The following is a 72089-nucleotide window of genomic DNA, read 5'->3' as shown; positions in this document are numbered from 1 at the left end:
GTAAAGTCTGTTTGCCAATCTGCTGTGTTGCCAGACTTATTTGCCATTCCCTTAGCCTCATCCCTCTCAGCCATTACATTTTTCAATTCATCATCTATCCATGGGGATTTGGCCGTTTTAACAGTCAGTTTCTTTATGGGCGCATGCCTGTCAGTAACCGGAAGAATAAATTTCATAAATGCAATGCAGCGTCAAGATGTTCCTCATTACACACATCAGACCAACAAATATTTTTCACATCTTCGACATAGGAATCATAGCAAAACCTCATGTGATTGTTTATACACAATTTTAGGTCCATTCTTTGGAACTTATATTTTTCTAGGTATGGCTATTATGTTATGATCACTATATCCGATGGGTGTGGACTCTGCTTTAGAGCAGATTTCTGCAACATTAGTAAATATGTGATCAATACACATGGATGATTTAGTTCCTGTTATATTTGTAAATACCCTGGTTGACTGATGACTTGAACCAGATTGCAGGCACTGTTTACAGCTTGGAGCTTCTTTTTGAGTGGGCAGCAACTTCCTACGAGAATAGGATTTAGGTGATGCAGATGAATCTGTAGTCATATTACTTCCACATCATCTGACATAAGATCCTCTCACAGCCTAACAGGAAAATGACTCTAGACATACATGGAAACACCTCCCCCATTTGATTTTCTATCTTCCTATATATTCTATAACAATGTGAAGCTACTTCTGCATCATCAAATGAATGATCTAATTGTGTTTCAGAGATGGTATCGGGAATCAGGTAAGACCCAGATGCAGATCGTGTCGAAGATACAATGTTTATTAGAGCAACAGGGAAAGGTACAGGAATGCATGCATGCTCAGGGTCAGGTCAGGCAGAGGTCGGTAATCCAGAGGTGGGGCAAAGGTACAGGATGGCAGGCAGGCTCAGGGTCAGGCAGAGTGGTCAGGCGGGTGGGCTCAGGGTCAGGACAGGCAGGGGTCAGAACCAGGAGGATGAGAAAAGAGAGACTGGGGAAAAGCAGGATCTGATACAAACAACGCTGGTAGGCTTGAACAAACAAGACCAACTGGCAACAGACAGACAGACAGAGAACACAGGTATAAATACACAGGGGACAGGAGACAAAGGACTGTGAGACATAGGTTTAACGCGGGACACATGAAAGGTGGGGTGTATACGAACAGAAAACGAACAGCAAAGGGACTAATAATTCTAGAGATGTGAAACGGACCAATAAACCAGGGGGAGAGCTTGTGGGATTCCACCTGGAGGGGTAGATCCCGGGTGGATTGCCATACCTTCTGAGCCGGGGTCCGATGGTGATCCGCTTGGCGTCGATACCTGGAGGTGGTCTTGAGGAGGGCCGACCGGGCTCTCCTCCAGGTACAACGACAGTGGCGGACGAACATCTGGGCAGAAGGTATGCTGACCTCCTCTTCCTGCTCAGGAAAGAGAGGGGGCTGATACCTCAGGGAACACTCGAACTGTGATAGGCCCGTGGCCAGAAGGTGCTGGAGAACCTGTCGGACATGGAGCACATGTTCTTGGGGGTGCGGAAGAAGACAAGGATGTCATCAATGTAGATGAAAATGAACCGGTTCAGCATGTCACGGAGAACGTCACCACCAGAGCCTGGAACATGGCAGGGGCGTTGGTGAGGCCAAAGGGCATGACCAGATGTTCGTAGTGGCCACTGGCCGTGTTGAAGGCGGTCTTCCACTCATCCCCTTTCTCGTATACGCACCTGGTGGTAAGTGTTATGTGGATCCAGCTTGGAGAACACAGTGACCCCCTGAAGCGGCTCGAAGGCCGAGGAAATTAGTGGTAGTGGATAACGGTTCTTTACAGTGATGTTGTTGAGTCCCCGGTAGTCAATGCACGGGCACAGGGTCTTGTCCTTCTTCTCCATGAAGAGGAACCCTGCACCAATGGGAGAGGAAGAGAGGTGGATAAATCCAGTAGCAAGGGAGTCTCCAATGTAGTCCTCCATAGCCGTGGTTTCGGGTCCCGACAGTGAGTACAGACGCTCCCGGGGCAGAGTGGTGCTAGGGAGAAGGTCAATCCCGCAGTCATAGGGGCGGTGCAGCAGAAGGGAAGTGGCCTGGTACTTGCTGAACACCTCCCGGAGATCCTGGTACTCCGCGGGGATGGCGGAAAGATCCGGAACCACTTCCAAGGACCCAGGAAGATGCCCCGGGGCAGGTTGCGCCAACTTCAGACAATGGGTGTGGCAGAACGGACTCCAGCCCATGATGGCACCAGTAGACCACTTGATGAGTGGGTTGTGTCGCTGGAGCCAGGAGAATCCCAAAACCACGGGTAATTGATGAGTAGGTAGGTTCCTGCGGGTAATTGATGAGTAGGAACTGAATTTCTCGCTATGATTCCCTGACACATGTAGGTTGATGGGAGTGGTGTTATGGGTAACTCGACCTATAGAGCGCCCATCCAGTGCTCTAACATCCATGGGAATGGAGAGGGGCTGAGTGGGGATGTTCAGCTCGGAAGCCAGTATGGTGTCCAAAAAGCTCTCATCGGCCCCAGAGTCAATGAGGACCCAGAGAGATTTGGACTGGTTCCCCCACAGCAGAATTACATGAAAAGGGGTGTGAGTAAGGGAGCAGAAACATTCTCCATAAGACCCACCAGAGTACTCACTCTCTGACGAGCGTGGTCCTTTACCGGGCACGAGGACACAAAATGACCAAAAGTCCCGCAATACAGACAGCTCCTTGTGCTGATCCTGTGTTGCCGTTCCGCTAGTGACAGCACAGCTCTGCTTAGTTGCATTGGCTTGGGAAACAGTGCCTCGGCCCTCTTCGGTGATCCTTGAGGAAAATCGGGAAACCTTGGGTGCTCTCGGCCATGGGACCGTCTGGGAATTCAGGGGTGGCTCGAAGGCGAGGTGGAATACCTGGACGTGCGAGCGACATCGAATTCCTTCTCCATCCGTCGTTCCCGCAATCGCCCATCGATGGGTAACTCCCGAGCCGGAAGCTCGTCCTTAACCTCCTCCGAGATGCCATGCAGGGACATGTCGAACAATGCTTCCGGGTTCCACGCACTCTCTGCTGCCAATATGAGGAAATCCACCGCATAGTCGCCCACTATGCGGGCATCCTGCCGGAGCTGGATTAGCTTCCGTCAGCTTCTCTCCTGGAGAACGGGGCATCGAAAGCCTTCCTCTCCTCTTCCACGAACCTCTCCAGGCTCACGCATATGGCCGGCTGCTGTCCCCATATGGCGGTAGTCCAAGTGATAGCCCTACCAGACATCAGTGTGATAAGGTAGGCTATTTTGGAGCGAATTGAGGTGAAGGAGGATGGCTGAAGCTCAAAAATGAGGGCACACTGCGCTAAAAATGCCCAATAGGTGCTCGGCTCTCCATTAAAGCGTTCTGGGGGAGGTAAACGGGGCTCCCGGGAAGGCGGAGTGGCCGGTGGGGCGGCGCTGCTAACTGCCGAGTTACTGGGGGGCGGTGGGGTCACAACCGTGGCAGGCTGATCCCCAGACAACCCACGGAATTGCTCCTGCAGTATGTCCAACGCCCGGTCATGGCGCTCAGCCAACGTTTGGACCCCCTCCATCAGCCCACGAAGCAATTCCACGTGCCTATCAATGGCGGTTCCTTGCAAGGAGATGGTGTTGCGCAGCTGGTCTGGGTCTGCTGGGTTCGCACTATCAGGAATCAGGTAAGACCCAGTTGCAGACCGTGTCTGTTTATAATGTTTATTAGAGCAACAGGGGCAAAAGTACAGGACGGCAGGCAGGCAGGCTCAGGGTCAGGTCAGGCAGAGGTCGGTAATCCAGAGGTGAGGTAAAGGTACAGGACGGCAGGCAGGCTCAGGGTCAGGCAGAGTGGTCAGGCGGGCGGGCTCAGCGTCAGGCCAGGCAGGGGTCAGAACCAGGAGGATGAGAAAATTGAGACTGGGGAAAAGCAGGCACTGATACAAACAACGCTGGTAGGCTTGAACAAACAAGATGAACTGGCAACAGACAAACAGAGAACACAGGTATAAATACACAGGGGATAATTGGGAAGATGGGTGACACCTGGAGGGGGGTGGAGACAATCACAAAGACAGGTGAAACAGATCAGAGTGTGACAGATGGCTAGAATATTAATGTTTTCTGATGTTAATGATACGTTGTCAATTTCATGAGCCTTGTTTCTCAGGATACATATGTTAATATGGGCTATTTTTGTCCTTTTCTGGTTGCTTGAATGTTTTTAGTGCTATTCTGAGAGGTTGATCGAGGTAGACATGTCAGTCACATTAACATTTGAGTCAATAGTACTGAGTGGGCTGCCCACAGTGGACTTCTTCCTAAGGCAAACAGTTTGGGTGCAAACAGTGGAATTCAATTCTATGTGCATATGATTATTGCAGATAATACCGTCAGAGCTAACAGTTAAAGGAACATAGATTAGGTTACTTACATTTACTGCATTTCTATTTCTTTGGGATATAATACGATTTCCAAGTCGCTTATTATGACAGGGAGGACTGGAGCGCTACAAAACACAGACTGTCAGTCTCTTAAGCAGTTCGCTATGTTGATGGAGATAATCCTGGAACACCTGCAGTTATGTTGAATCCTACCTCTTTTAAAGAGAGTTGGTTGCTCCCACAGCAAGTCAAAATTGTCTCAAAAGAAGACATTGTAAATTAGGAGTGAGATTTGAATGAATAGGGGTAAGTGAGGAGGCTGTATAGATAGGACAGATAAAAACGTATCGGGCTGCAGGTTTGAATGAATGAATGGATCTGTGTGAGTGTATAGAAGTGATGTATAAACAGGGATTGGTCTTGGGTGAATGAGACAGTGGGGGTTGTTTTGGGGATAGTGAACACAAGACCTTTGCAAGTTTGCGTCTGAGTGAGTCTAGCCCAGTCTTTCCCAGCATGCTCTCTGTGTGTAAGAATGCATCCTCTGCTAGGAGAAAGGACCAGGTGGAGGCTCCGTTCATCTCAAACTGACCTTGAAGGCACTTGATTTAATTCTACTTCCTCTTGGTGCTTCCATCCCAGTGGCAGGGACGGTAGGAGATATAGACAGATATCCCTCTGCTCCCATCAATGTTCTTTTTGTTCCCCTTCTCCTTGTCGCTTTATGCTCTCCACACGGAAGAGAGAGGCACAGAGACTGGTGATAATAACACTTCACTGCTGCCTCACGCTCTGACCAGCACTGAGTCCAGAGGATGACCTTGTTACAGTGCCTTCAGAAAATATTCATACCCCTTGACTTATTCCACATTTTGTTGTGTTACAGCCTGAATTCAAAATGGATTCAATACATGTTTTCCCTCATCCATCTACACACAATACCCCATAATGACAAAGTGAAAACATGTTTTTAGACATTTTCACAAATATAAGGAAAATTAAATACAGAAATATGTCATTTACATACGTATTCACACCCTTGAGTCAATACATGCTAGAATCACCTTTGGCAGCGATTACAGCTGTGGGTCCTTCTTGGAAAGTTTCTAAGCGCTTTGCACACCTGGATTGTACAATATTTGTACATTATTCTTTTTAAAATTCTTCAAGCTCTGTCAAGTTGGTTGTTGATCCTTGCTAGACAGCCATTTTCATGTCTTGCCATAGATTTTCAAGCCAATTTAAGTCAACACTTTAACTTGGCCACTCAGGAGTATAGCAACTCCATTGTATATTTCACCTTATGTTTTAGGTTATTGTCCTGCTGAAAGGTGAATTTGTCTCCCATTGTCTGTTGGAAAGCAGACTGAACCAGGTTTTCCTCTAGGATTTTGCCTGTGTTTAGCTCTATTCCATTTATTTTTTATCAACATACAAAAAACTCCCTAGTCCTCGCTGATGACAAGCATATCAATAACATGATGCAGCCAACACCATGCTTGAAAATATGAAGAGTGGTACTCAGTGATGTTTTGCGTTGGATTTGCCCCAAACATAACACTTTGTATTCAGGACATAAAGTTAATTTCTTTGCCACATTTTTTGCAGTTTTACTTTAGTGCCTTGTTGCAAACAGAATGTGTGTTTTTTAATATTTTATTCTGTAAAGGCTTCCTTCTTTTCACTCTGTCATTTAGGTTAGTATTGTGGAGTAACTACAATGTTGTTGATCCATACGCAGTTTTTTCCTATCACAGCCATTAACTTCTACTTGGTCACAATCCCGGATCCGGGAGCACCCCCATCAGTAAAAAAGCTGACTAGCATAGCCTAGCATAGCGTCACAAGTAAATACTAGCATCTAAATATCATTAAATCACAAGTCCAAGACACCAGATGAAAGATACACATCTTGTGAATCCAGCCATCATTTCTGATTTTTAAAATGTTTTACAGGGAAGACACAATATGTATTTCTATTAGCTAACCACGATAGCAAAAGACACAACTTTTTTTTCCCACCATTTTTTTCCTGCATAGGTAGCTATCACAATTTCGACCAAATAAAGATATAAATAGTCACTAACCAAGAAACAACTTCATCAGATGACAGTCTGATAACATATTTATTGTATAGCATATGTTTTGTTAGAAAAATGTGCATATTTCAGGTATAAATCATAGTTTTACATTGCAGCCACCATCACAACTCTCACCAAAGCAACTAGAATAACTACAGAGACCAGCGTGAATTACCTAAATACTCATCATAAAACATTTATGAAAAATACACAGCGTACAGCAAATGAAAGACAAAGATCTTGTGAATCCAGCCAATATTTCTGATTTTTTAAGTGTTTTACAGCGAAAACACAATATAGCATTATATTAGCTTACTACAATAGCCAACCACACAACAGCATTGATTCAAGCCAACAATAGCGATAACGAATAAACCAGCAAAAGATATTAATTTTTTCACTAACCTTCTCAAACTTCTTCAGATGACAGTCCTATAACATCATATTACACAATACATATAGAGTTTGTTCGAAAATGTGCATATTTAGCGGCACAAATCGTGGTTATACAATGAGAATAGTAGCCAAGCTGCCAACAAAATGTCGGGAGAAATCTTGGGAGAGGCACCTAATCTAATCAGTAACTAATCATAAACTTGACTAAAAAATACAGGTTGGACAGCAAATAAAAGATACATTAGTTCTTAATGCAACCGCTGTGTTAGATTTTTAAAATTAACGTTACTACGACATACAGCGTGCGTTAAAGCGAGACCGCACCGAAATTAATGGCGGAATAGTAGGTCAACATTTTTCAACAGAACAACGAATTAACATCATAAATACTTCTTACTTTTTGATGAGCTCCCATCAGAATCTTGGCCAAGTTGTCCTTTGTCCAGAGGAATCGTTGCTCGGTTGTAGATTGTCGCCTTCAACTTTGGAATTAGCAGTAAACATTAGCCATGTGGCGAAGACGTGTCCAACTCACTATAACGCAGCACTAAGAAATATCCGAAAATCGCAATATACTGATATAAACTGATATAACTCGGTTTAAAATAACAACATTATGATGTCTTTAACACCTATATCGAATAAAATCAGAGCCGGATATATCTAAGGCCTATAACGGGAGCTTTCCAGAACGCAATCCTGAGGTCTGTCTTGCGTCATGGCGAATGATGAAAAGACTGCACCCCACGTTCCCAGACCATTTATATGGCCTCAGATCTGCCTTGCAACTCCATTCCAATTCTCACTATTTGCTGACATCTAGGGGAAGGCGTATGCAGTGCATCTCGACCAATAGAAGACATGCAAATTAATAAACTGACCCCAGATTTCAGATTTCTCACTTCCTCACAGGAAAATTGCTCCAACTTGAGTTCTGTTTTACTCACAGATATAATTCAAACGGTTTTAGAAACTAGAGAGTGTTTTCTATCCAATAGTAATAATAATATGCATATTGTACGAGCAAGAATTGAGTACGAGGCAGTTTAATTTGGGAACTAAATTTTTACAAAGTGAAAACAGCACCCCCTATTGAGAAAAGGTATTAAACTGTAACTGTTTTAAAGTCACCATTGGCCTCATGGTGAAATCCCTGAGCTTTTTCCTTCCTCTCCGGCAACTGAGTTAGGAAAGACACCTGTATCGTTGTAGTGATTGGGTATATTGATACACCATCCAAAGTGTAATTAATAACTTCACCATGCTAAAATGGATATTCAATGTCTGCTTTTTTATCTTTACCCATCTACCAATAGGTGCTCTTCTTTGCGAGGCATTGGAAAACCTCATGGGTCTTTGTGGTTGAATCTGTTTGAAATTCGCTGCTCGACTGATAATTGTATGTGTGGGTACAGAGATGATTCAAAAATCATATTATCATATCAGCTAAGAACAAATTCTAATTTACAATGACTGCCTACCAAAAGGCAAAAGGCCTCCTGCGGGAACGGGGGCTTGGATTAAAAATAAAAATATAGGACAAAACACAGATCACGACAAGAGAGACACCACAACACTACATAAAGAGAGACCTAAGACAATAACACAGCATGGCAGCAACACATGACAACAGAGCATGGTAGCAACACAACATGGCAGCAGCACAACATTGTAGCAGCACAAAACATGGTACAAACATTATTGGGCACATGCAACAGCACAAAAGGCAAGAAGGTAGAGACAACAATACATCACGAAAAGCAGCCACAAGTGTCAGCAAGCGTGTCTTTGAATGAAGAGATGGAGATAGAACTGTCCAGTTTGAGTTTTTTTAGCTGCCCGTTCCAGTCGCTAGCTGCAGCAACTGAAAAGAGGAGCGACCCAGGGATGTGTGTGCTTTGGGGACCTTTAACACAATGTGACTGGCAGAACGGGTGTTGTATGTGGAGGATGAGGGCTGCAGTAGGTATCTCAGATAAGGAGGAGTGAGGCCCAAGAAGGTTTTAAAAATAAGCATCAACCAGTGCGTCTTGCGACGGGTATACAGAGAGGAGTAAAGTGTATAGACGAAAGAGTATAGGGTAAAGTGATGTGTCCTATAAGAAGCATTGGTGACAAATCTGATGGCCGAATAGTAAACAACATCTAGCCGCTCGAGAGAATCCTTACCTGCCGATCTATAAATGACGTCTCCTTAATCTAGCATGGGAAGGATGGTCATCTGAATCAGGGTTTGTTTGGCAGCTGGGGTGAAATAGGAGCGATTACGATACAGGAAACCAAGTCTAGATTCAACCTTAGCCTGTAGCTTGTATATGTGCTGAGGGAAGGACAGAAGGACAGTCTAGCCATACTCCAAAGCACATTTTTACACCTGAACTTATTTAAGCTTGCCATAACAACGGGTTGAATACATATCAGCTTTTAATTTTTAATTAATTTGTAAACATTTCTAAAAACATAATTCTACTTTGACATTATGGGGTAGTGTAGGCCAGTGACACAAAATCGTAATTTAATCTACTTTAAATTGTTTGTTAGTGTTCCACAGATTTATCTGTCTGAAATGAAGCCACTAACTGGAATACGGAAGAAGAATTATAATAGAAGTATAACAGCATAATTGGAGATAACTACTGCTATGTCATTTTGGGATCTCTGCCAAATCATATTGTTAGTAGATTGTGCATTGTCAGTACTTACAAATGTCAACAAAAAGTCATGGTTGGGCAAGCATTGAGGATGCCTTAGACCTAGATGCTCTTTCCCCCTTTCCCCACAGACAGTCACTTGCTGTTGTTGTGTGACAGACATACTGAAGATGAGCGGTAGCTTCCTGGGTCAGTCTGTTTTTATCTCCCCTCCCAGCCCAAGTCCCAATAACATGGTTATGGTCTGAGCATTAAAGGAAAGTGGTCATGGCCGCCATGGTTGGGTAGTGGATAGCACAGACTGAGAGGCACCACAGTGTCCACTTAGATTTATAGGGCACACTTAAAGCCACAGACTTTGGGGTCACTGGGAGCCTCGGCTGGCTGGCTGGCTGGCAGGCTGGCTGGCTGGCAGGCAGGCTGGTCTGGGGCCCAGTCGGTTGGTCTGACGGCCGGTGGGTCCATCAGCGCCGTACGAGCCAGAGGCGCTTCTCCTAACAGTCCCTGAGAGAGGGAGCCAAGGGTGGAGGGTGGCTATATAGTTGGTTGATTGATTCATTTTATTTGTCAGTTAAGAAAAATGCATATGTACACAGTTCACAGATTTTTTCAAATGTGACCTAAATTGCAAAATATCAGGGACTAATTTCCATTGCGGTCCCTATTTTCTACATAGATACATATACAGTTACATAGATGCAGACACATTACAGAGATACAGAAATGAAAAATGGTTCTACTTTTCAATCATTAGCCAGCTGACGGTTATAGAGTCAGGGTCGGGTAGTGGTAGTGGTGTGGGGGCTAGAGGGTAGTGGTAGTGGTGTGGGGGCTAGAGGGTAGTGGTAGTGGTGTGGGGGCTAGAGGGTAGTGGTAGTGGTGTGGGGGCTAGAGGGTAGTGGTAGTGGTGTGGGGGCTAGAGGGTAGTGGTAGTGGTGTGGGGGCTAGAGGGTAGTGGTAGTGGTGTGGGGGCTAGAGGGTAGTGGTAGTGGTGTGGGGGCTAGAGGGTAGTGGTAGTGGTGTGGGGGCTAGAGGGTAGTGGTAGTGGTGTGGGGGCTAGAGGGTAGTGGTAGTGGTGTGGGGGCTAGAGGGTAGTGGTAGTGGTGTGGGGGCTAGAGGGTAGTGGTAGTGGTGTGGGGGCTAGAGGGTAGTGGTAGTGGTGTGGGGGCTAGAGGGTAGTGGTAGTGGTGTGGGGGCTAGAGGGTAGTGGTAGTGGTGTGTTGGCTAGAGGGTAGTGGTAGTGGTGTGGGGGCTAGAGGGTAGTGGTAGTGGTGTGGGGGCTAGAGGGTAGTGGTAGTGGTGTGGGGGCTAGAGGGTAGTGGTAGTGGTGTGGGGGCTAGAGGGTAGTGGTAGTGGTGTGGGGGCTAGAGGGTAGTGGTAGTGGTGTGGGGGCTAGAGGGTAGTGGTAGTGGTGTGGGGGCTAGAGGGTAGTGGTAGTGGTGTGGGGGCTAGAGGGTAGTGGTAGTGGTGTGGGGGCTAGAGGGTAGTGGTAGTGGTGTGGGGGCTAGAGGGTAGTGGTAGTGGTGTGGGGGCTAGAGGGTAGTGGTAGTGGTGTGGGGGCTAGAGGGTAGTGGTAGTGGTGTGGGGGCTAGAGGGTAGTGGTAGTGGTGTGGGGGCTAGAGGGTAGTGGTAGTGGTGTGGGGGCTAGAGGGTAGTGGTAGTGGTGTGGGGGCTAGAGGGTAGTGGTAGTGGTGTGGGGGCTAGAGGGTAGTGGTAGTGGTGTGGGGGCTAGAGGGTAGTGGTAGTGGTGTGGGGGCTAGAGGGTAGGGAGTAGTGGTGTGGGGGCTAGAGGGTAGTGGTAGTGGTGTGGGGGCTAGAGGGTAGTGGTAGTGGTGTAGGGGCTAGAGGGTAGTGGTAGTGGTGTGGGGGCTAGAGGGTAGTGGTAGTGGTGTGGGGGCTAGAGGGTAGTGGTAGTGGTGTGGGGGCTAGAGGGTAGGGAGTAGTGGTGTGGGGGCTAGAGGGTAGTGGTAGTGGTGTGGGGGCTAGAGGGTAGTGGTAGTGGTGTGGGGGCTAGAGGGTAGTGGTAGTGGTGTGGGGGCTAGAGGGTAGTGGTAGTGGTGTGGGGGCTAGAGGGTAGTGGTAGTGGTGTGGGGGCTAGAGGGTAGTGGTAGTGGTGTGGGGGCTAGAGGGTAGTGGTAGTGGTGTGGGGGCTAGAGGGTAGTGGTAGTGGTGTGGGGGCTAGAGGGTAGTGGTAGTGGTGTGGGGGCTAGAGGGTAGTGGTAGTGGTGTGGGGGCTAGAGGGTAGTGGTAGTGGTGTGGGGGCTAGAGGGTAGTGGTAGTGGTGTGGGGGCTAGAGGGTAGTGGTAGTGGTGTGGGGGCTAGAGGGTAGTGGTAGTGGTGTGGGGGCTAGAGGGTAGTGGTAGTGGTGTGGGGGCTAGAGGGTAGTGGTAGTGGTGTGGGGGCTAGAGGGTAGTGGTAGTGGTGTGGGGGCTAGAGGGTAGTGGTAGTGGTGTGGGGGCTAGAGGGTAGTGGTAGTGGTGTGGGGGCTAGAGGGTAGTGGTAGTGGTGTGGGGGCTAGAGGGTAGTGGTAGTGGTGTGGGGGCTAGAGGGTAGTGGTAGTGGTGTGGGGGCTAGAGGGTAGTGGTAGTGGTGTGGGGGCTAGAGGGTAGTGGTAGTGGTGTGGGGGCTAGAGGGTAGTGGTAGTGGTGTGGGGGCTAGAGGGTAGTGGTAGTGGTGTGGGGGCTAGAGGGTAGTGGTAGTGGTGTGGGGGCTAGAGGGTAGTGGTAGTGGTGTGGGGGCTAGAGGGTAGTGGTAGTGGTGTGGGGGCTAGAGGGTAGTGGTAGTGGTGTGGGGGCTAGAGGGTAGTGGTAGTGGTGTGGGGGCTAGAGGGTAGTGGTAGTGGTGTGGGGGCTAGAGGGTAGTGGTAGTGGTGTGGGGGCTAGAGGGTAGTGGTAGTGGTGTGGGGGCTAGAGGGTAGGGAGTAGTGGTGTGGGGGCTAGAGGGTAGTGGTAGTGGTGTGGGGGCTAGAGGGTAGTGGTAGTGGTGTGGGGGCTAGAGGGTAGTGGTAGTGGTGTGGGGGCTAGAGGGTAGTGGTAGTGGTGTGGGGGCTAGAGGGTAGTGGTAGTGGTGTGGGGGCTAGAGGGTAGTGGTAGTGGTGTGGGGGCTAGAGGGTAGTGGTAGTGGTGTGGGGGCTAGAGGGTAGTGGTAGTGGTGTGGGGGCTAGAGGGTAGTGGTAGTGGTGTGGGGGCTAGAGGGTAGTGGTAGTGGTGTGGGGGCTAGAGGGTAGTGGTAGTGGTGTGGGGGCTAGAGGGTAGTGGTAGTGGTGTGGGGGCTAGAGGGTAGTGGTAGTGGTGTGGGGGCTAGAGGGTAGTGGTAGTGGTGTGGGGGCTAGAGGGTAGTGGTAGTGGTGTGGGGGCTAGAGGGTAGTGGTAGTGGTGTGGGGGCTAGAGGGTAGTGGTAGTGGTGTGGGGGCTAGAGGGTAGTGGTAGTGGTGTGGGGGCTAGAGGGTAGTGGTAGTGGTGTGGGGGCTAGAGGGTAGTGGTAGTGGTGTGGGGGCTAGAGGGTAGTGGTAGTGGTGTGGGGGCTAGAGGGTAGTGGTAGTGGTGTGGGGGCTAGAGGGTAGTGGTAGTGGTGTGGGGGCTAGAGGGTAGTGGTAGTGGTGTGGGGGCTAGAGGGTAGTGGTAGTGGTGTGGGGGCTAGAGGGTAGTGGTAGTGGTGTGGGGGCTAGAGGGTAGGGAGTAGTGGTGTGGGGGCTAGAGGGTAGTGGTAGTGGTGTGGGGGCTAGAGGGTAGTGGTAGTGGTGTGGGGGCTAGAGGGTAGTGGTAGTGGTGTGGGGGCTAGAGGGTAGTGGTAGTGGTGTGGGGGCTAGAGGGTAGTGGTAGTGGTGTGGGGGCTAGAGGGTAGTGGTAGTGGTGTGGGGGCTAGAGGGTAGGGAGTAGTTGAGAGGGCTGGAGAGGAGGACAGTTATAGTGGTGAGGATTTAGAGAGAGGGTGTGGGGCAACAGGGTTTAGAGGGGGACAGAAGAGTTAGTGTGGGGTAGATGGAGGCAGAGCACAGAGCTATGGGGGTGTGAGTAGCGAGCGGTGGAATAGTGATTGTGAAAGGGGCGTCCCCAGCGATGGTTTCCTGTCGTATTGTCCTATGCTGCCCATCTGATCAGAGAGGAGAGACGAGAAGAGAACAGAAGGAAGAACAGACAGGAAAGTAAAACAAAAGAAGGTATAGGAAAGGAGAAAGGGCAATGGAAAGAGGTGAGAGGGGAGAGGAAAGAAAGAGTCATGGCCGGACATGAGGGGCTCTGCAGCTTCGACCTCTCACCGTCCTCCATCCCGGAAGAGAAAAGCATGAAGCTATTTGATCATTTGCACTTCAACTGCTTTCCAGGCAAAACACATCATGAAGCATGAGGCAACCTAACTCTCCCTCCAGCGGCCCGCTGGTGTTCCCCAGAGAGAGAGGGCGACCCAGGGGGAACGGATACACAGCCAGACTGACAGAGGTAAGACCATGGTGAAGTGACTGGCTGCTTCTCCTCCAAACATGGGCCTCAGTCCCATCCCTGCACAGCATGTTCTGCTTATATAACAGTACGATAACAGCACATCATGAAATGGCAGTCCTGTTCCACTAAGCAAGTATAAAGACTATCAGTGCTTTAGTGTTATTACTCTGGAGTAGTCCAATGTTTGGAAGTGTCCTTGATGAGGTACAGTGGAGTCAATTACAGTGGTGGTCAACCCAGAGGCAGGCTATTGTGTTGTCCCAGCATTGGGTTTGCTTTTCGGGAGGTATGGGTGGCGAACAAAATGTCATAAACAATCTGTACTCTTCATCCCAGTGGTGGCCTATTGAGTTTTGCAATGGGTTGTCTCTCTCTGTGGGTGTGGTGGTTGTGGCGGTGATGTGTTTCTACAGAGTCATTTCACCATCAGAGTCAAATGAGGCAAGGCTCAGGGATTAGAGGTATCTGGATGTGTGGGGAGAAGAGGGCTAGAACACATTCTGGGGAGCCTGAGAAAACAAACACAACCACGGAAGGGAAAGGGGATAATTGTAAACTCATAATTACATACTCATAATTACATATTCTAAGGGTGGCTGAGGGATGGAGGGAGGGATGGAGGGATGTATCCTTTCTCCGGTCTAATCGTCTTTTGGTCGAAAGATGTCCTCTTGTCCCGTCGAAATGGCCACTAACGTTCGGCATGTACTAGAAAAGTGCCCAGCTCTTGGAAGTGCGTCACAAAGAAATGCCAGAAAATCGCACTAAACGGATATAAATTGCTATAAAACGGTTTAAATTAACTACCTTATGATGTTTTTAACACCTATAACGAGTAAAAACATGACCGGCGATATATTACTGGCTAAACCAAAGCTTGGAAAGAGGCCAGTCCGACGTCCATCGTGCGTCGAGCGCATTGAAGAAAAGAAAGGTCCTTCCGCCTTTCTGTCTTTTATAAAGTCCCTGATTGCGCAATCGACTCCATTCAAATTGTCACCACTTACTGACATCTAGAGGAAGGCGTAGGCAGTATTTGTAGCCCCATAGGATTCACAGGGACTTAAAAACTGAACTGGGAACAGGGAACAAGATTTCTGAAATCTCACTCCCTGGCAGGAAAAGTGCTGTAGAATGAGTTCTGTTCCACTCAGAGACATAATTCCAACGGTTATAGAAACTAGAGAGTGTTTTCTATCCAATAATAATAATAATATGCATATTGTACGAGCAAGAATTGAGTACTAGGCAGTTTAATCTGGAGACCAATTTATGCTAAGTCGAAACAGCACCCCCTATATTCGCAAGAAGTTAAGAGACCTACTTCACAACCCAGTTATTGACAGGACCATGAGTTCAATCCTGGGTTGGAGTCCGTTCTGTCATTTCCGTTGCCTCAAAGCGGCGCAGCCTTCCCTGAGACGTCCTCCTCAGGGCTTAAGTAAAGCCTCAGATTTCTCTGCCGTTCCCAGAGTACCATGACCCCCTGGAGGTCTTCAGCAAGGCACGGGCTACTTCTCTTCCCCCGCATTGTCCCTATGATTGTGCCATTGACCTTCTCCCAGGCACCACACAGCCTCGTGGTCGACTATATTCCCTATCCGGCCCGGAGACCAAGGCCATGGAGGTGTATATTGAGGACTCTCTGGCTGCTGGAGGCATCCGTCCTTCTGCATCCCCTGCCGGCGCAGGGATTTTCTTTGTGGAAAAGAAGGACAAGACTCTGCGTCCGTGCATTGACTACCAGGGTCTTAATGACATAACGATCAAGAATTGTTACCCCCTACCACTCCTCTCCTCGGCTTTCGAACCTCTCCAGGGGTCTACCATCTTCTCCAAGCTGGACCTTTGGATTGCCTACCACCGGGTTTGGATATGCGAAGGAGATGAGTGGAAGACAGCCTTCAACACTGCCAGTGGACATTATGAGTACCTGGTCATGCCGTTTGGACTCACCAATGCCCCCGCTGTCTTCCAGGCCCTGGTAAACGATGTGCTCCAGGACATGTTAAATCATTTTGTGTTTGTCTACCTTGACGACATCCTGTTTTTTCCCCCTGTTCTGCCCAAGAACACGTCCTCCATGTTCGAAAAGTCCTTCAGCGCCTCCTGGAGAATCAGTTATTTGAGAAAGCGGAGAAGTGTGATTTCCACCATTCTACCCTCTCCTTCTGGGATATGTCACCGCTGAAGGAAATGTCCAGATGGACGTGGAAAAGGTGAAAGCAGTAGTGGATTGGCACCAACCGATGTCATGGCTGCAGCTACAATGTTTCCTGAGGTTTGCCAATTTCTACCGACGTTTCATTTGAGGCTACAGCACCCTGGTTCCCCCCCTATCTCCCAAGGTACTGTTCACATGGTCCCCAGCTGTTGACAGAGCCTTTGTGGACCTGAAGCATCGGTTCACTACAGCCCCCATCCTCGTCCATCCGGACCCGTACCGTCAGTTTGTGGTTGAGGTCGATGCTTCTGATGTTGGAGTAGGGGCTATCCTGTCCCAGCTATCCACCCAGGACCAAAAGCTACATCCCTGTGCCTTCCTGTCCCATCGTCTCTCCCCAGAAAGAAACTACGACGTAGGTAACCAAGAACTGCTGGTGGTCAAGAGGACACTGGAGGAGTGGAGACACTGGCTGGAAGGAGCAGAACATCCGTTTTTGGTTTATACCGAACATAAGAACTTGGAATATCTCCGCACAGCCAAGCGCCTTAACTCCAGGCAGGCACGGTGGGCTCTGTTATTCACCAGGATCAACTTCACCATATCGCCCAGGGTCCAAGAATGTTAAACCTGACTCCCTCTCTCGCCTATACAGTCCCGCTGCCACATCCTCTGACTCTGAGACATCCTCCCTACCTCATGCCTTGCGGCTTCTGTGGGCTGGGGTATTGAGACCCTGGTCCCCAAGCACAATGTTCCCAGCCTGCCCCTGGAGTGTGCCCAGCTAACCGGTTGTTTGTCCCTAATTCAGTCCGGTCCCAGGTCCTGGAATGGGCTCATTCCTCCAGGCTTACCTGTCATCTGGGTCCCGTCGAACCCTAGCCTTCCTCCGACAACATTTCTGGTGGCACACAATGGTCCCTGACGCCTCTGCCTTCGTCATGCCGCATGCACTGTTTGTGCTCAGAATAAGAATAAGCCCCGTCCGGCCTCCTTCAGCCACTACCTGTCCCTCATCGTCCCTGGTCCCATATTTCCCTGGACTTTGTCACTGGGCTCCCTCCATCTGATGGCAACACCGTCATTCTGATGGTATTGGATTGGTCTTCCAAGGCTGCCCATTTCATCCCTCTCCCCAAACGACCCTCTGCCAAAGAGATGGCCCAGCTCATGGTGCAGCCCGTCTTTAGGATCCACGGACTCCCGGTGGACATGGTCTCCGACCAGGGTCCTCAGTTCTCGTCTCAGTTCTGGAAGGCGTTCTGCATTCTTATTGGGTTGTCGGCCAGCCTGTCCTCCGGATTCCATCTCCAATCCAACGGCCAGTCAGAGCGAGCAAACCAAGACCTGGAAACAACCTTAAGATGCCTCGTCTCGACCAACCCCACTACCTGGAGCCGACAACTGGTCTGGGTGGAGTATGCCCGGAACACTCTTCCCTGTTCGGCCACGGGACTCTCCCCTTTTGAGTGCTCCATGGGGTTTCAGCCTCCACTCTTCCCAGATCAAGAGCAGGAAGTCAACATACCCTCGGCCCAGATGTTCGTCCACCGTACCTGGAGAAGAGCTCGGGCGGCGCTTCTCAAGACCAACTCCAGGTATTGTCAACAATCGGACTGCCGCCGGACTCCAGCTCCTCGCTATCGCATTGGGCAGAGGGTATGGCTATCCACACAACAAACTTTCCCCTGTTTCTTTGGCCCTTTCCCCATCTCTAGAATCCTTAGTTCCACTGCTATTCGTCTTTTGTTACCCCGTACCCTCCGTATTCACCCAACGTTCCATGTGTCTAGGATTAAGCCTGTCTCACAGCCCTTTGTCTTCTGTTTCCAGGTCCACCCCTCCGCCCCGTGTCATCGAGGGCCATCCAGCGTACAAGGTGAGATGCCTCCTGAGTGTTGGACTGCGGGGCAAGGGTTTCTAGTACCTGGTTGACTGGGAGGGTTATGGCCCGGAGGAGAGGTGCTGGGTCTCTGCTAGAGACATCCTGGACCCAGCCCTCATCGCCGACTTCCACCGTCGGCACCCCGGTCAACCAGGTATGCGCCCAGGTAGGACGCCAGTTGGCACCCCTAGGGGGGGGGGGGGGGGGGGGGTACTGTCACACCCTGATCTGTTTCACCTATCCTTGTCCTTGTCCTTGTCTCAACCCTCCTCCAGGTGTTGCCAATCTTCCCCATTATCCCCTGGGTATTTATACCTGTGTTTTTTGTGACAGTTCATCTTGTTTGCCAAGTCAACCAGCGTTTTTCTCTCAGCTTCTGTTTTTCCCCAGTTTCTCTTTTTTTCATCCTCCTGGTTTTGAGCCTTGCCTGTCCTGACTCTGAGCCCGCCTGCCTGACCACTCTGCCTGTCTATGAACTCTTGCCTGTCCCCGACCTGCCTTTTGTCTATCCCTCAAACCATCTGCCTCCTGTGTCTGCATCTGGGTTGTGTATAAATACTAGGCCAGGGCCAGAGTGACAATCCAAAGGATGGTAGATATTGTTTTTAATATCGACTCCTTCTCTTACACTCACTTATGAAAGTTGCCCGGTATACCCTCAATCTTGTAATAAATCAAATCTAATGGTACATAGCTTGACATTTCTACCATCCATTATGACATTGTGGGAGGATAATCAGTCTTCCAACTAATGGCAATGCTCGTCTTAGCCTCTATAATGTAAATGTTACAGCAATCAAGCCTGGCTGGCTGGAATAACCTGTGGTCACTACAGTCAGAGTTAAATCCAACTCTGGGTATCTAATTCATCTCCACTGGGGGAGAGAGAGATTTTGCAGTGCAATCAACTATGTTTGACAGTAATAAGCAGATAGGTTTTTACAAATGCTAGCTGACAGTGGTGAGCGATGGCAGCTTGCACGAGAATCTGAGTTGAGACTGAGAGGGTAGAGAAGTATAGGGAGACGGGTGAGACAGGGGAGTGTTAGTTAAAGGAGTTAAAATGTCCAGACCTCCTTTTCCTCTGTCTCCTCTGACGTACTGAACACCACTAGTGGTAGGGTGTGCTGGTTGTGCCCTACTCTTCAATCAGTCTGTGGGTTAGGGATCATTTCATTCATCCTCCTCTCCTCTCCTCGGCACAGAGAAAGAGGAAGGGAGGGAGGGAATTTGGGGGAGGAGAGAGAAAGAGAGACTGAAAGAGAATTAGAACAAGGGAATGAGAGAGAGAATGAATAAGAAAGAAGGAGAGAGAGAGAGAGAGAGAGGGGGAGGAGAGAGAGGGAGTACTGGCGGCTACCGTGGTGGAGTCAGTTTTATAGTGGGAAGGAATCTGACTTGGAAATCCCACATGTAAAGGGTCGCAGTCAGGCTGTCTCCCAGAGAGAACACCCAGACCACAGGCCCTGATACAGCCCTCTCCAGGCCCAGTACAACATCAAACCTCATGAGGCCTCATACTGTACGACACAGTCTCCAGGTGCAGCACACAGTCACACACAGAGTTGTAGGCCTACAGATGTACTGAACAGGCCTTGGCTACACACAGGCCCCTGTATGGCACAGGGAGAACACAGCTCTTATATGATACCCATGTAGATGTTGCGAATGCAATTCACAGGTGAGGGAAGATGCATAGTCCAAAGGTGCCACTCTCTTCCTCTCTCTTTCCATCTTTATTTGTTTCCTTCCCTCATCCTTTTATTCGCTCTGTAAAATATAGCTTCTGCAGAACAATATGTTTTGACCGCATCTCAGAAATGAGAGGATGGTTAGAGAAGTGTAAAGTTCATCCAAACCACCAAGTCTTTACTTAACCTCCTTCAAGTCAACCCCTGCTCTCTGTAATTGCAATGGAGGGGATAAAGATACCATTTTCCATAAATCATAGGACTTTTTCTGGAGATGTTTTGTAAACCATCTCCAGGACTTGGCTGCTCGACCGTGCTCTCTGAACATGTTTTTTTACTGTACATACAGTCAATGATATGTATGTCAAACTCTTGTTTTAACATTTAAATATGTTATGGTGGTCAAATCCACAGGCAGGACCAAACACTCGATAAAGGAGAAACAATAACCAACCGTATTTTATTTTTAATTTTTTTTTGTCCAGCAGTACTACTACTACTTACTGTATGTAGTAGCAGTAGTACACTGTAAAGGGGTTACCGTGAATTTGACGGTAGCTTACAGGCAGCTCAGTGTCAAGTAAAATTCTGTATTTCATATTACAGTACACCTACTGTAATATAAATACGATATCAAACCAAGTATTGTTTAATGACACACAGCACAATACCATAAAACGTACTGTATTATATTGTAATAAAGTTAATGCTACCGTAATCTGAATGAATGGATAAATTAATTAGGGAAATTCGTTGAGGGGAGGGTGTTGTATTTCACAGTATTTTATTGTAATTACAAGGGACTGCTGCAAGCAAGCTGGCTGCTAGGTAAAGGTTTTACAAACATTGCAGCATATTCATGAATATTTTGTGTTTTATATCACTTGCACATCTACAGGCCTTAACAAAGGCTTCCAAACTGGCAGCGACTACAGGGCAAAACAGACCAAAAGGACATGGCAAATTGCTCAACCATCCAGGCTGTATCACAACCGGCCTTGATTGGGAGTCCCATAGGGCGGCGCGCAATTGGCCCTGCGTCGTTCGGGTTTGGCCGGTGTAGGCCGTCATTGTAAATAAGAATTTGTTCTTAACTGACTTGCCTAGTTAAATAAAGGTTCAATTTAAAAATGTTATCTAAAAAAGGTTGAAGGCTCCAATCTGTCCCCTATACATCTTAAATTGATGGGGCACTTTAACAACATACGAGTTAAATTGGTACAGCATTCTCACTCATGGGTGCAACAAAAATAGCCTCTTACAAGGCAAGCCTCAAAATATCTTAATGAGACCAGAAACAACAATACCATGCACACACTAATGATCAAACGGTTTTTGGTGCTGCAAAGACACGGTACTGTACTGTATTCTGTGGGGTAGAATTACAGTACCATTCAAAATACAGCAATTTTTTCCCTGCCCACAACATTTCCCCACAATGCACCATAATTTACAGTATGCTGCAGTAAAACATTTTAGAGTATTTCACTGTTGATAATGCAAAAAATGGCTGTATAATTGACAGTTTTCCGTTACAGTGTACTAGTGAATAGATGTGTAAATCAGTAGCATGGTGGTATCAGACCCATAGCGTTGAAGACAGCCATGAGAGGAGATAGGATGTGGGGGGAATAAGGCCCAGTCGGAGTGCTGCCTGTCTCCCTGTATCCAATCTCCACTCTGCCTGGAGAGCAGATACAGGCCGTTTCCCCAGTGCTCCCCTATCAGAGCTAACGTGACTGGAAGAGGTGCTGCCGTGAGACACAGACACGCAAGGAGACTGTAAAGTTAGATACGTGGGGGCTTAGGAGTTTGAGTTAAGAGTGGGGCTTACAGTACGTACATGAGGGTGTTATAGAGCTCATAGATTACAGTAGGAAACACCTAAACATCAGAGGTTCGAACTGCACCTTGGATTACGGTCATTAAGGAAAGACTGAAGGAAAGTGTAGAGTTTGAATGAACAAGCGCTCCTTTTACACTCATATGGCCCGTTGACGCACTTTAGACTTAATCGTGTCCAACTAAAGTAAATTCCCTGGGTCCTCTTTCCAAAAACAATTACAGGCCTTGTAGACCACAGAGACATTATAAATGTAAATGTCAGATGAAAATCATAATGTCAAGTTAAACTAATCGCCTTTTTGTGCCCACACCTTAAATTGCACTCTCTGGCTTGTTTGGAAAGTTGTGGTTGTCTTGAAGTGTTGAGAATAGGGGTGTGAATGTTGGTCTTCTAGTGATTTATGTCCTCTGCTTCATCTTTTGTCTTTGCAGCTGGAGTTAGTTTCCCCACGACTGACTGTCTCCCAGTAACCAACCCCACTGCCCTGGCCTGCTCCATTCTCCATTACTGGCCTTTGTCTTGTGGGTTTTGTCCTTGGTTGTTCGGAACACAAACCCAGTGACCCGCAAGCTTACATTGTGACAAAGTGATGCATCTTATTCTTATACCACCACCTGGTACATCTTCTGTTTAGAGGCTTCTGAAATAAAATAACATAAATTCAGGGCATAGATCCAAATGCATTATGCAGTAATCAAGTGCACATTTAACCCTAACATTAGGACAAATCAAATCAACAAAGTAGTTGCTTGAGTCATAGAGAGAGAGATAAAGAAAGAAAGAAAGAGATTATCCCATTCCCCCTTTTTTATTGGGGGGAGATGTATAAATCTTCTCTGACAGTCAGGATGACTCTGTCCCTGAGTACCATCAGAGTCAGTCGAGATGTGCAGCACACCACGGCCCACCCTCCTAAATGAGTGTTTCCTTTATGACTTCCCTCTGGAGCTCCAATGGCTCAGACCATAATTAAAACCTTTCCTCTCCACTTAACAGGTCTCAGATAAAGAACCAGGGAGAGGGAGAGAGGGGCATCATGGGCAGCTCAGTGGGGGCTACCTGAGGAGAGGCGACCCAGAGTCCCTCTCTCCCCAATCCCCACCACCCTCACTACTCTGCCCAGCTACGAGGCTGTCTTCCTGGTTTACGATTGTTGTTGTGAGCCTGGAAATGAATAATAATTATGCATCTCGTGGTCACAAACTTCAGCCAGCCAAACAGTGCAGAAGGGTCTGGAGCTAGGGCTAGAGTATTCACTACATCGGAGGTCTGGGTTGGAGTAAGAGCTATGGGCTCAAGGTTAGATCTACAGTCGAGGCTTTGGGACGGGGTCTGGATATGGGGCTGGGGTAAGGGTGATGGTGGCTGTGGCGTGTGGCTGATGTTTTAGGGGCTCTGCAGTAAGGGATCCGAGGTTGGAGCTGGAGCTGGGAGCTGTCTGAAGTGGGCCATGGGTTCTGGATTCAGGGGCTCTCCTGGAGTTCTGGGACTGGTTCTCTAGAGTGTGGCTGGGCTTCTGCAGGGCCTCTGGGTTTAGGGACTTGTGAGTAAAGCTTATGGGGCTATACACGGTTCTGGAGTGTTGCCTGGGCTTCCATGTATAAGGGTTCCAGAGGTTTAGGTTTAGGGGCTGCAGGGTGGGCTCAGTGGCCCCGGGCCATGGAGGAAGGCAGGCTGGCTGTCCAGGCCAGGTAGGTGATAATGAGGAACCCGTTTGCTTTAACGGTGGAGTAATATGGCCGCAGAGCTCCCATCCTGCCCCTGCTGCGGCGCTGCGAGGGCAGCGGCCAATGGGCCGGCTGGGGAGTGATTACGTTTTTAGGGAGCTGCCTTACAGATATAATGGTTAGAGGGTAAAGCGAGGGGATTTATTAGGCCTGTAAATTACACTCAGACATCTTACTCTTCTGGCGCCCCCCTTCCAGACCCCCCTCTCCTTCCTCCACAAGGGCGTCCCTGAAAATATACCTCGCCCCTCTCTTAAGGAGAAGGAGGAGGGCACGTCGGATTGTGAGAGAAGGAAGGAGGGAAGAAGGGAAGGGGGAGGTTTTAGAGGAGAGACAGAGCTGAAGAAGCGGAGTGCCCCGCTCTGAAAGCGTGCTTTGTGCAGTAAGGCCTCATTTTCCTCCAGCAGGGGCTTGTCTCACACACACACAACAGACGGACTATGTGAGAAGAAGAGAGAGCACTGCAATCATTCACCCTGACATATTATTGTGACCTTAGCGCATGTCACTGAAACATCATTCTAACAGGCACGGCTTGTCTAGGGCTTAGCCACTTCCTGCTTGTCCACACACACACACACACACACACACACACACACGCACACGCACACGCACACGCACACGCACACGCACACGCACACGCACACGCACACGCACACGCACACACACATGAATGGGGAGTACTTAGAGTACGAGTAATTAGATGGACACTGCTCTGTGTGTGTGTTTGTGTGGACGGCCATTTGATTTCCATAAGGGGGCACGTTTTTTTCACAGGACCTCCTATGTGAGAATTCTTTTTTAATGGGATTTATAGTAAAGATGGAATTTAACTGTAAAAATGTATTACCTTTTAATATGCCATGAACACAACCAGTCATGATGTTTTCATCTGATTGTCAAACAAATCACTTCAAAATCTAGCTTACCTTTGCATGTTCATCAAAAATAATGCCAGCATACGAACAATGTACTGTGCACCCGCCCACTTTCCTTAAATTCCAGTGGTGTAGTTACATCTTTTAGGTGACGGAGCGGGTTACTTTGTTTTTTAAATTACGTCATTTTTCTCAATCCAAGTTTGTACCAACAGATGTAGCCTATTGAATATCATTATAGAATATGCATAAAATGCATCCTCCAATTGCAACGTCTGCCTATGCCCACATATTAGCTAAAAAAAAATGTTTTGTCATTGAGAAAATGCTCTTATCCGTAGCGACTTACAGGAACAATTAGGGTTAAGTGCCTTGCTCAAGGTCACATCGACGGATATTTCACCTCAGGAATTCTGACCAGCGACCTTTCGATTGCTGTCTCTCTCTTAACCACTATAGGCTACCTTTCGCCTGTATTTTTAATATCCTCAAACCAAGTTAGGCATACCTTATTTCAAAATAGGCCATCATCACTGTCAGTTGACAATGATGATTTTTTCACATTTTACCAGTGAAACATCCAAACATTTACATCTTCATGAATTACTGTTTGTGAGCGAATTAAAGCAGATGGTGTTAACAAACCATTAGCCTTTCTTGTATTTTGTTTTAATCAAAGCATACAGTATAACCTGCCTAGGGGCGTGCTGTTGAGTTTTGGCCGCATGAGGAAAAACATTTGACTATTCAGCTTCAGATAAGAACTTACTGAGGTGTTTGTTGTGTAACATATTATAGGCCTACTGTTATACAGAATATACTATTATATTCGGCTCTACTATGTAAAATACTAATGAATCAATATGTGATCTTGCGAGACATTAATTCCGCTTTGATCTAACTTTACTAAATGAGCACCATTGTGAGAAGTGATCATTTACAACAAAGAAACAAAGAAACAAAAAAATATATACAGTTGAGATCGGAAGTTTACATACACCTTAGCCAAATACATTTAAACTCAGTTTTTCACAATTCCAGACATGTAATGTTTAAGGTCAGTTAGGATCACCACTTTATTTTAAGAATGTGAAATGTCAGAATAATAGTAGAGAGAATGATTTATTTCAGCTTTTATTTCTTTCATCACATTCCCAGTGGGTCAGAAGTTTACGTACACTCAATTAGTATTTGGTAGCATTGCCTTTAACCTTTCTAGGACACACGTTCCGCTAGCGCAACCCCTCAACAACATTCCGCTGAAAAGGCAGCTTAGGAAATTCAAAAATATTTTTTAGAAATATGTAACTTTCACACATTAACAAGTTCAATACAGCAAATGAAAGATAAACATCTTGTTAATCTACCCATCCTGTCCGATTTAAAAAATGCTTTACAGCGAAAACACAACATATGATTATGTTAGATCACCGCCAAGTCCAAAAAACACAGCCATTTTCCCAGCCAAAGATAGTCACAAAAAGCAGAAATAGAGATAAAATTAATCACTAACCTTTGATGATCTTCATCAGATGACACTCATAGGACATCATAATACACAATACATGTATGTTTTGTTCGATAATGTGCATATTTATATCCAAAAATCTCAGTTTACATTGGCGCTATGTTCAGAAATGCCTCCAAAATATAGAAATTGCAGAGAGCCACATCAAATAACAGAAATACTCATCATAAACGATGAAAGATACATGTTTTACATAGAATTAAAGATACACTTGTTTTTAATGCAACCGCTGTGTCAGATTTCAAAAAAACTTTACGGAAAAAGCAAACCATGCAATAATCTGAGACGGCGCTCAGATAGAAACAAAATTTCTCCGCCATGTTGGAGTCAACAGAAATACGAAATTACATAATAAATATTCCCTTACCATTGATGATCTTCATCAGAATGCACTCCCAGGAATCCTAGTTCCACAATAAATTGTTGTTTTGTTCAATAATGTCCATTACTTATGTCCAAGTAGCTACTTTTGTTAGCACATTTAGTACACATATCCAAACGCTCGTGCAGGTCCAGGCGAACTTCGGACAAAAACTTCAAAAAGTTATATTACAGGTCAAATAAACTTGTCAAACTAAGTATAGAATCAATCTTTAGGATGTTGTTATCATAAATATTCAATAACGTTCCAACCGGAGAATTCCTTTGTGTCTATAGAAGTAATGGAACGCAAGTCGATATCATGTGGAATGCGAGTGACCAGGGCCTGGCTCTCTGCCAGACCACTGACTCAAACAGCTCCCATCCGGCTCAACATCACAGTAGAAGCTTCATTCAATGTTCTACAGACTGTTGACATCTAGTGGAAGCCGTAGGAAGTGCAAACAGATCCATATCCCACTGGGATTTCAATAGGCGATGGGTTGAAAATCGACCAGCCTCAGAATTCCCACTTCCTGTTTGGATTTTTTCTCAGGTTTTTACATTTACATTACATTTACATTTAAGTCATTTAGCAGACGCTCTTATCCAGAGCGACTTACAAATTGGTGCATTCACCTTATGATATCCAGTGGAACAACCACTTTACAATAGTGCATCTAAATCTTTTAAGGGGGGGGGGGGGGGGGGGGGGTTAGAAGGATTACTTTGTCCTATCCTAGGTATTCCTTAAAGAGGTGGGGTTTCAGGTGTCTCCGGAAGGTGGTGATTGACTCCGCTGACCTGGCGTCGTGAGGGAGTTTGTTCCACCATTGGGGTGCCAGAGCAGCGAACAGTTTTGACTGGGCTGAGCGGGAACTGTACTTCCTCAGAGGTAGGGAGGCGAGCAGGCCAGAGGTGGATGAACGCAGTGCCCTTGTTTGGGTGTAGGGCCTGATCAGAGCCTGAAGGTACGGAGGTGCCGTTCCCCTCACAGCTCCGTAGGCAAGCACCATGGTCTTGTAGCGGATGCGAGCTTCAACTGGAAGCCAGTGGAGAGAGCGGAGGAGCGGGGTGACGTGAGAGAACTTGGGAAGGTTGAACACCAGACGGGCTGCGGCGTTCTGGATGAGTTTTTGCCCGCCATATGAGTTCTGTTATACTCACAGACATCATTCAAACAGTTCTAGAAACTTCAGAGTGTTTTCTATCCAATATTAATAATAATATGCATATATTAGCATCTGGGCACGCTATTCATCCAAAGTGAAAATGCTGCCCCCTATCCCTAAAAAGTTAAATTGTTTCACATGGTTCAAACATTTTGTGTAGCCTTCCACAAGCTTCCCACAATAAGTTGGGTGAATTTTGGCCCATTCGTCCTGACAGAGCTGGTGTAACTGAGTCAGGTTTGAAGGCCTCCTTGCTCGCACACACCTTTTCAGTTCTGCCCACACATTTTCGATAGGATTGAGGTCAGGGCTTTGTGATGGCCACTCCAATACCTTGACTTTGTTGTCCTTAAGCCAATTTGCCACAACGTTGGAAGTTTGCTTGGGGTCATTGTCCATTTGGAAGACCCATTTGCGACCAAGCTTTAACTTCCTGACTGATGTCTTGAGATGTTGCTTCAATATATCCACATAATTGTACTACCTCATGTAGCCATCTATTTTGTGAAGTGCACCAGTCCCTCCTGCAGCAAAGCACCCCCTCAACATGATGCTGCCACCCGTGCTTCACGGTTGGGATGGTGTTCTTCGGCTTGCAAGCTTCCCCCTTTTTCCTCTAAACATAACGATGGTCATTATGGCCAAACAGTTCTATTTTTGTTTAATCAGACCAGAGGATATTTCTCCAAAAAGTATGATCTTTGCGTAGTTGCAAACCGTAGTCTGGCTTTTTTATGGTGTTTTGGAGCAGTGGCTTCCTCCTTGCTGAGCGGCCTTTCAGGTTATGTCGATATAGGACTCGTTTTACTGTGGATATAGATACTTTTGTACTCATTTCCTCCAGCATCTTCACAAGGTCCTTTGCTGCTGTTCTGGGATTGATTTGCACTTTTCGCACCAAAGTACGTTCATCTCTATGAGACCGAACGTGTCTCCTTCCTGAGCAGTATGACGGCTGCGTGGTCCCATGGTGTTTATACTTGCGTACTATTGTTTGTACAGATGAACGTGGTACCTTCAGGCGTTTGGAAATTGCTCCCAAGGGTGAACCAGACTTGTGGAGGTCTACAATTTTTTCTGAGGTCTTGGCTGATTTCATTTGATTTTCCAATTATGTCAAGCAAAGAGGCACTGAGTTAGAAGGTCGGCCTTGAAATACATCCACAGGTACACCTCCAATTGACTCAAATGATGTCAATTAGCCTATCAGAAGCTTCTAAAGCCATGACATCATTTTCTGGAATTTTCCAAGCTGTTTAAATGCACAGTCAACTTAGTTTATGTAAACTTCTGACCCACTGGAATTGTGATACAGTGAATTATAAGTGAAATAATCTGTCTGTAAACAATTGTTGGGAAAATGACTTGTGTCATGCACAAAGTAGATGTCCTAACCGACTTGCCAAAACTATAGTTTGATAACAAGACATTTGTGGAGTGGTTTAAAAACTAGTTTTAATGACTACAAGCCTAAGTGTATGTAAACTTCCAACTTCAACTGTATATATATATATATATATATATACAATAAAGGGAACACTAAAATAACACATCCTAGATCTGAATGAATGAAATATTCTTATTAAATACTTTTTTCTTTACATAGTTGAATGTGCTGACAACAAAATCACACAAAAATGATCAATGGAAATCAAATTTATCAACCCATGGAGGTCTGGATTTGGAGTCACACTCAAAATTAAAGTGGAAAACCACTCTACAGGCTGATCCAACTTTGATGTAATGTCCTTAAAACAAGTCAAAATGAGGCTCAGTAGTGTGTGTGGCCTCCACGTGCCTGTATGACCTCCCTACAACGCCTGGGCATGCTCCTGATGAGGTGGCGGATGGTCTCCTGAGGGATCTCCTCCCAGACCTGGACTAAGGCATCCGCCAACTCCTGGACAGTCTGTGGTGCAACGTGGCGTTGGTGGATGGAGCGAGACATGATGTCCCAGATGTGCTCAATTGGATTCAGGTCTGGGGAACAGGCGGGCCAGTCCATAGCATCAATGCCTTCCTCTTGCAGGAACTGCTGACACACTCCAGCCACATGAGGTCTAGCATTGTCTTGCATTAGGAGGAACCCAGGGCCAACCGCACCAGCATATGGTCTCACAAGGGGTCTGAGGATCTCATCTCGGTACCTAATGGCAGTCAGGCTACCTCTGGCGAGCACATGGAGGGCTGTGCGGCCCCCCAAAGAAATGCCACCCCACACCATGACTGACCCACCGCCAAACCGGTCATGCTGGAGGATGTTGCAGGCAGCAGAACGTTCTCCACGGCGTCTCCAGACTCTGTCACGTCTGTCACATGTGCTCAGTGTGAACCTGCTTTCATCTGTGAAGAGCACAGGGCGCCAGTGGCGAATTTTCCAATCTTGGTGTTCTCTGGCAAATGCCAAACGTCCTGCACGGTGTTGGGCTGTAAGCACAACCCCCACCTGTGGACGTCGGGCCCTCATACCACCCTCATGGAGTCTGTTTCTGACCGTTTGAGCAGACACATGCACATTTGTGGCCTGCTGGAGGTCATTTTGCAGGGCTCTGGCAGTGCTCCTCCTGCTCCTCCTTGCACAAAGGCGGAGGTAGCGGTCCTGCTGCTGGGTTGTTGCCCTCCTACGGCCTCCTCCACGTCTCCTGATGTACTGGCCTGTCTCCTGGTAGCGCCTCCATGCTCTGGACACTACGCTGACAGACACAGCAAACCTTCTTGCCACAGCTCGCATTGATGTGCCATCCTGGATGAGCTGCACTACCTGAGCCACTTGTGTGGGTTGTAGACTCCGTCTCATGCTACCACTAGAGTGAAAGCACCGCCAGCATTCAAAAGTGACCAAAACATCAGCCAGGAAGCATAGGAACTGAGAAGTGGTCTGTGGTCACCACCTGCAGAACCACTCCTTTATTGGGGGTGTCTTGCTAATTGCCTATAATTTCCACCTGTTGTCTATTCCATTTGCACAACAGCATGTGAAATGTATTGTCAATCAGTGTTGCTTCCTAAGTGGACAGTTTGATTTCACAGAAGTGTGATTGACTTGGAGTTACATTGTGTTGTTTAAGTGTTCCCTTTATTTTTTTGAGCAGTGTATATAAACCTTTATTTAACTAGGCAAGTCAGTTAAGAACAAATTCTTATTTACAATGACGGCCTACCCCGGCCAAACCCAGATGACGCTGGGACAATTGTGCGCCGCCGATGGGACTCCCAATCATGGCCGGATGTGATACAGCCTGGATAATCTTCTATTGTAATAATAATAATAAGCTATGAGTATTAGGCGTAGGTAACAGATCTTGATGATATGTAATTTTACGCGATTGGAGCACCCTTCGTGGCGCTGAAAGGACAGAATCATAACCAAGTCGTCACATATCATTCTGGGTTCCACTGTGCAAGAGGGGGTCTGTGGTGTTTTATGAACATCAAGGCAGAATTTGGATCCTAGATCTCGTTGGTGTGATGATAAGGTTCATGCGGTGGACCAGTTTGTCTGCGTACGCAATAAAGGTGGTACGTTTTTGTAAGCTGAGCACTCGGACAGTAGGGCGAGTTCAACATAAGCCCCAAGTCCATAACAAACTGTTTTCAGGACAACTGTTTTAACAACGCGTGGTATAGTTTTCTGTCTGTGGCTCTTCTTGTTACGTCGGGTTTGTCCCAATCGAAGTGGTCAAGGATCTGACCGATGGGCCTCTGCGCACACACACCTACAGTTATTGATTCATCATTCACACCACTGCCAGAGAGAGAGAGAAGACAGGGAAGAAACCACCATTTACCTAACTACAGGCTGCTATCGTCTACATATTTATTTAGTTGGTCAGTCTATTGTTTTTATGGAATTTTAATAGCAATTCAATAATTTACTTAGAATTTATCCGAAATAAATTTCCGGAAATATTTCTACCAGCTCAGTATATTCTGTTCCGCTCCCCCACGCTATGTCAGCACTACATCCCAGTTCAATTCGCAAGTGGCTGAAACTATATCCCCGGATAAAGCATCTAAGTGAACGAAACAGCTCCCCTCTGTGTTACTATATGTAACCCATGTATCTGATGCTGTCTGAACATGCCATAATATTTTTGTCCAGACACATAAGTAGAAAGAGGGGCTCTGTTTTGCTTGCTCTCATACTTTATTTGAGATTGATGTGTCTTTTTGTCAGCACATCTTTGTCAAATACATGATCAATATTTAAAGCTGCAATAACTTTTTGGGTGACCTGACCAAATTCAAATAGAAATTAGAGTTATTTCTGCATAGTGCACCTTTAAATATTTTATTTTGAGGTACAGTAGGGTGGGCCAGGCCCCCTAAGTCCCGCCCATAATGCCGGCCCTGGTGTGTGTGTCTGAGCGTGCATGTGTGTGTCATTTAGCACTGTGTTTATGCATATTCACTTCCCTTCCTTTACACAGAAATGGTTCTTTGTGTCGGGTGAAAGGTGATTATTCCTGTCACGCCCTGGCCATAGAGAGGCTTTTATTCTCTATTTTGGTTAGGCCAGGGTGTGACTAGGGTGAGCATTCTAGTTTCTTTATTTCTATGTTTTCTATTTCTTTGTTTTTGGCCGAGTGTGGTTCCCAATCAGAGGGAGCTATCTATCGTTGTCTCTGATTGGGAATCTACTTAGGCAGCCTTTTCCCACCTGTGTTTTGTGGGTAGTTGTTTTCCGTTTAGTATCTGTGCCTGACGGAACTGTTCGCTTTCGTTTTTGTATTCGTTATTTTTGTTTGAGTGATTCTTGACAATAAAGATCATGAACACTTTCCACGCTGCGCTTTGGTCTCATTCCGACGACAGCCGTTACAATTCCTGGATCGAGGATGCACCATTCTGCATTCATAGTTAACAGCATAAATATCCACATAGATGGACAGTGTGAGTTTTAGAATGAAAACCGTCTCTTCTGATGCATTGAGTTGTGACATACCTACAAAAGACCATTTGATGTTGAAGAAGTTGAACCACTATATCAAACATCTCAGTCAGAGCATTCAACTGCATTAACCTAACTGAACCTCAGTTCTACACACACTGAGGCCACTTTGCACTCAGTGGCAGGCAGGCAGGCAGGCAGTGTGCAGCTATTTTCATAATTAAAGCCTGGGTGTTGGAGAGGCCACCGTGGGTGTGTGATACCCCGCAGATTGAAGGGAGAGCATTGAGGCCTGTGTGTTTGTGGGCAGGGCACACGATCCACAGGAACTCGCAGGGGCTTTGACGCAGGGACACCACACAGAGATCTAAGCGCCTGTGATTGGTCTTCACCAAGGGAAGCAGCTTGGCCAAGCACACCAAGTCCTCAGGACCTCAGCCCAGAGCCCTCATCCCCTCATCACCCCAACCACCTCCCTATACTCCCCCTCTCTATCTTTACCCCTCTATGTCAATTTTTTTTACCTTTCTATCCCCCGTTCCTCTCATCTCTCTCTCTACCCACTCTCCCTCCGTCTACCTCTCTTTCCCGCTCTCTTCGCAGCTTCCCCTCCCTCCCGCCCTCTCTCCCTGCCTCTCTCTCTAACTGTGAGCATTCTATTGACTTACTAAGAGCGCCTTTCACAGAGCTGCATGTCTGTGGGACTTTTTAAACACTGCGTCTCCAGTGAGGGGTCTTTGAGTATGTAGGTTTGGTGAAAGGCCTACTGAATCGTATAGCTGTTTGTATAAATGTGTCAGGCATGCCATCGGTGTTGACTACTTCTGTGTGGGAGAGCGGTCAGATACTGAAGTCACAGTGGGGGACAGAAAAGCACTTAAAGCATTTATCTATGCAGTGTGCATGGCCTAGAATATAAAGGTAACTACTGTAGCTATGATATTGAGAAATTTGATGAGTATCGTTGAAAGCAGTATGTTTACATATGTTCATTCATACTGTTGAGCACAGTCTTGCAGATCCCCTTAATTTGTTTTCAGAAACTAAAGGATGTTTATAAATAGAAGAAAAAATACAAAGTGAGTTAATCATGGACTCCAGAAAACTGCCATCTTGTGTGTAAATGTCACGTTCGCTGGAATAATATCGGACCAAACTGCAGCGCGATATGGTTTCCACATAATATTTATTTGAAAACGCACAAAACAACAAAGAAAGAACGAAACAAACAACGAACCGTGACTACGTAGCCCCCACTCAGCCAGCATCGGGGGGCGGCTCTGGTGCGGACCGAAGAACCCGCTCATCCCGTGGATCCAGCCATGGACCCGGGCTGAACACTGTGCCTGGACTGGACCTCGGTATCAAGGAAGGCTCCTGCCATGGAGCGGGACTGAACACCAGATCTGGACTGAGCACCGGCGCAGGAGAAGGCTCCGGCCATGGAGCGGGACTGGACGCTGTGCCTGGACTGGGCACCAACGCAGAAGAAGACTCTGGCCTTGGAGCTGGACTGGACGCCGTGCTTAGACTGGGCATCGGCGCAGGGGAAAGCTCCGGCCATGGAGCCGGAGGTTCCGTACCGTTGACCGTCTCAGGAGGTTCCGTACCGTTGACCGTCTCAGGAGGTTCCGTACCGTTGACCGTCTCAGGAGGTTCTGTACCGTTGACCGTCTCAGGAGGTTCCGTACCGTTGACCGTCTCAGGAGGTTCCGTACCGTTGACCGTCTCAGGAGGTTCCGTACCGTTGACCGTCTCAGGAGGTTCCGGACCGTGGACCGTCTCAGGAGGTTCCGGACCGTGGACCGTCTCAGGAGGTTCCGGACCGTGGACCGTCTCAGGAGGTTCCGGACCGTGGACCGTCTCAGGAGGTTCCGGACCGTGGACCGTCTCAGGAGGTTCCGGACCGTGGACCGTCTCAGGAGGTTCCGGACCGTGACCGTCTCAGGAGGTTCCGGACCGTGGACCGTCGTTGGAGGTTCCGGACTGTGAAACGTCGCCGGAAGCTCTGGACTGTGAACCATCGCCAGAAGCTCTGGACTGGGAATCGTCGCCGGAAGCTCTGGACTGGGAACCGTCGCCGGAAGCTCTGGACTGGGGACCGTCGCCGGAAGCTCTGGACTGGGGAGGCGCACTGGAGGCCTGATGCGTGGGGCCGGCACAGGTGGCACCGGACTGGTGACACGCACCTCAGGACGAGTGCGAGGAGCAGGCACAGGACGCACCGGACTGGAGACACGCACTTCAGGGAGAGTGCGAGGAGCAGGCACAGGACGTACCTGACTGGGACACACACTTCAGGGAGAGTGCGAGGAGCAGGCACAGGACGTACCTGACTGTGAAGGCGCACTTCAGGGAGAGTGCGAGGAGCAGGCACAGGACGTACCGGACTGTGAAGGCGCACTTCAGGGAGAGTGCGAGGAGCAGGCACAGGACGCACCGGACTGGGGACACGCACTTCAGGGAGAGTGCGAGGAGCAGGCACAGGACGTACCTGACTGGGAACACCCACTTCAGGGAGAGTGCGAGGAGCAGGCACAGGACGTACCGGACTGGGAAGGCGCACTCGAGGGAGAGTGCGAGGAGCAGGCACAGGACGTACCGGACTGTGAAGGCGCACTTGAGGGAGAGTGAGAGGAGCAGGCACAGGAAGTACCGGACTGGTGACACGCACTTCAGGGAGAGTGCGAGGAGCAGGCACAGGACGTACCGGACTGGGGACACGCACTTCAGGGAGAGTGCGAGGAGGAGACACATGACGTACCGGACTGGAGAGGTGCACTTGAGGCCAGCGTTGACCCGGCACAGGTTGCACCAGACTGCTAACCGGATCCTCTGGTCGGATGTTGAGCAGAACACACTTGCACAACATCTCTCTCATCTCACTCTCTCCCAACTTCGCCATTGCCTCCCTGACAGTCTCTGGCTCTTCCCTCTGCTCAGCCGCCAGCTCCATGTGCCCCCCCCCCCCCCAAAAAAAACCTTGGGGTTGTCCTTGGGCTTTCTGTAGCCGTGAACCCTGTCGTCGTCGCTGTCCTCCATAATCTCCTTCCGTCTGTCGCCAAGGAAGGGTTTCGCATCTCCCCATCACTTCTTCCCATGTCCAGAAATCCTTCCCTCTCTGGGCACGCTGCTTGGTCCTGGTTTGATGGGATATTCTGTCACGTTCGCTGGAATAATTATCGGACCAAACTGCAGCGCGATATGGTTTCCACATAATATTTATTTGAAAATGCACAAAACAACAAAGAAAGAACAAAACAAACAACGAACCGTGACTACAGAGGTGTTACGTGCACTAACTCAAAACAATATCCCATCAAACACAGGTGGAAAAAATGCTACTTAAATATGATCCCCAATTAGAGACAACGATAGCCAGCTGCCTCTAATTGGGAATCATACCAAACACCAACATAGAAAAACTAAACTAGAACCCCACATAGAAAATAATAAATAGAAAACCCCCCAGACACGCCCTGACCTACTATACCATAGAAAAACAAATGTTCTCTATGGTCAGGGCGTGACAGTAAATACAGTATTAATTGGGACATTTCTCTCTCTCTCTCTCTCGCTCTCTCCAAGGTATTACCCCCTGCTGTGAGAAGAAGAGCCTGTTCACCTGAGCAGCTGCGACCCTTGACCTAAAGGTAGTGTGATAGGGCATGTCGACCCACCTCTGGGCTGAGAAGGAGAGTGGGGCCTTTCTCTCCTCCCAGAGCGAACAGAGCATGGAGCCTGAACAGGTGTCCCCAGGCCCTCTGATTAAAACATGACCTAAAACACAGAGCACAGGGAACTACAGTCCTCCTAGCAGTCTTCTTGGTAAACTTGCTATGACTTTATATTTAGTGATGCTATAACTACTGTATGTATTGGCATTACATAGGCAGGTATTCCTATTACAGTGTAGGTATAGTGATTACAATTGCGGTTGACAACACCTGGCTTCACCCTTTGTTTGGCTGATGCAGAGTTAGAGCAGTACAACACAAAAACAACAACGTCACTCCTTGTTCCAATCCAAAGAGGACAAGTGTAACTTGTGACAGAGTTCAGCAGAGCTCGTCACAGCCGGCTGATAGCAGCGCTCTGATAGGGTGATCCTCAGCAGCACTAACACAGGCCTTTATCAAAGAGGGCATGTGTTCCTGTGATGTGGCCCTCCTGTTGCTCCCGGCCCCCAGCCAGGGCCCCTTTTGGTGGGCAGACCTATTAGGGGCTGCTGATGTGGGGTGGATAGTGGAGGAGGGTGGGAGGGGGAGTAGCAGAGATGGGGAGGAGAAGGAGGGGAGGCAGCCTTGGGCAGTCTGTCTCCTGCTGGTCTACACTACAGGCTCCTGTGTGAAAAGGAGTCTGTCTATGTTCCGCTGGTCCCCTATCTCCGCTGATAAACATTTCTGAGGACAGAGAGTGGTTCGAGGGGAATGAGTTATGCTGGTGGACAGGGTGCGTGTTTGGGAATGGAGGAGGTTCCTTGGAGCTTTGTAATGGTTTACATTCCTTATCCCTATGACTGGTTGTGTCGGGGGGCTAGGGTCAGTTTGTTATATCTGGAGTACTTCTCCTGTCTTATCCAGTGTCCTGTGTGAATTTAAGTATGCTCTCTCTAATTCTCTCTTTCTCTCTTTCTTTCTCTCTCTCGGAGGACCTGAGCCCTAGGACCATGCCTCAGGACTACCTGGCATGATGACTCCTTGCTGTCCCCAGTCCACCTGGCCGTGCTGCTGCTCCAGTTTCAACTGTTCTGCCTGCGGCTATGGAACCCTGACCTGTTCACCGGACGTGCTACCTGTCCCAGACCTGCTGTTTTCAACTCTCTAGAGACAGCAGGAGCGGTAGAGATACTCTTAATGATCGGCTATGAAAAGCCAACTGACATTTACTCCTGAGGTGCTGACTTGCTGCACCCTCGACAACTACTGTGATTATTATTATTTGACCATGCTGGTCATTTATGAACATTTGAACATCTTGGCCATGTTCTGTTATAATCTCCACCCGGCACAGCCAGAAGAGGACTGGCCACCCCTCATAGCCTGGTTCCTCTCTAGGTTTCTTCCTAGGTTTTGGCCTTTCTAGGGAGTTTTTCCTAGCCACCGTGCTTCTACACCTGATTGCTTGCTGTTTGGGGTTTTAGGCTGGGTTTCTGTACAGCACTTTGAGATATCAGCTGATGTACGAAGGGCTATATAAATAAATTTGATTTGATTTGATTTGGTTACACGACAGCTTGCCAGTCCAATGATATATGGGATATAGGATAAAATATTTGTAAAACCTAATAAGTTAGGAAAAGTGTTAATTTGACTTTCAATCAAAAGAGACTGAACAACCATTTAGAATATTCAGGACCATCCCATGAATTAGAGCCACAATGTGGACCAGTTAGAGTAGATGAGTAGGAGAAAGGCTGTTTATCGCTGAGACCAGCCCTGGCAGGAAGAGCTGAGGTATGTCCTCTCACCTTCCTCTCCAGGCCAGGGCCCCAGGGCAGAGCAGACCCTCCAGGCCTGATACACCAGCCCCTTTGATCCAGGCCCCGGGTGAAGCAGGACCTGAGAGTGAGAAAGAGTGGGAAAAGAGTGATTGAGGGAGAGAGAGAGAAAGGGTGAAGGAGGGAAATAGATAAAACGTTCCACTGTAATAGCGAAGGTGTAAACTTGCCAGTAGAAAATCTTAACAGTGTATTTGACCTCTCAGCTTCCCTATCAAATCTAAAAATCTCAAATAGAAAACCGAAGAAAATTAATAACAATGACAAATGGTTTGATGAAGAATGCAAAAATCTAAGAAAGAAATTGAGAAACGTGACCAACCAAAAACATAGAGACCCGGAAAACCTGAGTCTACGCCTTCACTATGGTGAATCACTAAAACAATACAGAAATACACTACGGAAAAAGAAGGAACAGCATGCCAGAAATCAGCTCAGTGTAACTGAAGAATCCATAGACTCTAACCACTTCTGGGAAAATTGGAAAACACTAAACAAACAACAACACAAAGAATTATCTATCCAAAATGGAGATGTATGGGTAAACCACTTCTCCAATCTTTTTGGCTCTATAACAAACAACAAAAACATATACATGATCAAATACAAATCTTAGAATCACCTATTAAAGACTACCAGAAACCACTGTATTCTCCAATTACCTTGAATGAGCTACAGTACAAAATAAAAACCCTCCAACCCAAAAAGGTATGTGGTGTTGATGGTATCCTCAATAAAATGATCAAATATACAGACAACAAATTCCAATTGGCTATACTTAAACTCTTAAACATCATCCTTAGCTCTGGCATCTTCCCCAATATTTGGAACCAAGGACTGATCACCCCAATCCACAAAAGTGGAGACAAATTTGACCCCAATAACTACAGTGGGATATGCATCAACAGCAACCTTGGGAAAATCCTCTGCATTATCATTAACAGCAGACTCATACATGTCCTCAGTGAAAACAATGTAATGAGCAAATGTCAAATTGGCTTTTTACCAAATTATCGTACGACCACCCTGCACACCCTAATTGACAAACAAACAAACCAAAACAAAGGCAAAGGCTTCTCATGCTTTGTTGATTTCAAAAAAGCCTTCTACTCAATTTGGCATGAGGGTCTGCTATAGAAATTGATGGAAAGTGGTGTTGGGGGAAAAACATCCGACTTTATAAAATGCATGTACACAAACAACAAGTGTGCTTGTTAAAATAGGCAGAAAACACACACATTTCTTCCCACAGGGCCGTGGGGTGAGACAGGGATGCAGCTTAAGCCCCACCCTCTTCAACATATATATCAACGAATTGGCGAGGGCACTAGAAAAGTCTGCAGCACCTGGCCTCACCCTACTAGAATCTGAAGTCAAATGTCTACTGTTTGCTGATGATCTGGGGCTTCTATCCCCAACCAAGGAGGGCCTACAGCAGCACCTAGCTATTCTGTACAGATTCTGCCAGACCTGGGCTCTGACAGTAAATCTTAGTAAGACCAAAATAATGGTGTTCCAAAAAAGGTCCAGTCGCCAGGACCATAAATACAAATTCCATCTAGACACCGTTGCCCTAGAGCACACAAAAAAACTATACATACCTTGGCCTAAATATCAGCGCCACAGGTAACTTCCACAAAGCTGTGAATGATCTGAGAGACAAGGCAAGAAGGGCATTCTATGCCATCAAAAGGAGCATAAAATTCGACATACCAATTAGGATCTGGCTAAAAGTACTTGAAACAGTTATAGAACCCATTGCCCTTTCACAAAATGGGACAAACAACAAATTGAGACTCTGCATGCAGAATTCTGCATCAATATCCTCTGTGTACAACGTAGAACACCAAATAATGCATGCAGAGCAGAATTAGGCCGATACCCGCTAATTATCAAAATCCAGAAAAGAGCCGTTCAATTCTACAACCACCAAAAAGGAAGCGATTCCCAAACCTTCCATAACAAAGCCATCACCTACAGAGAGTTGAACCTGGAGAAGAGTCCCCTAAGCAAGCTGGTCTTGGGGCTCTGTTCACAAACACAAACACACCCACAGAGCCTCAGGACAGCAACACAATTAGACCCAACCAAATCATGAGAAAACAAAAATATAATTACTTGACACATTGGAAATAATTAACAAAAAAACAGAGCAAACTAGAATGCTATTTGGCCCTAAACAGAGAGTACACAGTGGCAGAATACGTGACCACTGTGACTGACCCAAAATTAAGTAAAGTTTTGACTATGTACAGACTCAGTGAGCACAGCCTTGCTATTGAGAAAGGCCTCTGTAGGCAGACCTGGCTCTCAAGAGAAGACAGGCCATGTGCACACTGCCCACAAAATGAATTTGAAAACAAACCCGATTTTGATAAACTCCCATATTTACTGGGTGAAATACCATAGTGTGCCATCACAGCAGCAAGATTTGTGACCTGTTGCCACAAGAAAAGGTCAACCAGTGAAGAACAAACACCATTGTAAATACGACCATATTTATGCTTATTTATTTTCCCTTTTGTACTTTAACCATTTGTACATTGTTACGACACTGTATATATACATAATGTGACATTTGTAATGTCTTTATTCTTTTGGAACTTCTGTGAGTGTAATGTTCACTGTTCATTTTTATTGTTGATTTCACTTTGTATATTATCTACCTCACTTGCTTTGGCAATGTTACCATATGTTTCCCATGCCAATAAAGCCCCTTGAATTGAATTGAATTTAAATAAGAGAGAGATTACAGGAACGGCTTGAGGCGTTGTGTGGTGGACCCCCAAAATGGAGGGAAGAGTGAGAAACACACTCACAGGGAGACACACACACACAAAACATGCCACATGTCTCTGAATTCCTCCGTCATGCTCTCCTCTTTAGCATAGCGTTGTCCTGATGGTTTAGCTGCTCCTCAGACACTCCAAAAACACTTTCCACATCCCAGGGGAAGGGAGGGATGTTGAATGGGGGGATGAAAGATTGTGGAGGGTGGGGAGCTAGGAGGAAAGGAAGAGAGGGAAAAGGGGAGGTTGGATTTTTGCAACACCGCCGCCCTAGAATGTTGTAACCAGCAGTCTGTCTGTCTCCATCTCTCCCCCGTCTTTAATTGGAAACACAACTGGAGTTTAGATACGACAGAACAAAGACAGACGGCGTCACAGCTGCCTGAGCAGCCAGAGCATGTGCACACACACAAACTGTATCTCAACAGTATCTCAACCAGGCTGCCGATTAGGAGGCCAGGACAACCTTCACAGTGACCTGAACAGGCTATCTGTGACCTGGCACCTCCGTGGCACCATGCTCCGATACCATTCACTGGTTTATCTGGCCAATGCCATTTCCATAGTGAGGAGGGCCAGCATCAAGGCTCCAGGATAGAAAGACAGTGTGTTCCTCAGCCAATGGATAGGATTGGAAGGGAGGAGGACAATGGTGGAGAGAAATAAATAATGAAGTTGTTTAGTTAGAGGTAAAGCAACAGGCTAGCTAGTGGGAATGGAGGTAATTATTTCATACAGTACAGAGTCATCTCCTTTTGTCAGGGTTTCAGGAAGTAAAGAACCATAACAATATTTTGTTATGTTCAGCTTCAGGGAAACTGTCACTAGCCGGCTCAACCCTGCACCTTAGAGGCTGCTGCCCTATGTACATAAACATTGAATCACTGGTCACTTTAATAATGGGACACTAGTCACTTCAATAAGGTTTACATACTGTTTTACTAATTCCATATGTATATACTGTATTCTGCTGTATTCTAGTCAGTACCACTCCGACATTGCTCGTCCTAATATTTATATATTTCTTAATTCCATTCTTTTACTTTTAGATTTGTTGTAATGTTGTGAATTGTTAGATACACCTTCACTGTTGGAGCTAGGTGTAACGAACGTCGTCGGGAGAAGGAGAAGAGGACCAAGGTGCAGCGTGGTAAGTGTTCATATTACTTTTAATAAAATACGAACACTTGACAAAACAACAAAACGACAAACGAACAGTCCTGTAAGGTGACGACACACAAAACAGAAAACAACTACCCACAAACACAGGTGGGAACAGGCTACCTAAGTATGGTTCTCAATCAGAGACAACGATAGACAGCTGCCTCTGATTGGGAACCATACCAGGCCAAACACATAGAAATACAAAACAAGGACAACATAGAACACCAGACATAGAATGCCCACCCAAACTCACACCCTGATCAACCAAAATAGAGACATAAAAAGGATCTCTAAGGTCAGGGCGTGACACTAGGAACACAAGCATTTCTCTACACCCACAATAACATCTGCTAAATATGTGTATGCGACCAATAAAATGTGATATGATTTGCTAAAGAAATTGAGTACAATCACTGAATTTAATAATATTTTTATAAGCATCTAGGATATTTGGTATGAATAATAATCTGAGTATGTTGTGTTGTGTAATTGATGTGGAAATCAACTAGCAGTCATCAATGAGTCATCTAAGATTGAACGCCTATCTCCTCTTACAGTACGAGTCATCGATACCAAACCATGATATTCCGTTTGTTCTGGAGCAGGTATTACTTTTGTCCTACAACTACTCACCATACTGTGAACTTGTATCCATTTCGCCCTATTTTCTAATTGTTTCATATGACGTAAGACTTTGTTGTCTTTCACAGTGTACACACATTTCAATGTTCCCTCGATGTGAGGCTGAGTTATTGATTGTGGTTGTGTTGTTTTTTCACACCCTCGTGTAGCAGAAGGTTTTGTTTCCCACGCTGACGTTCACCAGGGGCTATTGATTCCTGTCTGTGGGATCATGGGAGATGGTCATGGGCCGGGTTATTGAATAACTACGGCAGATCGACCTGTAACACCACCGTATATACCCTTTCACCACCACAGGCCTTCTGCTTGAGGCTGACCCAAGGCCACATCCATCGGAACTGTAAGGTCAGTCCTGGTGTCCATATTAGAACAGCCTTGAACACAAAGGGTGGTTCATGTGAGTGAGCAATTGAGGTCTATTGAAATGAAATTGTAACTTTTATGCAATGAAAGAAACAAGAAAAGAGAATTTGTTAGAGCAGTTGAGTTGTGACAGTTCAAAAGGATAAAACAACAATGTTATTCTCCAGTTTGGTCGATGTTGTTCAGTCACAGCTGAGGCTGTTTATTATAAGTTGATTCTTATTGCTGTTGGGTTATGTAATTGTTGTAAACAATTTATAATGTCAAGTGTGCACTGAAATGTAACTTTAACAGTGTATACGGTGCAGGCAGCTGTGCATGTTACTGCAGTTCAGGGATGTATGTATTCACATGCCTTATGATGTACTCCTGGGTTAAGAACACTCCAGATAGATTCAAATCAACCTCCTTCTTCTCCTCCTCAAATGGCTGTATTCTTTCTCTTAAGTAAATGTTCTTGTGACCTGTCAAGGAGGGGAAAATCTCCTCTAATATTTAACATACAAATACTGAGCTTATATGTGAGTAGGGCCAGATCAAGCATACATGAACTCTGTCTCCTTCAACCTGACCCCGCCTGCTTGCCATACCTCAGACCAGACTAGCCCAGCTGTGTCATTACTATTGAGCTCTCTCTCAGACTCAGACAGAGAACTCCGTCTCATTATTCTCATGTCATCATTGTCTGTGGTATGGGGTGTCTCCACCTCTACCACTACCATAGACGCGTGATGCTGTCCTAATATGGACCCCGTAGCGGTGTCTCCACTTCACTTGCATATGTGATCAGAAACCATGGTTTCACAACTAGGGAATCAGCTCGCTTACATTTTTTCTCATATCAACATGCCGTCTTCCGTAAATAGCAAATAACATGCTCACTCCAAAATTCATCCTCTTATTCTTGTGTGGCATGCTGAATCTCTGTTCATTTACGAGTAGGGCAGCACTCTCCAAAATGTAGAATACATTTATTTATCATTAATGTACACAGACATGTTTCATGGTCAAGCCTTCATCAGTTTCAACTGTGATGATAAACAATGGTGTCCTAACAACACAGGAGTGGACCACAGATGAAGAGGAGGAATGGAAGGAAGGAAGTGTCCAATAGGATCTTCCTACAGGAAGTTTGTGGTGAACTCTGAAGATGAACTTGTGGAGCGAGTCGGTCAGATAAGTTGGACTGGTCAGCGACTCAGCCGGACGTTGTGTTAGAAGTGTAAGAAGTGCACTCTAGCAGTACTGAAGAGTATTACTGAGGCGGAGTCTTTCCAGAGTGCTGCTTGACCACAGAGACAGTCTGTTAGTAACTCACCCAGGATAAGGCTCCCCTGTGAGGCTCCAAGATGGCTCCACTTTGAAGATGGTCAGAGTGCATCTGTCCATCAGTCCTTACCCCCCCCCCCCCCCCTTCCTTTCCAGAGCAAACATACACACACACACACATTCACACAAACATACGCACACACACACACTTCCCTCTCTCTCAGTGCCCCCTGACAGGAAAATAAACTTGACCCGCATATCCTGGTGAGCTGTGACCCCCCACAGCTCAGCAACCCCCAACGCTCCTTCTCTCCACCCCTCCATTCTTATCCTAACAGTGTCCACCAGTCCCCTGTGCCACATTCCACAACCCCCCCCCAAACTGGGGGGAGCTTCGTGGGGAGCAAATCTCCAATTAAATTTCCAATACCTTCCCTTGTCTGGCCCACACTGGCAGCGGATTGGATGACACACATGCTGTAGAGGATGGGGGGTATTTTTTCACATTGTTGATGTTTGTTAAACAAAAATTAATGATAGATACTGTATGAGTGATACCTTTTATAAGGCTTATACTGGCACAGAGGATAAGATATACAATGCATTCATAAAGTATTCAGACCCCTTCCCTTTTTTCACATTTTGTAGTTAGTTTAGTTTAAAAATGTTTTTTATGTTTTAATGTTTTTTAGAAATGTTTACAAATGTATAAAAAAAGAAATAATTGAAATATCACATTTACATAAGTATTCAGATCCTTTACTCAGTACTTTGTTGAAGCACCTTTGGCAGCGATTACAGCCTTGAGTCTTCTTCGATATGATGCTACAAGCTTGGCACACCTGTATTTGGGGAGTTTCTTTTTCACATTAATTCCTCTCCGCAGATCATCTCAAGCTCTGTCAGGTTGGATGGGGAGTGTTGCTGCACAGCTATTTTCAGATCTTTCCAGAGATGTTTGAGAGGGTTCAAGTCCGGACTCTGGCTGGGCCACTCAAGGACATTCAGAGACTTATCCCGAAGCCACTCCTGCGTTGTCTTGGCTGTGTGCTTAGGGTTGTTGTCCTGTTGGAGGTGAACCTTGGCCCCAGTCTGATGTCCTGAGCACTCTGGAGCAGGTTTTCATCAAGGATCTCTCTGTACTTTGCTCCGTTCATCTTTACCTCGATCCTGAAAAACAAACCCCACCGCATGATGCTGCCACCACTATGCTTCACCGTAGGGATGGTATTGGCCAGGTGATGAGCGGTGCCTGGTTTCCTCCACATGTGACGCATTCAAGCCAAAGAGTTCAATCGTGGTTTCATCAGACCAGAGAATCTTGTTTCTCATGGTCTGAGAGTCCTTTAGGTGCCTTTTGGCGAACTCCAAGCAGGCTTTCATCTGCCTTTTACTGAGGATTGGCTTCCGTCTGGCCACTCTACCATAAAGGCCTGATTGGTGGAGTGCTGCAGAGATGGTTGTCCTTCTGGAAGGTTCTCCCATCTCCACAGAGGAACTCTGGAGCTCTGTCAGAGTGACCATCGGTGTTTGCCTTTCCAAATCATGTCAAATCAATTGAATTTACCACAGGTGGACTCCAATCCAAGCTCAATTTCGAGTCTCATAGCAAGCGGTCTGAATACTTATGTAAATTTTTTATTTTTAATACATTTGCAAAAATGTGCAAAACCCTGTTTTTGTTTTGTCATTATGGGGTATTGTGTATAGATTGAAAAAATGTAGTTCATTTTAGAATAAGGCTGTAATGTAACCAAATATGGAAAAGTGAAGGCCTCTGAATACTTCCCGAATGCACTGCACCTTAGTAATCAAGTGATTTTTGTTGTTGTTGAATAATTATATAAATAAATTAGCTTGTGAATATATTTTATGAGAAGACAATGCCCTTAGCAGTGGCTCTGATGTAAAAAAACAGACATACGTCTAAATCAATCCATTCATCGACAGGACCAGGTCTCTCTGTGTGTTAGCGACTGTGGCTATTGCTAACCTAATAAAGGCAGGGCTCTTTTCTCCCGGAACACTGTTCCTGTCTGAAGGCCTCTGTTGAATAATATCCAGTCCAATAACAGTAGCAGGCCTGAGGGGCTTTAACCAAACACGATAGCTTTTATAACTTTCCAAATCCATGTCTTACTGTGCAAGGTTTGTGCATGCAGGGGAGCCAGTTGTTTTAAACTTGAGCCAGCTCCCCAATGTTATCATTACAGCAGGTTAGAGAAGAAGCCAAAGTTCACAGAAGAAGAGGGAGAGAGGAGTGGGAAGGGGGGGGGGGGGGGGCTTAGAGTGAAAGGAGAGAGAGAGACGGAAATGGAAGGGAGGGTGGGTAGAATGAATGGGTGACCTTCCGAGGAGGGGTGAAATGTCTGAGGTGGTGGAGAACTTAGAGGATCCATCAATCCAATCTGTATCTGCTTCAGTGTGAGAGCCGGGAGGGAGAGAGGGGGAAGGAGGGGAGAGACAGGGGTGGGAGTCACCCAAGTTCCCACACTCCAGAGATGAGTCTGCCCCAGGTCCTCAGGGCAGGAGGGTGTCAATGGGACAGCCTGAGCTTGAGCCCATTCAGCTGTGCTATAAACACTTAATAGCTTATATGGTTAGTCATACCACGATAATGCCCCGTGACTGATTAACACTTGCCCAAAACAACACCGTAAAGGGGTTGCCGTGAATTTGGCGTGTATTTCTTGTTGCAGTACACCTACTGTAATCTATCAAAGTAAGTACTGTGTAATGACACACAGTACAATAATGTACAATTGACTGTATTGCACTTTAAAAAAACAAGTGCTACCGTAATCGTAATGAATGAATGAAAACATTCATTCATTGGGGAGAGATTTCACAGTATTTTACTGTAATTACATGGGATTGGTGGAAGCAGGTTGGCTGCTCGGTAATGTGTTTACATAAAACAACATATTAATTAATATTTGGTGTTTTAGATCCCTTGCAGGCCTTAACCATGGCTTCCAAACTGGCAGCCACTGCAGTGCAAAACAGATCTAAAAGACATAGCAAAATATTCAACCTTCAAAAGGTTTAAGACTTGCTGCCATTCCAATCTGTCCACTATACATTTTAAATTGATGGGGCATTATAACCACATATGAGTTAAATTGGTACAGCGTTCACACTAACAGGTGGAACAAATATAGCCTCTTACAGGACACGACTCAAAATATGTTAATAAGCCAGAAACAACAATACCATGCACCGACTAGTGGTCAATAGGTTATTGACACTCCAAAATTACGGTACGGTACTCTGTAGGGTGGAATTATAGTACCATTAGAAACACAGCAATTATTTCCCCGCCGGCAAAATTTTCCCACAATGCACCGTAGTTTACAGTATGCTGCAGTATAATGATTTCACAGTATTTTACTGTTGATAATATCCAAAATAAATTGCAGTTTTCAGTTACAACCCAATTTCCTAATATCAACACCAAAACAGGCTAGGAAAGACTAATAGTGTTCTAATCAAGTAGCATACCATCAACAAATAGGCAAATGTCAAATATTTGGTATACATTAATATAACAAAAACTGTTCATGTTAGAATAATCCACAAACTCCGGAGTGTATCACAGTCACAGTATTATAGGCTATGTGATGTGATGACTGGTTGTAAGTAGGGCGTCACACAGGGAGTCAGTGGGGACAGTAGGAGATTGGCCTATCTCTGTCCCAGTCCTGGATTCCTTGAGAAACAACAGAAAGTGGGTATGAGAGAGGAGGGAAGGAGGAATGAAGGAGGGAAAAGGGAAGGAGGGCTTGTAATGAGAAAAAGAGAGAGAGCCTGAGTGAGGCACCAACACAATTTCATGGATGTGGACGGAGAAGGGTGGGCGGATGTAGGGGCAGGAAAAGCATGCAATCTGCAGACATGAATACTTCCGTAATAGTCACATACGCTTCAGACCAGGAAACTGCTGCTATTTTTTTTACTCTACTCTCTCTCTCTCTCTCTCTCTCTCTCTCTCTCTCTCTCTCTCTCTCTCTCTCTACCCTCTCTCTCTGTACCCTCTCTCTCTCTCTACCCCCCTCTCTCTCTCTCTCTCTCTCTCTCTCTCTCTCTCTCTCTCCCTCTCTCTCTCTCTCTCTCTCTCTACCCTCTCTCTCTCTCTACCCTCTCTCTCTCTCTCTCTCTCGCTCTCTCTCTCTCTACCCTCTCTCTCTCTCTCTTTCTCTCTCTCTCTCTCTCTCTCTCTCTCTACCCTCTCTCTCTTTCTCTCTCTCTCTCTCTCTCTATTAGAAGTCTTTACGGTTTCAACAGACCCGAAATTCCGAGATCCAACCCGAGACCCGAGCGGGTCGGGTCAAATAAAATAAAATGCAATTTTATTGGTCACATACACATGGTGAGCAGATGTTACTGCGAGTGTAGCGAAATGCTTGTGCTTCTAGTTCTGACACTGCAATAATATCTAACAAGTAATATAACAATTTCCCAACAACTACCTAATACACACAAATTTAAAGGAGTGAATGAGAATACGTACATATAAATATATGGATGAGCAATGGCCGAGCAGCATAGGCAAGGTGCAATAGATGGTACAAAATAAAGTATATACATATGATATGAGTAATATAAGATATGTAAACATTATTAAAATGGCATTATTTAAAGTGGCACTGTTTAAAGTGACTAGTGATCCATTTATTAAAGTGGCCAGTGATTGGGTCTCAATGTAGGCAGCAGCCTCTCTGAGTTAGTGATTGCTGTTTAGCAGTCTGATGGCCTTGAGATAGAAGCTGTTCTTCAGTCTCTCGGTCCCAGCTTTGATGCACCTGTACTGACCTTGCCTTCTAGATGGTAGCGGTGTGAGCAGGCAGTGGCTCGGGTGGACGTTGTCCTTGATGATCTTTTTGGCCTTCCTGTGACATCGGGTGCTGTAGGTGTCATGGAGGGCAGGTAGTTTGCCCCCGGTGATGTGCTGTGCAGACCGCACTACCCCCTGGAGAGCCTTGCGGTTGAGGGCGGTGCTGTACCAGGCTGTGATACAGCCCGACAGGATGCTCTCGATTTTGCATCTGTAAAGGTTAGTCAGGGTTTGGGTAACAAGCCACATTTTTTCAGCCTCCTGAGGTTGAAGAGGCGCTGTTACGCCTTCTTCACCACACTGTCTGTGTGGGTGGACCATTTCAGTTTGTCTGTGATGTGTACGCAGAGGAACTTAAAACTTTCCACCTTCTGTCCCTTCGAGGGAGCACCCCTCGATGTCCACGATCATCTCCTTTGTTTTGTTGACGTTGAGTGTGAGGTTGTTTACCTGACCACCACACTCCGAGTGCCCTCACCTCCTCCCTGTAGGCTGTCTCGTCATTGTTGGTAATCAAGTCCACTACTGTTGTGTCGTCTGCAAACTTGATGATTGAGTTGGAGGCGTGCATGGCCACGTAGTCGTGGGCGAACGGGGAGTACAGGAGGGGGCTGAGCACGCACCGTTGTGGGGCCCCAGTGTTGAGGGTAAGCGAAGTGGAGATGTTGTTTCCTACCTTCACCACCTGGGGGCGGCCCGTCAGAAAGTCCAAGACCCAATTGCACAGGGTGGGGTTGAGACCCAGTGCATCCAGCTTGATGATGAGCTTGGAGGGTACTATGGTGTTAAATGCTGAGCTGTAGTCATTGAACAGCATTCTTACATAGGTATTCCTCTTGTCAATCAAGTCAAGTTTATTTTATATAGCCCTTCGTACATCAGCTAATATCTCGAAGTGCTGTACAGAAACCCAGCCTAAAACCCCAAACAGCTAGTAATGCAGGTGTAGAAGCACGGACAAGCAATCCTTGTCCAGTTGGGATAGGGCAGTGTGCAGTGTGATGGCGATTGCATCGTCTGTAGACCTGTTGGGGCTGTTTGCAAACTACAGTGGGTCTAGGGTGGCTGGTAAGGTGGAGGTGATATGATCCTTGACTAGTCTCTCAAAGCACTTCATGATGACAGAAGTGAGTGCTACGGGGCAGTAGTCATTTAGTTCAGTTATCTTTACCTTCTTGGGTACAGGAATAATGGTGGCCGTCTTGAAGCATGTGGGGACAGCATACTGGGATAGGGAGCGATTGAATATGTCCGTAAACACACCAGCCAGCTGGTCTGCGCATGCTCTGAGGACGCGGCTAGGGATGCTGTCTGGGCCAGCAACCTTGTGAGGGTTAACACGTTTATATGTTTTACTTACGTCAGCCATGGAGAAGAAGAGGGGGGGGGTCGCAGTCCTTGTTAGCGTGCCGCGACTGTGGCACTTTATTATCCTCAAAGAAGGCGTTTAGTTTGTCTGGAAGTGTGACGTCGGTGTCCGTGACGCGGCTGTTTTTCTTTTTGTAGTCCGTGATTTCCTGTAGACCCTGCCACATACGTCTTGTGTCTGAGCCGTTGAATTGCGTCTCCACTTTGTCCCTGTACCTGCATTTCGCTTGTTTGATTGCCTTGCGGAGGGAATAACTACACTTTTTATATTCAGCCATATTCCCAGACCTCTTTCTATGGTTAAATGCAGTGGTTGGCACTTTCAGTTTTGTGCGAATGCCGCCATCCATCCATGGTTTCTGGTTAGGGTAGGTTTTAATAGTCACAGTGGGTAAAACATCTCAAATGCACTTCTTTATAAACTCACTCACCGAGTCAGTGTATAGATCGATGTTGTTATCTGAGGCTGACCGGAACATATCCCAGTCCGCTTGATCAAAACAATCTTGAAGCGTTGATTCCGATTGGTCAGACCAGCGTTGAATGGTTCTAGTCACTGGTACATCTGTCACGTTCCTGACCTGTTTTCCCTTGTTTTGTATTTATTTAGTATGGTCAGGGCGTGAGTTGGGTGGGTTGTCTATGTGTGATTTTCTATGTTGGGATTTTGTGTTCGGCCTGGTATGATTCTCAATCAGAGGCAGCTGTCAATCGTTGTCCCTGATTGAGAATCATACTTAGGCAGCCGGGGTTTCACGTGTGTTTTGTGGGTGTTTGTTTTCCGTGTCAGTAGTTGTGCCACACGGGACTGTTTGTCGGTTAGATTCTCTTTTGTTATTTTGTTTCGTGTAGTGTTCAGTTTATTGATATTAAAACATGGACACTTTCCACTCTGCGTCTTGGTCCGATCCCTACAGACGAAGAGGAGGAAATCAGCCGTAACAACATCCTGTTTGAGGTTTAGCTTATCAGACGGTAGAAGCAAGATGGCGTCTTGGTCGGATTTGCCGAAGGGAGGGCGGGGGAGGGCTTTATATGCATTTCGTTAGAGTAGCAGTGATCGAGTGTATTACACCCGCGCATAGTGCAATCAATATGCTGATTTAATTTAGGTAGCCTTATTCTTAAATTTGCTTTGTTAAAATCCCCAGCTACAATAAATGCAACCTCAGGATAAATGGTTTACAGTTTACATAGAGTCCAGTGAAGTTCCTCGAGGGCCGTGTTGGTGTCTGCTTGAGGGGGAATGTACACAGCTGTGATGATAACTGACAAGAATTCTCTTGGGAGATAATATAGCCGGCATTTGATTGTAAGGAATTCTAGGTCGGGTGAACAGAAGGACTTGAGTTCCTGTATGTTGTTATGATTACACCATGAGTCGTTAATCATGAAGCATACTTCCTCTTCTCAGAAAGGAGTTTGTCGGTGCGTTTGTCGGCGGAGTCTGTCGGCGCGATGCACGGAGAAGCTCGGTGGCTGAACCGATTCCGACAACATATCCCGAGAGAACCATGTATCCGTGAAACAGAGAATGTTACAAACTCTGACGTCTCTCTGGAAGGCAACCCGTGCTCAAATTTCGTCTACCTTGTTGTCAAGAAACTGGACATTGGCGAGTAATATAATGGGGAGCGGTGAGCGATGTGCACATCTACAGAGCCTGACCAGGAGGCTGCTCCATTTTCCCCTTCTGCGGCGTCGTTGTTTTGGGTCGGCTTCTGGGATTAGATCCATTGTCCTCGGTGGTTGTCCAAACAGAGGATCCGCTTCGGGAAAGCCGTATTCCTGGTTGTAATGTTGGTAAGTTGAAGTCGCTCTCATATCCAATAGTTCTTTCCGGCTGTATGTAATAAGACTTAAGATTTCCTGGGGTAACAATGTAAGAAATAATACATAAAAAAACAAAATACTGCATGGTTTCCTAAGGACTCGAAGCGAGGCGACCATCTCTGTCGGCGCCATCTTGCACCGACAATTGCCTGATATAATTGCCACGGGTCTCGGGTATGTGCAGTTAAATGTATTTACGGACTGGACCGATTGGACCTGTTCTCTGTTAATTTAAGGATAGTGTTAGTGTGATGAGAACTGCCTGAGCTTGTTATCTGCCTCAGCGAATTGCGACTCAATAAAACATATAGCTTATATCCAGCTCAAGTGCGCCTGCTGCTGAGAAAACAGAGAGAGGGAGAGTAAAATGAGCCTTGGTCGAGGCTATTGATGATTGCGAAAATGGGAGTCCTTTTTTATTGAAGTAAAAGAAAGTTAGAGGAGAAAGAGTATAGTGAGAAGAAGCCAACAAGTGGAATGTTTTTGGGAATGTTTTTGGAGACAAGTTTTAATATCGTAGTGGAGAAAGATGACAAGAATGTTGACAAGTCCAAATTGACTTTTTGCAACTTGCTATTCAGGTTTGATGCAATTTAGTCAATATTATTATTATAAACCATTATTATTATTATTGTCGGCCTATTTAATAATCTAAACCAGTTCTTTAAATTACCTATGCAAAAAGTGTTTTGTTTCCTTTTGTTGAGAAACTTTTGTTGGCTAAATTAAGTTCTAACTGTCTTTAATTTAGTTTCAGGTTAAAAGTAGCTTGTTGTAAAATAAATAGTCATTAGCCTATTGCTGTCATTTGTTGGGTAGGCCTATATGATAGGCAATCGCCTTTGTTGGTAATTAATTTAAAAAATCATAACCTGTTCGTATTTTCCCTATAAACAATGACTTGACTTACTTTTGATATTACCCAAATCAAGTTAGGCAACTTTTTGAAGGTTTAGTGTGTTATGGCTATTATTAGGCTGAGCGACAGCAGGCACATGAAGGCAGTGCGCACTGGCACTCAAACAGACTCCGACCAGAGTTACTCCTATAATCTAACAATATAAAGTTTATCTTTATAAAATGTAAGTATTCAGACCTTTTGACTTTTTCCACATTGTGTTACGTTACAGCCTTATTCTAAAATGTATTAAATCGATTTTTCCCTTCATCAATCTACACACAAAACCCCATAAAGACAAAGCAAAAATATTTTTTTGCAAAGTTATAAAAAATAAAAACGGAAATATCACATTTACATAAGTATTCAGACCCTTTACTGAGTACTTTGTTGAAGCACCGTTGGCAGCGATTACAGCCTCAAGTCTTCTTGGGTATGACGCTACAAGCTTGGCACACCTGTATTTGGGGAGTATCTCCCATTCTTCTCTGCAGATCTCTTATTCTTCTCCTATTCTTCTCTCAAGCTCTGTCAGGTTGGATGGGGAGCGTCGCTGCACAGCTATTTTCAGGTCTCTCCAGAGATGTTCGATCGGGTTCAAGTCCGGGCTCTGGCTGGGCCACTCAAGGACATTCAGAGACTTGTCCCGAAGCCACTCCTGCATTGTCTTGGCTGTGTGTTTAGGGTTGTTGTCGTGTTGGAAGGTGAACCTTCACCCCAGTCTGAGGTCCTGAGGGCTCTGGAGCAGGTTTTCATCAAGGATCTCTCTGTATATCTTTCTTCACTTGATGAACACCCAAAAAATATATACACTGCTCAAAAAAATAAAGGGAACACTAAAATAACACATCCTAGATCTGAATGAATGAAATATTTTTATTAAATACTTTTTTCTTTACATAGTTGAATGTGCTGACAACAAAATCACACAAAAATTATCAATGGAAATCAAATTTATCAACCCATGGAGATCTGGATTTGGAGTCACACTCAAAATTAAAGTGGAAAACCACACTACAGGCTGATCCAACTTTGATGTAATGTCCTTAGAACAAGTCAAAATGAGGCTCAGTAGTGTGTGTGGCCTCCACGTGCCTGTATGACCTCCCTACAACGCCTGGGCATGCTCCTGATGAGGTGGCGGATGGTCTCCTGAGGGATCTCCTCCCAGACCTGGACTAAAGCATCCGCCAACTCCTGGACAGTCTGTGGTGCAACGTGGCGTTGGTGGATGGAGCGAGACATGATGTCCCAGATGTGCTCAATTGGATTCAGGTCTGGGGAACGGGCGGGCCAGTCCATAGCATCAATGCCTTCCTCTTGCAGGAACTGCTGACACACTCCAGCCACATGAGGTCTAGCATTGTCTTGCATTAGGAGGAACCCAGGGCCAACCGCACCAGCATATGGTCTCACAAGGGGTCTGAGGATCTCATCTCGGTACCTAATGGCAGTCAGGCTACCTCTGGCGAGCACATGAAGGGCTGTGCGGCCCCCCAAAGAAATGCCACCCCACACCATGACTGACCCACCGCCAAACCGGTCATGCTGGAGGATGTTGCAGGCAGCAGAACGTTCTCCACGGCGTCTCCAGACTCTGTCACGTCTGTCACATGTGCGTGTGAACATGCTTTCATCTGTGAAGAGCACAGGGCGCCAGTGGCGAATTTGCCAATCTTGGTGTTCTCTGGCAAATGCCAAACGTCCTGCACGGTGTTGGGCTGTAAGCACAACCCCCACCTGTGGACGTCGGACCATCATACCACCTTCATGGGGTCTGTTTCTGACCGTTTGAGCAGACACATGCACATTTGTGGCCTGCTGGAGGTCATTTTGCAGGGCTCTGGCAGTGCTCCTCCTTGCACAAAGGCGGAGGTAGCGGTCCTGCTGCTGGGTTGTTGCCTTCCTACGGCCTCCTCCACGTCTCCTGATGTACTGGCCTGTCTCCTGGTAGCGCCTCCATGCTCTGGACACTACGCTGACAGACACAGCAAACCTTCTTGCCACAGCTCGCATTGATGTGCCATCCTGGATGAGCTGCACTACCTGAGCCACTTGTGTGGGTTGTAGACTCCGTCTCATGCTACCACTAGAGTGAAAGCACCGCCAGCATTCAAAAGTGACCAAAACATCAGCTAGGAAGCATAGGAACTGAGAAGTGGTCTGTGGTCACCACCTGCAGAACCACTCCTTTATTGGGGGTGTCTTGCTAATTGCCTATAATTTCCATCTTTTGTCTATTCCATTTGCACAACAGCATGTGAAATTTATTGTCAATCAGTGTTGCTTCCTACGTGAACAGTTTGATTTCACAGAAGTGTGATTGACTTGGAGTTACATTGTGTTGTTTAAGTGTTCCCTTTATTTTTTGGAGCAGTGTATATATAAACGAACATAACGTTCTGCAGGCTACACAGTAACTATACAAAATCAAAGATCCCACAATCTAAGGTGGGAAAAAGGGCTGCCTAAGTATGATCCCCAATCAGAGACAACGATAAACAGCTGCCTCTGATTGGGAACCATACTAGGCCAACAAAGAAATAGAAACATAGATTTGCCCACCCAAGTCACACCCTGACCTAACCAAATAGAGAATAAAAAAGGCTCTCTAAGGTCAGGGCGTGACAGTACTTTAATCCGTTCATCTTTCCCAAGATCCTGACTAGTCTCTCAGTCCCTACCGCTGAAAAACATCCCCACAGCATTATACTGCCACCACCATGCTTCAAGGTAGAGATGGTGCCAGGTTTCCTACAGACGTGACGCTTGCTTGGCATTCACACCAAAGAGTTCAATGTTGGTTTCAGAGTCCATTAGGTGCCTTTTGGTGAACTCCAAGCGGGCTGTCATGTGCCTTTTACTGAGTGGCTTCGTCTGGCCACTTTACCATAAAGGCCTGATTGATGGAGTGCTGCAGAGATGGTTGTCCTTCTGGAAGGTTCTCCCGTCTCCACAGAGGAACTCGGGTTCTTGATCACCTCCCTGACCAAGGACCTTGTCCCCCCCGATTGCTCAGTTTGGCCGTGCGGCCAGCTCTAGGAAGAGTCTTGGTGGATACAAACTTCTTCCATTTTTGATGGAGGCCACTGTATTCTTGGGGACCTTCAATGCTGCAGACATTTTTTAGTGCCTTTCCCCAGATCTGTGCCTTCGACACAATCTTGTCTCAGAGCTCAACGGACAATTCCTTCGACCTCATGACTTGGTTTTTGCGCTGATATGCACTGTGGGACCTTATATGGACAGGTGTGTGCCTTTCCAAACCATGCCCAATCAATTGAATTTACCACAGGTGGACTCTAATCAAGTTGTAGAAACATCTTAAGGATGATCAATGGAAACATGATGCACCTGAACTCAATTTCGAGTTTGAATATTTATGTAAATAAGGTATTTAAGTTTGTTCTTTTTAATATATTTGCAAAAATGTCTAAAAAGCTGTTTTTTCTTTGTCATTATGTGGTATTGTATGTAGATTGATGAGGGAGATTATTTATTTTATCCATTTTAGAATAAGGCTGTAACGTAACAAAATGTGTTAAAATTCAGTGTCTGAATACTTTCCGAATGCACTGTATATATCCCTCTCACTTTCTCTATCCCTAACTCTCTCTATGCCTCCCTCTCCCTCCCTCTCTCCCCCAGTCTGAGAGCCACCAGACCAGAGCAAAGGAAGCTGTGGTAATAGTAGTGGTAGTAGTAAAAAGTAAAGAACGTGGTAGCAGCAGTAGCAGCAGCAGGGAAAACAGAGCAGAGCAGGCTACTGAGTGCCGTACTTCCTCTGCCTCCTGGCTGTGCTTCCTGCGGCCTTAATGTGCTCTGTTATAGTAAACCACCAAAGTCCACATGTTCCTCTTCTCTCCCTCTCACCCTTTCTCCTTTCTTTCCCCAGCTCCCCTTCTCCTCCGCTTCTTTCCCCTCCATTACCCTCAGTTCCCCTCTCCTCCCCTTCTCTCCTCTGTTCACATGTGTCTGGCACATCGGATACGCTAGGAAACAGCCGGGCAGCTTCTCTTTTCCAGGGCACAGCGCCCCGGACACACAGGATTAAGAGCCTGCCTGACTGATTGACAGACTCACTGGAGAACTGACCGCGCCGGTTTAGGTTTAGGGGAATGACTAGGCCCCAGTGTTTTTCCTGGTCAGGTCACGTGTATGGTCATGCCAAACTCCTGTCCCTAGGAATGCCCACCACTATGGTGTGAGGGAACAGGAACAGCTAGTAATTAGGGCTTGGCAGGAATGTGAGAGTTTCAGACTAATTCAAGTGGCTGTGGTGCCGTGGTGAACTGGGTCCTGCCGGGTAGAGCTGCTTTAGAGCCGGTCAGATAAAAGGATATTATAGTTCTTAAGGCGGAGGGCACTGAGGCCCCTGAGGTTGAGGCTGGGGGTTGAGGTTGAGGTTGAGGTTGGTCATGTAGGCCCCACAACTGCTGTGCCGACCATATGGGTGAACTGACTGACTGGCGGGCTGGCTGGCTGACTGACTCACAGCTGCAAGCTAATGTTGTGTTTTGCACCCCATGTATACCCTGTGTATAATGCACATAACTCCCTAATTCCTTCAGTCTTCACAGTGTCAATAAATGCACAGCTACGAATGCATCTATGCATCTAGCATCTAGCTGTCCACTGGCTTCCAGTCGAAGCTCGCCTACACTACAATACCATAGTGCTTACCTACGGAACAGTAAGAGGAACTGCCCCTACCTTCAGGCTATGCTCAAACTATACAACCCAACCCGAGCACTCCGTTCTGCCACTTCTGGTCTCTTGGCCCTCTATCCCCTACGGGAGGGCAGCTCCCGCTCAGGCCGGTCCAAGCTATTCTCTGTCCTGGCACCCCAATGCTGGAAGCAACTTCCCCCTGAAGCCCTATCTCTTCAAAGAATATCTTAAAACTTCTTATGGCTGGGGGCAGTATTGAGTAGCTTGGATGAATAAGGTGTCCAGAGTAAACTGCCTGCTACTCAGTCCCAGAAGCTAAGATATGCATATTATTAGTATATTTGGATAGAAAACACTCTGATGTTTCTAAAACTGTTTAAATGATGTCTGTGAGTATAACAGAACTCATATGGCAGGCAAAAACCTGAGAAAAAATCCAACCAGGAAGTGGGAAATCTGAGGTCTGTAGGTTTGCCTATCCAATATGCAGTGTCTATGGGGTCATATTGCACTTCCTAAGGCTTCCACTAGATGTCAACAGTCTTTAGAACCTTGTTTGATGCTTCTACTGTGAAGGATGAGGGAATGAGAGCTGATTGAGTCATGGGTCTGGCAGAGTGCCACGGGCTCACTCAGGCGCACCCCCGTGAGAGTTAGCTGCGTTCCATCGCATTTCTACAGACAAAGGAATTCTCCGGTTGAAACATTATTGAAGATTTATGTTAGAAACATCCTAAAAATTGATTCTATACATCGTTTGATATGTTTCTACGAACTGTAACGGAACAGTTTGACTTTTCGTCTGGCCTGCGCGTAATCAATTTGGATTTTGGAACTAAACGCGCGAACAAAAAGGAGGCATTTGGACATAAATTATGGACGTTATCGAACAAAACAAACATTTATTGTGGAACTGGGATTCCTGGGAGTGCATTCTGATGAAAGGTAAGTGAATATTTATAGTACTATTTCTGACTTCTGTTGACTCCACAACATGGCGGATATCTGTATGGCTTGTTTGGGCTCTGAGCGCTGTACTCAGATTATAGCATGGTGTGCTTTTTCCGTAAGGTTTAAAAAAAAATCTGACACAGCAGTTGCATTAAGGGGAAGTTTATCTAAAGTTCCATGTATAATACTTCTATCTTTTATCAATGTTTATTATGAGTATTTCTGTAAATTGATGTGGCTCTCTGCAAAATCACCGGATGTTTTGGAGGCAAAACATTACTGAACATAACGCGCCAGTGTAAACTAAGATTTTTGGATATGAACTTTATCGAACAAAACATACATGTATTGTGTAACATGAAGTCCTATGCGTGTCATCTGATGAAGATCATCAGAGGTTAGTGATTCATTTTATCTCTATTTCTGCTTTTTGTGACTCCTCTCTTTGGCTGGAAAAATGGCTGTGTTTTTCTGTGACTAGGTACTGACCTAACATAATCGTTTGGTGTGCTTTCGTTGTAAAGCCTTTTTGAAATCGGACACTGTGGTTAGATTAACAACAAGTTTATCTTTAAAATGGTGTGAAATACTTGTATGTTTGAGGAATTTTAATTATGAGATTTCTGTTGTTTGAATTTGGCGGCCTGCACTTTCACTGGCTGTTGTCAAGTCGATCCCGTTAACGGGATCTCAGCCATTAGAAATGTTAAATAATCCTCAACCTCACTTCAAAATATATATTTTTTTTTACTTTACTGAACCAACACTTGTACTTGATCCCCCCCTTCTAGCTCTGACTTTGCTTATAACTACTTTATTGAGGGAAAGTGTGCCTGGGATATTTACAGTTGAAGTCGGAAGTTTACATACACCTTAGCCAAAGACATTTAAACTCAGTTTTTCACAATTCCAGACATTTAATCCTAGTAAAAATTCCCTCTCTTAGGTCAGTTAGGATCACCACTTGTGTGTGTATGTAAACTTCCGACTTCAACTGTGCATGTATAAATGTACTTAAAAAATGTTTTAATGAGTTGAGCTGGTTTGAATAAAACCATCAAGAATCTAGGTTGTCACCTTTTTTAAACCCCAAATACCACATAGGAGTGTAATATGATCCTCCCACCTCCTACAATCTGGATTGGGGAGATAAGTCCCAGGGGGGGTCTCCCCATCCATCTCATCTGCTACGTGGGAACTCACACCAACACCATGGGGTCCAGGAGCGACCCCTCCAGGAGAGACTCAGGCCTGTGTGCCCCACCTGCCTGCCCCATCTGGCTTCACCGCCACTGGGCTGCAGGAACCGCAGAGATGTGCAGGAGCCAGCTTTCACATACAGAACCAGAGAGACACCCAGCAGGAGGGTAATTAAAACAAACTGGCAGATCTCTCTCTCTCTCTCTCTCTCTCTCTCTCTCTCTCTCTCTCTCTCTCTCTCTCTCTCTCTCTCTCTCTCTCTCTCTCTCTCTCTCTCTCTCTCTCTCTCTCTCTCTCTCTCTCTCTCTCTCTCTCTCTCTCTCTCTCTCTCTCTCTCTCTCTCTCTCTCTCTCTCTCTCTCTCAATTCAATTCAATTCAATTCAATTCAAGGGGCTTTATTGGCATGGGAAACGTGTTAACATTGCCAAAGCAAGTGAGGTAGATAATATACAAAAGTGAAATAAACAATCAAAATGAACAGTAAACATTACACATACAGAAGTTTCCTAAACAATAAAGACATTACAAATGTCATATTATGTATATATACAGTGTTGTAATAATGTACAAATGGTTAAAGTACACAAGGGAAAATAAATAAAATCTCTCTCTCTCTCTTTCTCTCTCTCTCTCTCGCTCTCTCAAATCAATGGGTTTTATAGGCATGGGAAACATACACTCAGCAAAAAAAGAAATGCCCTCTCACTGTCAACTGTGTTAATTTCCAGCAAACTTAACATGTGTAAATATTTGTATGAACATAACAAGATTCAACAACTGAGACATAAACTGAACAGGTTCCACAGACATGTGACTAACAGAAATGGAATAATGTGTCCCTTGGGAGCGGGAGGTCAAAATCAAAAGTAACAGTCAGTATCTGTCACGTTCATCTTAAGAGTGAGACCAAGGCCCAGCGTGGTATGCGTACATTCTCTTTTAATGAATGAACACTTAACAAAAACAACAAAATCAACGGACGAAACGTGAAGCTATACACATAGTGCAGACAGGCAACTAAACATAGACAAGATCCCACAACCACAAAAGGGAAATGGCTGCCTAAATATGATCCCCAATCAGAGACAACAATAAACAGCTGCCTCTGATTGGGAACCATATGAGGCCACCATAGACATACAAATTCACCTAGATAACCCACCCAAGTCACCATCTCGCCCCAACCAACACAGAGAAAAACAGCTTACTATGTTCAGGGCATGACAGTATCTGGTCTGGCCACCAGCTGCATTAAGTACTGCAGTGCATCTCCTCCTCATGGACTGCACCAGATTTGCCAGTTCTTGCTGTGAGATGTTACCCCACTCTTCCACCAAGGCACCTGCAAATTCCCAGACATTTCTGGGGGGAATGGCCCTAGCCCTAGCCCTCACCCTCCGATCCAACAGGTCCCAGACGTGCTTAATGGGATTGAGATCCGGGCTCTTCACTGGCCATGGCAGAACACTGACATTCCTGTCTTGCAGGAAATCACGCACAGAACGAGCAGTATGGCTGGTGGCATTGTCATGCTGGAGGGTCATGTCAGGATGAGCCTACAGGAAGGGTACCACATGAGGGAGGAGGATGTCTTCCCTGTAATGCACAGCGTTGAGATTGCCTGCAATGACAACAAGCTCAGTCCGATGATGCTGTGACACACCGCCCCCAGACCATGACGGACCCTCCACTTCCAAATCGATACCGCTCCAGAGTACAGGCCTCGGTGTAATGCTCATTCCTTCGATGATAAACGCGAATCCGACCATCACCCCATGTGAGACAAAACCGCGACTCATCAGTGAAGAGCACTTTTTGCCAGTCATGTCTGTTCCAGCAACGGTGGGTTTGTGCCCATGGGCGACGTTGTTGCCGGTGATGTCTGGTGAGGACCTGCCTTACAACAGGCCTACAAGGCCTGCAATTTATTGCCCTGGCCACATCTGCAGTCCTCATGCCTCCTTGCAGCATGCCTAAGGCATGTTCACGCAGATGAGCAGGGACCCTGGGCATCTTTCTTTTGGTGTTTTTCAGAGTCAGTAGAAAGGCCTCTTTAGTGTCCTAAGTTTTAATAACTGTGACCTTAATTGCCTACCGTTCCACAGGTGCATGTTCATTAATTGTATATGGTTCATTGAACAAGCATGGGAAACAGTGTTTAAAGCCTTTACAATGAAAATCTGTGAAGTTATTTGGATTTTTATCTTTGAAAGACAGGGTCTTGAAAAAGGGACATTTCTTTTTTTGCTGAGTTTATGTTTACATTGCCAAAGCAAGTGACTCTCTCACTCACTCAATCAATCCCTATCACACACACAGATCTGGGCAAACAAAGAGCCCAAAAAAACAGCCCAGTCTCCATCTCTCCAGAAGGCCCAACTCAGCCTCTGCACAGGGAGTGGCAGCCGAGGTGGGTGTTGAGTGGGGGTCCGGTGGTGGTCTGTTGGTGGTGCAGTCAAGGACGAGAGGTGACAGTTCTTCTGCCTGGATGGACATACAAGGACAGGTAGGCTGTGCGTGTATGTGTACGTGACTGTGTGAGCATGTCTGTGTGATCAGGTTGTTTTCTTTGTTTGTTTGAGATCTCTGGGAAAGAGAAAGCCCTGTCTGTTTCCCTCCTCTCAGGGAGACATGTTTGTTCTACCTCATTGTTGTACTTTAATCTGCCGCTTCTGAAGACCCAGCTGTCATGACAATCCAGGTCTCACACACACACTCTCACACACACACACACACACACACACACACACACACACACACACACACACACACACACACACACACACACACACACACACACACACACACACACACACACATACACACGGGTCACCCATCCACCTCCCCCAGCCAGTCTCCCAGAGTTGAGACTGGTGCTGTTGGGAGAGACAGGCTGGTGAGAGCCCTCGTGACCGGGGGAGTCAAGCTGTCGAGGACAAGCTGAGCTCAGCGACCTGACCACACAGCACCATGGGCCAACTCCACCAGAGAGGGGGGATGGGATGGTTGGGTGAGGGTTGGGAGAACATGAGATTGAAGGGGGGGAGGGAAAGACGGGGAGAGATGACATATAGAAAGAGAGAGGGGAGAGAAAGGAGAGAGAGAGAGATAAATGTTCAAGTATTTACAACAATACGCCTAATTCATATTTTTCCCCCTTAACATTTTTATATGAACCCATACCGCACAATAGCAATAATAACTAGCCATGCAGACAGACAGGTAAGTAACTAGCAAGGCTCCATCATGGAAAGCCCAGCACGCCCAGTACAGGAGCCCCTCTGTCTGGAGGCTCAGAGGTCCCAGCCTAGCACAACCAACGCCACTGGGTGGAAAACAGAGGCGTCACACAGCACCAGGCAGTGTGACCAATTAAAAGGTGAGAGGGGAGGAAGTCCAGGATGTTGGTAGCCAGAGGCGAGCTCCCTGGATTCATCCCACACTGTCCCTCATTGTTATAGCTCGGGCTGGGGAGGAGGAGAAAGGGAGGAGAAGGCCTAGAAAAGTCCCCCATTCTTGTCTGTGGGTGGAGGGATGGAGGGAGTGAGAAAGCGGAGAGAGGGGGATGAGGTGAGAGTTGTGGGACCCTCCTGAGAAGGACGGTAGTGTCCTGGGCCGGGAGGGAGAGGTGCAGGAAGGCTTTGATGGGGCCTGAGGAGTGCTATGGGCCACATTCCTGGCTAGTCTTCTAGGTTGTTCTCCACCACATTACTACTGCCTCCAGTCTAAACAAACAAGCCAGTCCCAGAAGGCGAGCCACCAACAGGACCCAAATATACATATTCCATTTTTGAACACGGGATTCGGGGAACAGTTTGGCATTCTCTGTTACAGTCTCCGAGACCAAAGTTGTTCCACATGTCATGCTACAAGCTTTTGTCGCTTTTTAGCTTTCATTACATTGCTTGGGGATGTCTCATAAGCTACACTCTTTCTTTTTTCCTTCTTTCTCCCTCTCTCGGTGTGTGTGTGTGTGTGTGTGTGTACGTCCGTGTGTGTGTGCATGCGTTAGTGAGAGAGAGGGAGAGAGAGAGACAGAGAGATGTGTGTCACAAAGGGGGCTCACAGAGGCAGTATGCCTGTAAAAACATGGGCCACAGAATTGTTATATATTATAAACTTTACGAGGCATTTTTTTTTCTCAAATGAGACATGTTGACATTTTCTCCCACAAATTTGATTGTGCCAAGATTCCAAAACCAGTGTGTCAAATTCTATGAAAAACACTTTCACCATTTAAAAAATGTTTGTTCTCCCTCATCCACCATCTGGGAAAAAAGGGCCTGGTTAACAACACTTAATTGAATCAAGAGAGCCTATCTTATACTCCTGACTCCTCCAATGTCACTGTCTGGTTAATTTATTCAACAAACAAAATCACAGCCACATTGACACGCCATCACTTTGTCGTCTTTGAAGGACAGTAGACTCTTTGTTATCTCTGCAGCTCTCCCTCCAAAACCCTCCTTGTGTCTCCTTACAACAACAAACAGAGGAAGACAATTCCATCAGCTGCAGCAACCAGGTCCCCAGTCCGAGTTTCGTACCACAGGGGGTGTTCCAGTTCCTCAATGATCGTGAAATGAATGGTTGTGAAATGGTGTAGCGGCTCGGCACAAATAGCCGACTGAGAGGGTAGTTTAAAGCCCAGTGACTGTCCCGCCAGAACCCCAAAACAGAGTACAAAGGCGTGGGAGAGCTGGGGCTCAGTCAACCGTCCCTTGGTCACTGTTGTAGATATTGAGCCTTGCCTGAACATGTGAGCGACGTGGTGGGCTCTAATTAATGGTGTCGTCCTTCTTAGGAGGAGGGGGCCGGGATGTCAGAGGAGTAGAGGAGAAGAAGTGGGTAAGAGGAGTTAGGGGTTGATTGCTATGGGGAGCGGATGGGGGGGATTTCAGTAGGTGTGGATTGGAACAGAGGCTGGGGAGTAGTGGTTAATAAGGAGTGTGAGGGATGGGATAGGTTTTTGATTAACTTCTCTGCGCTACGGATCCCTTTTACGGGATCATTTTCCTAAACAACCGCTGAATTGCATGGCGCAAAAATATTGCTAAAAATATTTATAATCATGCAATCACAAGTGAAATATACCAAAACAAAGCTTAGCTTGTTGTTAATCCACCTATCATGTCAGATTTTGAAAATATGCTTTGCAGCGAAAGCAATCCAAGCTTTTGTGAGTGTATCAATCAATGCTACAACAGCTAGCCCCAAATTAGCATGGTCACGAAAGTCAGAAAAAAATAAAATAATAATCGCTTACCTTTGATAATCTTCGGATGTTTGCACTCACGAGACTCCCAGTTACACAAAAAAAATTATTTTTGTTCGATAAATATTACTTTTATAACAAAAAAACGGCATTTGGGTTGCGCATTAAGTTCAGAAACTACAGCCTCGTTCCGGTCCTGAAAGGCAGAAGAAAATTCCCAAACATATCAGATTCAAAAATATTACTAAAAATATTTATAATCATGCTACCACAAGTGAAATATACCAAAACACAGCTTAGCTTGTTGTTAATCCACCTATCGTGTCAGATTTTGAAAATATGCTTTGCAGCGAAAGCAATCCAAGCTTTTGTGAATGTATCAATCAATGCTACAACAACTAGCCCCAAATTAGCATGGTCACGAAAGTCAGAAAAGCAATCAAATTAATCGCTTACCTTTGATAATCTTCGGATGTTTGCACTCACGAGACTCCCAGTTACACAACAAATGTTATTTTTGTTCGATAAATATTACTTTTATAACAAAAAAACGCCATTTGGGTTGCGCGTTATGTTCAGAAAACCAAAGCCTCGTTCCGTTCGACGAAAATTCCTAAAGGTATCCGTAATGGTCGTAGAAACATGTCAAATGTTTTTTATAATCAATCCTCAGGTTGTTTTTAACAAACATAATCGATAATATTTCAACCGGACCGTAACCTATTCAATAAGAGAGAAAGAAAATGGAGAGCTACCCCTCTCGCTCGCAGGAACTAATCAGAGGACACCTGACTAGTTTTGAAAAATCTCGCTAATTTTTCAAAATATAAGCCTGAAACTATGTCTAAAACCTGGTCACAGCCTGAGGAAGCCATTGGAATAGGAATCTGGTTGATACCCCTTTAAATGGAAGAAAGACGGGCCAGGAAACACAGATTTAACATTTTAAAAAATCACTTCCGGGTTAGATTTTCTCAGGTTTTCGCCTGCAGAATCAGTTTTGTTATACTCACAGACAATATTTTGACCGTTTTGGAAACTTTGGAGTGTTTTCTATCCTAATCTGTAAATTATATGCATATTCTACGATCTGGACCTGAGAAATAGTCCGTTTACCTTGGGAACGTTATTTAAAAATAAAAAAAATCTGACCCTTAGCGTCAAGAGGTTAAATTATGAATAGAATTTGATTAATTGATTTATGGGTTATGACTGGAGGATGGTATGAGATGGACTAGTGTTTGTGTGCATGTGTTTGGAGGAGGTAATAGTGAGCCCGTAGGGAGAAAAGGACGGTGTTCCGGTGGGTCAGGACTCCCGGTGGGAACCAGGGACAGGAAGGGAGAATCTTCCCACCGGCTGTGGTCAAGGTCAGAGGTTAGGGTTCAGCTCAGCCCTGCTCATCTTAGCCTCATCTCAGGTGTCAATGGGTTTGTGTGTGTGTACGTGTGTGTGTGTGTGTGTGTGTGTGTGTGTGTGTGTGTGTGTGTGTGTGTGTGTGTGTGTGTGTGTGTGGGTGTGGGTGTGGGTGTGGGGGTGGGGGTGTGGGTGTGGGTGTGTGTGTGTGTGTGTGTGTGTGTGTGTGTGTGTGTGTGTGTGTGTGCGCGTGTGCGTGTGCGTGAATGCGTGAATGCGTGCATCTGTCTAACCTTAAATACTGCCCAGGGACGGGAGCTGTCCACTCTGCCATTTCACCTTGTCTATCCTCTATTTCTGCTATTTTCTATATTTTTGTTCTCTCCTCTCTCTGAGATGTCTTGATGTGAGTTAGTGCCATGCAAAAGCTATCAGCACACATTTGTTTTCCTATCACATTCCCCCGTCACTCTCCAACTCAGAGGCCCCATGCAAATACATGCTGCCATGTCAATCTCACACTGTGACTATTTCCTTTACCAGCTCACTTCAATGCAATTCAGTCTCCCATTTGCATGCATAGGCTGCACTTTACATTAAACAAATACAGATATTTCCATGAAACCATTGCAATACATCCTCTTTCTCTTTGCTACCATATTGCCGCCTGTTCTTAGTAAACTGATGGAGAGAATTGTGTTTGACCAAATACAATGCTATTTTTCAGAGAACAAGTTCACTACTGACTTTCAGAATGTATACTGGCATTTTGCAGGTACTATTTAATGAAGCTGCCAGTTGAGGACTTGTGAGGCGTCTGTTTCTCAAACTAGGCTCTCTAATGTACTTGTCCTCTTGCTCAGTTGTGCACCGGGGCCTCCCACTCCTCTTTCTATTCTGGTTAGAGCCAGTTTGCTCTGTTCTGTGAAGGGAGTAGTACACAGCATTGTACGAGATCTTCAGTTTCTTGGCAATTTCTCGCATAGAATAGCCTTAATTTCTCAGAACAAGAATAAACTGACGAGTTTCAGAAAAAAGTTATTTGTTTCTGAACATTTTGAGGCTGTAATCAAAACTATAAATGCTGATGCTCCAGATACTCAACTAGTCTAAAGAAGGCCGGTTTTATTGCTTCTTTAATCAGAACAACAGTTTTCAGCTGTGCTAACATAACTGCAAAAGGGTTTTCTAATGATCAATTAGCCTTTTAAAATTATAAACTTCGATTAGCTAACACAACGTGTTTTGGAACACAGGAGTGATGGTTGCTGATAATGGGCCTCTGTACGCCTGTGTAGATATTCCATTAAAAATCATCCGTTTCCAGCTACAATAGTCATTTACAACATTAACAATGTCTACACTGTATTTCTGATCAATTTAATGTTATTTTAATGGACAAAAAGTTTGCTTTTCTTTCAAAAACAAGGACATTTCTAAGTGACCACAAACTTTTGAACGGTAGTGTATGTACTGCATTGACTCAGATGACAGATGGTTGGTTAAAAGAAATGGATAATAAAATTATATTTGGAGCTGTATTTTTAGATTTCAGTGCAGCCTTTGATGTTGTTGGTCATAAATTGTTATGGAAGAAACACACTTGCTATGGATTTACATCACCTGTCCACACATGGTTGGAGAGTTATCTATTTAATAGAACCAAGAGAGTGTTCTTCAATGGAAGATTCTCTAACATAAGATACTGTATGTGCAGTTTGGTGTCCCTCAGGGCAGTTGCCTTGGGCCTTTCATTTTCTCTATATTTTACAAATGATTTGCCACTGTTCTTACACAAAGCTAAAATGACTATTTGTGCGGATGATTCGTCACTCTACATGTCAGCACCCAAAGCCAGTGAGCTCACTGAAATTCTAAATAAGGAGTTTGAGTCAGTATCAGAATGGGTGATTCATAATAAACTGGTCTTAAATACATCTAAACTAAAAGACAAAGCCTAAACCTCAACTGGAGTTGTGCATAAAGGGTGTGACCATTGAGCAAGTTGAGGAAGCTAAACTCTTATTGTAGGTATAACATTGAATGGTGTCATAACTCTCCTGTGACGATCCGAAGGATTAGGTTACAGTGGGTCCGCTCCACCGCGTGCTCTCTCTCGTAGAGAGAGAAGTCGGCTGTTTTATGGCCGGTCATAAAATACGCTGCCCCTATGCTCTGTAATGTTCGAGATTGGAATGTAAACTGTGGAACACAGAGAGACACTTGGACATCAAAAGTTTAAACAATATTTCTAATTTTGAGAATGTGGGAGTGGTCCGTGGACACTTAACTTCTCTGCGCTACGGATCCCTTTTACGGAATAATTTTCCTAAACAACCGCTGAATTGCAGGGCGCAAAATATTACTACAAATATTTATAATCATGCAATCACAAGTGAAATATACCCAAACACAGCTTAGCTTGTTGTTAATCCACCTATTGTGTCAGATTTTGAAAATATGCTTTACAGAGAAAGAAATCCAAGCTTTTGTGAGTGTATCAATCAATGCTAGAACAGCTAGCCATAAATTAGCATGGTCACGAAAGTCAGAAAAGCAATAAAATGAATCGCTTACCTTTCAAATCAAATCAAATCAAATTTTATTTGTCACATACACATGGTTAGCAGATGTTAATGCGAGTGTAGCGAAATGCTTGTGCTTCTAGTTCCGACAATGCAGTAATAACCAACAAGTAATCTAACCTAACAATTCCACAACTACTACCTTATACACACAAGTGTAAAGGGATAAAGAATATGTACATAAAGATATATGAATGAGTGATGGTACAGAATGGCATAGGCAAGATGCAGTAGATGGTATAGAGTACAGTATATACATATGAGATGAGTAATGTAGGGTATGTAAACATAAAGTGGCATAGTTTAAAGTGGCTAGTGATACATGTATTACATAAAGATGGCAAGATGCAGTAGATGATATAGAGTACAGTATATACATATACATATGAGATGAGTAATGTAGGGTATGTAAACATTATATTAAGTGGCATTGTTTAAAGTGGCTAGTGGTATATTTTTACATAATTTCCATCAATTCCCATTATTAAAGTGGCTGGAGTTGAGTCAGTATGTTGGCAGCGGCCACTAAATGTTAGTGGTGGCTGTTTAACAGTCTGATGGCCTTGAGATAGAAGCTGTTTTTCAGTCTCTCGGTCCCTGCTTTGATGCACCTGTACTGACCTCGCCTTCTGGATGATAGCGGGGTGAACAGGCAGTGGCTTGGGTGGTTGTTGTCCTTGATGATCTTTATGGCTTTCCTGTGACATCGGGTGGTGTAGGTGTCCTGGAGGGCAGGTAGTTTGCGCCCGGTGATGCGTTGTGCAGACCTCACTACCCTCTGGAGAGCCTTACGGTTGTGGGCGGAGCAGTTGCCGTACCAGGCGGTGATACAGCCCGACAGGATGCTCTCGATTGTGCATCTGTAGAAGTTTGTGAGTGCTTTTGGTGACAAGCCGAATTTCTTCAGCCTCCTGAGGTTGAAGAGGCGCTGCTGCGCCTTCTTCACAACGCTGTCTGTGTGGGTGGACCAATTCAGTTTGTCCGTGATGTGTACACCGAGGAACTTAAAACTTTCCACCTTCTCCACTACTGTCCCGTCGATGTGGATAGGGGGGTGCTCCCTCTGCTGTTTCCTGAAGTCCACAATAATCTCCTTTGTTTTGTTGACGTTGAGTGTGAGGTTATTTTCCTGACACCACACTCCGAGGGCCCTCACCTCCTCCCTGTAGGCCGTCTCGTTGTTGTTGGTAATCAAGCCTACCACTGTAGTGTCGTCCGCAAACTTGATGATTGAGTTGGAGGCGTGCATGGCCACGCAGTCGTGGGTGAACAGGGAGTACAGGAGAGGGCTCAGAACGCACCCTTGTGGGGCCCCGGTGTTGAGGATCAGCGGGGTGGAGATGTTGTTACCTACCCTCACCACCTGGGGGCGGCCCGTCAGGAAGTCCAGGACCCAGTTGCACAGGGCGGGGTCGAGACCCAGGGTCTCGAGCTTGATGACGAGTTTGGAGGGTACTATGGTGTTAAATGCTGAGCTGTAGTCGATGAACAGCATTCTCACATAGGTATTCCTCTTGTCCAGATGGGTTAGGGCAGTGTGCAGTGTGGTTGTGATTGCGTCGTCTGTGGACCTATTGGGTCGGTAAGCAAATTGGAGTGGGTCTAGGGTGTCAGGTAGGGTGGAGGTGATATGGTCCTTGACTAGTCTCTCAAAGCACTTCATGATGACGGAAGTGAGTGCTACGGGGCGGTAGTCGTTTCGCTCAGTTACCTTAGCTTTCTTGGGAACAGGAACAATGGTGGCCCTCTTGAAGCATGTGGGAACAGCAGACTGGGATAAGGATTGATTGAATATGTCCTTAAACACACCAGCCAGCTGGTCTGCGCATGCTCTGAGGACGCGGCTGGGAATGCCGTCTGGGCCTGCAGCCTTGCGAGGGTTAACACGTTTAAACGTTTTACTCACCTCGGCTGCAGTGAAGGAGAGCCCGCAGGTTTTGGTAGCGGGCCGTGTCAGTGGCACTGTATTGTCCTCAAAGCGAGCAAAAAAGTTATTTAGCCTGTCTGGGAGCAAGACATCCTGGTCCGCGACGGGGCTGGTTTTCTTTTTGTAATCCGTGATTGACTGTAGACCCTGCCACATACCTCTTGTGTCTGAGCTGTTGAATTGCGACTCTACTTTGTCTCTATACTGGGACTTAGCTTGTTTGATTGCCTTGCGGAGAGAATAGCTACACTGTTTGTATTCGGTCATGTTTCCGGTCACCTTGCCCTGGTTAAAAGCAGTGGTTCGCGCTTTCAGTTTCACGCGAATGCTGCCATCAATCCACGGTTTCTGGTTTGGGAATGTTTTAATCGTTGCTGTGGGTACGACATCGTCAATGCACTTTCTAATGAACTCGCTCACCGAATCAGCGTATTCGTCAATATTGTTGTTGGACGCAATGCGGAACATATCCCAATCCACGTGATCGAAGCAGTCTTGAAGCGTGGAATCAGATTGGTCGGACCAGCGTTGAACAGACCTGAGTGAGGGAGCTTGTTGTTTTAGTTTCTGTTTGTAGGCTGGAAGCAACAAAATGGAGTCGTGGTCAGCTTTTCCGAAAGGAGGGCGGGGGAGGGCCTTATATGCGTCGCGGAAGTTAGTATAACAATGATCCAAGGTTTTACCAGCCCTGGTAGCACAATCGATATGCTGATAGAATTTAGGGAGTTTTGTTTTCAGATTAGCCTTGTTAAAATCCCCAGCTACGATGAATGCAGCCTCAGGGTGTGTGGTTTCCAGTTTACAAAGAGTCAGATAAAGTTCGTTCAGGGCCATCGATGTGTCTGCTTGGGGGGGAATATATACGGCTGTGATTATAATCGAAGAGAATTCCCTTGGTAGATAATGCGGTCGACATTTGATTGTGAGGAATTCTAGATCAGGTGAACAGAATGACTTAAGTTCCTGTATGTTGTTATGATCACACCACGTCTCGTTAATCATAAGGCATACACCCCCGCCCCTCTTCTTACCAGAAAGATGTTTGTTTCTGTCGGCGCGATGCGTGAAGAAACCAGCTGGCTGCACCGACTCCGTTAGCGTCTCTTGAGTGAGCCATGTTTCCGTGAAGCAGAGAACGTTACAATCTCTGATGTCTCTCTGGAATGTTACCCTTGCTCAGATTTCATCAACCTTATTGTCAAGAGACTGGACATTGGCGAGTAGTATGCTAGGGAGTGGAGCGCGATGTGCCCGTCTCCGAAGCCTGACCAGGAGACCGCTTCGTTTGCCCCTTTTACGTCGTCGCTTAGGGTCGCCGGCTGGGATCAGATCCATTGTATTGGGTGGAAGGCAAAACACTGGATCCGCTTCGGGAAAGTCATATTCCTGGTTGTAACGATGGTGAGTTGACGTTGCTCTTATATTCAGTAGT

This window comes from Salvelinus namaycush, chromosome 12, assembly GCF_016432855.1.
Source record: "Salvelinus namaycush isolate Seneca chromosome 12, SaNama_1.0, whole genome shotgun sequence".
In the NCBI taxonomy this organism is placed as follows: Eukaryota; Metazoa; Chordata; class Actinopteri; order Salmoniformes; family Salmonidae; genus Salvelinus; species Salvelinus namaycush.
This window is presented reverse-complemented; position numbering follows the sequence as displayed.